The sequence below is a fragment of the Amia ocellicauda genome, chromosome 8, assembly GCF_036373705.1.
Source record: "Amia ocellicauda isolate fAmiCal2 chromosome 8, fAmiCal2.hap1, whole genome shotgun sequence".
Taxonomy (NCBI): Eukaryota; Metazoa; Chordata; class Actinopteri; order Amiiformes; family Amiidae; genus Amia; species Amia ocellicauda.
In genome coordinates, this window is record NC_089857.1 from 12,545,149 (window position 1) to 12,617,237 (window position 72,089).

Here is a 72,089-nt window from a genome sequence, read left to right on the forward strand (position 1 = left end):
ATATTTTTTTAAATCTTTAATTCAATGTTATCTTAAGAAGGCATTACCTTTCACTCAATGCAGGCATTTCAGGAATAACATTTGTGAAATAATTTTCATTTACCTCAGCTCAGCGTTCTAAAACCCTCTTCTCCACAGGGTTACTAAAATATCATCCACCAAGCTTTCTATCCATAACACAGGAAATCCTAACTAACCTTCTCACTGTCTGTTACTCACTGCAGACAGTGATAAACTCCACTTTTTTTTTCCTCCTAGCATTATTTGATTTCCTCCGGAAGTTTTTGCTACTTCCCTGCACTTTGACCCTTCGACTAACCCATCTCTCTGATTTTGTAAAAATAATTAGAACACAAACAAATAGATCAAACAAGGACAAGAGTATTTCCAGATTAAATCCCCATTTAAGGTCCTGTGCATTAAATCTCTTCTATCATCTCTCTTTCCCACAGTGCAGTGCATGCGTACCAATTCTTTGACTGGCTGTACAAATGATCACACAACACTGTTCTCCACCACTTATACACTAGTCAGATCTGGGCTACCTCCGGAATAAATTACCCAGCCAGAGTGCAGCACCCACTCTGTTCATATCAGAGTCCTACAGGTCTTGGGGTTTTGGTCACTGGAATCATATAACATGTACATCCTGTCCAATTTAAATAATCGAATGAAAGAAAGAAAGAAAAAAAAATCTCCCCAACAAAGTGAGATCGGGGTCCCATTCAAACTTCTTAGACGTCCCATCGTGTCCAGCAGGCTATGGTTCAGACCCACAGCCAAGTGTGAAAAGATACCCAATACTATATACACGTACAGATTATTCTCCAATTAATGGGTTTGTCCCACACCCTTGAACTGACATTTTTAAGTTAGAGGAAAAAGTCACCGTTTCTGAGTCCACCATTTTATCCTAATAACCAAATTATAACTTGATTACTTCAGTCAACCCAGTCAATATTTACCTAGTCATCCTGAATTAATTAATCCATAAATAAACTTCAGCTGTAAAAAAAAAAGTATTTTTTAAGCTATTCTCTAATTTAAATTTACATAACACCTGGTCTTATTATTATTGATCGTTACTGAAACACTGAACACCCACTGGAAATCATACTGCTTTTAAATAAGAGGCAATCTGGGAATAGAGTTATGAGAGGAAATTTAAGGGTCAGGACCCTTCTGAGTACTCGAAGCACTAACATGGGGCACCTGGCAATACTTAAAAATAAACATGTAGAGTTTCTTCCATATAATAAAACTGGTCTCCTCATTAAATTACTCCACATTTTCACGACTTGCAGCCCAAACAGGATCCCAAGAAATTTAACCATATTCAATTTGCACCTTCATGGGAGATATTATTCTTCATACTAGAACTCATTTGAACATATTGTGGAAACACAAACAAAGAAGCCACATAAATCACATACAGGGTTTCTAATTCCCGGGTGCAGAGAAAAAAAAAACTGACCTGTTGCCCTTTCATAACAATGACATGGCAATGTTTCAGAACTTGTGTGAGAACACTGGGAAAGAGTTCATTCTTTCACTTCCAAAGTCTCAGATCTCAGATCTCAGATTCCCACTGTTCTGTTTTGGCAAAGGTTTTTCTGGGAAGCCACCCTTCCTAAAAGATCTGTCTTCCAAAACGTGCAATAGAATTGTCTCTTCCTTTTCTTTAAAGTCTCTGATATAAAGTCAAAAATAGGATTCTATTACATATACACCCCATTGTAGCATTCAAATGTCGCTTGGAAAATTCATTCCAAGCCCTCAGAGAAATTAGCCCCAAAAGGCATTCAACAATTTGTTATATAAACATTTCTGTCTTCAGCTACTGCTTGCCAAAAAACATTACATTCCCTTGGCCATGTTGGTAGCTTTCTTGAGCACCATCCAAGATGACAAGATATTGCATGTTGCCTTCTGAAACTATTTAAAGAACAGTTTGTACAACTACTATTAAATTACTATATTGTATGTGTTACATTATGTCAGGTGCTACCTCTCTCAATATATAGTCATTTGATTCTAAAAACAAAACAACTATACAAAATGTACCTTTTTTATTCTAGTATACAGTTAATTTGAATGCCTATTTTATTATTGAGACAAATTATATCTATGAAATAGAAATTCAAAGTAAGATGCTACTCCTGAATTTAACTGAGTGGAAAAGGGGTGTATTCATGTGAAATCAAAATAAATTAATACAATTGGATATTCCATTTTATAGATTGTTTTACTAGTAAAATAAAAAAGAGAAAGAAGAAAAAGGGAATCACAACCTTTTTAAAACAAACTAACATATTACTTAATCTAAATTTAGTCTTCAGTGAAGTTTCATTATTATCCCAGAGGTCTTTTCAAAGCCATAAATGTCATCCCTACTTGCCAGATAAAATTACTCAAATTTAGTGGGCCATTCCATATTATACTTCTTGTTATTAAAACATCTGTCTATTAAGACTCAACATTTTTTTATTTTGAAACACTCACTTCCACTCCCTGCAGTATCGCAATGGCCAAGGGTCTCACTGTTAACTCTTAAGATTTGTTTGCATGTCATGTTGTAATTTCCTGTCTCACAACTGGGTGACCCTTAAATGCCCAAACCAAGCTTTACACAAAGATGTCTTTCATTTAAAATTATTTTCCCATTTTTACAATGCGTGGGACTGCATTGTTTTGTTGTTATTTTTACAAATGTGCCTTTTGTCGATTGGGATTCTTAAACGATAGATGAAATACAGTTTATTGTGTAACATCAGGCTTTTGCAACAATGCCCATGATACATGTAATAACAAAAGAAAACATTACATTTTTGTCCTTGACATTAAAAATGCAGAGGCGTGCACTGAGTGAAATGACATGCAAATATGTAGTACAATGGTATTCATTTGAGAATATTAAAGATAAGGCTCATAACATAAACTTAATGCCTTCACAAGTCTGCTCTAAAATAATTATTTTCCATTAACAAATCAAAGCAATTCCACAATAGTTTTTAGGTTGCTGGTGCTTGGGTCCAACTACAGCTATGACCCTTTGGTAGTCTTAGAAATAGCTCAAATACGGTAGCAATTTATTCCAGTTAAAGCTGTTTCCATTGCTCTAGTTTTCAGTTAGGTCATTGGTATGCAGTGCAAAGATAGTCCTTTTATGGTAAGCTGTTGAAGCCACGATGACTTGGCTTCACAGACAGACTTAATAAGGAATTCATAAGTGAGTTTTACCATGTTAACTAAAATGAAACTAAAGTCAGTTGCAAAAAACAACATGTATTCTAGGAGCACAGTAAAGGAAACAATGGTTAAGTAAACTAGTTCTAAACATGAGCTCATTAAGAATAGACCCTTACAGCAGCTGATAACAAGAATACTGACGTAACCTTATGGTCAAGTGTTACTTTGAATTGTGTTAAAGAAAGAAAAGCACAGCATGATTATTGGAAATTCCTGAAGCTGTTGTTTGTAGAATACATGACCCCGGCTGCCATATATAGCAAGTTTGAAAATTAGTGTTCAGTAGTTTCCAAAGCATGAAAAACGTGAATGTGAAAAAAACAGCAGCATTGCATTTCTTGACACACTCAAACCAGCACGCCTGGCACCTACTTCCATACCCTGTTCAAAGGCACTTAAATATTTTGTCTTGTCCATTTACCCTCTGAATGGAACACATACACAATCCATGTCTCAATTGTGTTTAGGCTTAAAAATCCTTCTTTAACCTGTCTCCTCCCCTTCATCTCTACTGACTGAAGTGGATTGAAACAGCTTACATTAATAAGGGATCACAGCTTTCACCTGGATTCACCTCATCAGTCTATTTAATGGAAATAGCAGGTGTTTCTAATGTTTTGTACACTCAGTGTATATTCTTTGACAGTTTTAGTACTGATCATTTCTTCAATACAAGAACTGTAATTGTTTTCTTTGCAACACATTGCCAAATTCTTCCTAATCTAAAACTCCCTTTCCTATGTTCAGCCCTCTTTAGAAGATTTCAGGAAGTACTTTGAACAATAGCAATGACTGCTTCCAACATTTCCAATACCTGTCTCTAAGAGCTCCAAAACTCTTAAAACCCATTTTCTATTGTAGTTTTACACTTTCATAGCTGAGCTTACACCAGGATAAGTGAAACATTAACTTTTGCACTTAATCATAGATTGAGTTGATTGGTAAATAACACTGTAAAATAAAGCCAAAATAGTGTGTGCAACAATGAAAATAAAAAGAGGCTTTGATGTGGATGCTGTCTAACAATCAATAGACTGGATGAAGAAAAGACCAGGCTACAACAGCATTATTCAAGCTTTTATACAGTAGATTTGGATCTGATGCAGTAAAACTGAATGGCTGTCAAGTGTTTACAAGAGGCTGAAGCTAATGATAGGTTCAGAGACCAGGCCAGGTCCTGAGGGGATTGTGTTTACAAAACTGTATTAGCTAAGATAAGATGGTTGCTTTTTTTTCTATCCAAGAACTGTAGTTGAAAATACAGTCTTTATTGTGTACCGTTTGTAATGTAAAATGCTAAGTTTGACCTATTCTTTCTGCAAGAATAAATTCCGTGCTGTATAAACTTTCTTTGACCAATACTAAAATATGTCCATGATTACTTGTAACCACACAGAGAAGGCATCACGTCCCGGTAAATAATTTTCATAATATAAAAATAGTTTTCAGCTGTAATTATTATTATTATTTATTTATTAGTAGACGACCTTGTCCAAGGTGATATAACAAAATATAACTGCAATAAAAAGTGCAATGATACAGTGCAGTTCAAGGCATAATACTTTTTACGAATACCAATATAAGTGTATACGAGATATACAGTACACAATAAATGAGGTCTTACATCCTAGATTGTAAAAGCAAGGCAAGTATCATGACAAAATGTTGTATAAGTGTAATCTTACAGGAGAGTAAATGACTGAATTACAAGTACTGTCTGAAAAGATGTGTCTTGAGTAAGCGCCGGAAGGAGGTCAAGGACTCTACTGTTTTGACTTCAGTGGGAAGGTCGTTCCACCATTTAGGGGTCAGGGATGAGAAGGAGCGGCTGTACAGGAATAAGAGTGCAGTGTGGTCGAGACAGCAGTAGGTGAGGGTCAATGTCTAGAACTGAATGCATGCAGGTAGACGACAGAGGAGGGGGGGCAAAGAGGGAGGAGAAGGTGGAGTAGAGCTTACGGGGGTTGTTGACAAAGGATTCAAAGAGTGATTGGAAGTAAGACTTCTTGGCTGAGGTGAGTGAGGAGGAGAATGTGGACAGTAGAGAGCGGTAGAGTTCGAGGGCACCTGGCAGTTTGGACCTTTCAACTTCTGTTCAGCAGCACCGACTGGATCGGGTTGAGCAGAGAATGGAAGAGATCCAAGGCTGAGGATGGGAGGGATGGACAGGATGAGACGTGAGAGGACAAAGAGAATCAAGGGAGGAGGTGAGGGAGGAGAAGAAAGAGGAGGTAGCACAGTTAACAGACAGATGGGAAAAACAAACAGTGGAAGGTAAGAGAGTGAAAGCAGTGGAGGCAAGGATGAAGGTGACAGAGGGAGTGGGTGGGGTGGGGTGGGGAGGGAGGGGAGAGAAAGGGAGAAAGAGATGAAGTGGTGGTCTGAGATGTCCAGGGGTGTCACGGAGAGTGTTGAAGGGGAGCAGCCTCTAGAGAAGATGAGGTCAATTATATGTGGCACATATAGAACAATTATGGAAGGATGGACAGCAGCTCCCATCCCATCCCATATATATATATGCGCCACTATAAACCCGGCTGTGGTAAATCTTCCTAAATCTGTACCATTTGACAGCACATGTGTTGCGGGATTACTATTATTGTGTTATTGTTGTTATGTGACAGTAAATCATACTGTGTATATGTATATATGTGCTCTGAGGAAGATGAGTTGAAACGTGTAAGCATGATGTTCACTTTTTCTCTAATAAATAATTTTTGAGACATCGGTGAATATGGACTGTTTTTATACGGGAGCTGCTGTCCTTCCTTCCTTGACCAGATAATTGTTCTATATAAAATCCCTGGGATAAGGCACCCCGCATTTAAGATTTATTAAAACTATTGTAATGCCAGCTATTTTTAAACTTTATATATATATATATATATATATATATATATATATATATATATATATATATATATATATCCCATAACAACATAACACATGTAATAGTAATCACACAACATAATGTGTTGCATTCTGTATATATTTACCATGACAGCCTGCATGTGATATTTGTTAGTTTTGCTTATTGAAGGATTAACAAAATAATTGTAGTTTGAATGTCTTTGGTCTTATTTTGTGGCTTGATTGGATAAAAAACAAACAAAAAAAAAAAACAATATATCGAGATATATATCGTGTATCGCCCAAACTTCTAAAAATATCAAGATCTTATTTTTAAGTCATATCGTCCAGCCCTATCATGAATTATGCCAAAATGTGCATATTCTTTTTTCTTCTGTAGCATAGGCATGGAAAGATGTTATGAACAGGGGGTGCTGACATCACTGCCATTTTTAATTATGAGTTGCTTTATCAATGTGTTCATTTTTGTATGAAAAAACAAAAAACCTGCAAGGAGGAGCTTAATAATAGACAGTTGTATAACACACATACACCAACCACACACACTTATCATGGTCACAATGATGAGAAAAAGCAGATTCGCCTACTTTAGTAAGTATTACAAACGTGTCTGCGAGAAGAGGACTGTAGTTAGTTGGCCGACATGGAATAAACAAAACCCACACAGAGTGACAATAAATCACACACTGGACACAACAACCTGCATCTTTCACTTCCATAATGCACAACAGTAGGCTATTCAACATCTCCCTTTACTCCATTATTGCCAGATCTTGCCATCTACGGACACAAACTTGTCACTGAAAACCTGCAAACAAAACAAGAAACATGGCAATTCATGTACTGAAGATGGCTACACTTGACCCTATCTATCTTAACAGGTTAGCATAGCAGCAACGTCTATTAATGAATGAATTAACAGCACATTAAAAACATTATAAAAAATAAACGTCTTACCTAAACTGTGGTGTTCTGCTCTCTGCTAAAGGCTCAGCAATTGGTTCTGCGGTGTTATTTTTGTTGTTATCGGTGTTGTCGATGCTCTCCTCACAATCAGTTGTGTTTTCTGTATTTTTTAGCGCAGTAACAGGGCATGGGAGCGCCAGCTTAGCCCTTGCTCTCCAAGGCGCTGATTGGCTGTTGTGAAACAGAATAAGCTACGTAATATTTTCCCTCAACAAATCACCATCAAGTATTATTCTGCCCGCCCCTTTTCCCTGCCGTTTCAACCAATCAGGTCAGTGTCAGGTTGAGCAATGTGTTTAAAAACCGTCTGTATTGCGATGCTCAGCGCTGGACAAGACCCAGCAGGGGGCGCTGCACCGCCTCACATGCCTCCTCTGGGTTTTTATTCCGTACACAGTAAATTCGCAAGTGTTGAGTTAAATGTGTTTCATAATCCACACTCACCACAGTCAAATTAACACTTTCAACAGAGGTGTCATTTTTACACTGCCTCGGAGTTAAAAGTTCTGTTCTCAGAGTTAAATAAGCAACTCTTATTAGTGTTTTTTTATTGTATTTAACACTGCACTACTCTCACCAGTGTTAACTCCTCAGTGATAAAACATTCTCATTGTGTTAAACCCGTTTACTCTGCTTTTATCAATGAAACTAGCATGACCACAAGATTTGCTTCTATACACTGTGGATGATCAGAAATGTGTGCCTGTGTATAATTGATACTGTTTATTCAAATCTAGCAGTCCTCTGTAATATATATATATATAGAGATAAAGAGAGAGGAAGTATATTCATATATATATATATATATATATATATATATATATATATATATATATATATATATATATATATATATATATTTACCATTTAAATACTATTTTATTGGTATAAGTATTTTACATTTCAAAATAAAAACATTCATACAAATTTTAATACTTGTGATTAAAATTTTAAAAAATCAATTCTTAAAATCACTTTAAATTTTTAAAATCTTAGTGATTTAACAAACAAAATACATGAACTTCAAATAAACAAGTGCACAAAACAACAAAACAAACGTGATTAAAGCAAACTGCAACCAACAAAAAAAGTCAAATACATTGAAAATAACTGAAAATGCACCGGACAAAATAAAAAAACTAACCAAAACGGTCCGATGCATTTAAAATTAAATCCAAACGGTCAATGTATTTGACAAAAAAATATAACAAAACTAAGCAAAAAAAAAAAAAAACAACAACTAGTGCTTTAAAACTAAATCTTTAAAAACAGTTAAAATTCATTTTTAAAAGTCATTTTAAAAAACAATCATTCATAAAATAGTTAAAAGATCTTGGACTCGGGCTCCAGCAGGGGGAGATGACCGTCCCCGGAGGTGGGTCCCATCATGGGATCCTGAGCTCCCCCAGATCTTGTATCTGCCAGTTCTTAAAGGCTTCCTCCTTGCCCCTCTGATGGACCTCCAGATTGACATAGTCCCTTATAAGTACCATGCCCCTCCGCGCGATGACAATTGGGTCCAGCTCCTGCTTATTGAATAGACAGATGTTCCGTCCCTCCCACAGGGCCTGTTTCACTGCGCAGACGACACGCCACCAGCACCTCAGGGTGGAAGATGTTAATCCCCTGGCTGGACCATATAAGATCTGTTGGGCGGTCGCCCGCACAGGAACAGCAAACCTGTGGAGGAACGGAGAAAACAGGAGCCAGACCCTGTAGGCAGAGGGGCAAGATATGAGCCTCCGTCTCCTTCCCCAGGCAACCCTTGTAGGGGCAGGTGTCATAAGGGGCTAGGCCCCTTCTGTGCATGAACACTCGAGTGGGGAGACACCGACTCACAGCCATCCAGGAGACATCTTTCTGAGTATTTGTGAGGCAAACGTGCGTAGCGTTAGCCCAGATAAACCGGCAGGTTTCGGGAGGGAAATCTTCTATCCGGCTGGTCTCCTGGGTAGATCTCATCTGGCTACAGATGGTCTTATAATCCCAGGAGGCCAGCACGACTTTATGGAGGCCTACTTCGAGCGCAAAAGCGTGGATCTTTCTTTGGACCTTGGATAAGGCCTCCTCCCAGCTCCGGGTGCCCGTGTTGGTCCCGTCGATCGTGATCCCCAAAACCTTGATGGACGGCTTCACAGGGAACACGGTCGGCGGGCCCCGGCCGACAGGCCATGCTCTGGAGAGGTAGACCTCGCTCTTGGCCCTATTGACAGCGGCCCCCGTCGCCCTGCAGAAGCCGTCCAGCAGTTCCTCAACCCTGGCCATGGACGGCACGTCCGTGCAGACCACGGCCACGTCGTCCATATAGGCCAGGGTTTTCAGTTGCTCTCCGCCGGAACCCGGGAGATGGAAACCTGTCACCCGGACGTCCCGGCGGATCGCCTGCATGAACGGCTCCAGACAGAGGACGTACAGCAGGGCCGACAGGGGACAACCCTGTCGGACCCCCGACCTGACCGGAAATGGTTCGGTCAGGTGACGGTTCACAAGGACCCTGCTGCTTAGGCCGCTGTAGATGATCTTAACCCACTTCCTCAGGCCAAGAGCGAGACCCATCCTCTCCATAACTAGCTGCAGGTATTCGTGGCCCACTCTGTCGAAGGCTTTCTCCTGGTCCAGGCTGATTAGGACCAGGGGAAGCCCTCTCTCGTTCGAGTAGGCCACGACATCCCTGAGCAGCATGGCGTTGTCGGCCGCCGATCTCCCCCGGGCACCGCAGACCTGGTCGGGACCCACGACTTGAGGGAGTGGCCGCTGCAGACGGAGCGTCAGTGCTTTGGCCAGTATCTTGTAGTCGGTGCACAGGAGGCTGACCGGCCGCCAGTTCCTCAGATCCTTTGGATCTCCCTTCTTATGAAGAAGAGAGAGGATACTCCTCTTCATAGAAGGGGCCAGTCTACTCTCTCTGTACGTCGACCCCAAGACCTGAGCCAACCTCAGCTAGGTCGAAGCCTCTGAGCTGTAAAAGACTCAGGCGCTGGAGGCGGGCGTTTAGATGGGAATATCTCGCCCACCTCTCGCAAGCTTTCCATTTCCCCAGCTGAATGAAGTAGCCCTTGGTCCTTTTCTTCACCATCTCCCACCACTCTATGGGAGAATCAAAAAGGTGCTTCAGGGTCCTCCACTCCTCGAGGTGTCTGCTAAAGGTCTTAATAACACGAGGGTCATCGAGCAGAGAGGTGTTGAGCTTCCAGACCCCAGGCTCCGACTATATTTACCATTTACTTTTCAGAAAATAGATACCCAGTCCCAGTCAAACACACAGAATGGTCAGGCATACAAGCATCACCACAAACAGAAACAGACAGACATGCAGGTTTGGGGTTGACTCAAAGACATGATTTCGGAGTTAGGGTTGAAAAATTGGACAATACAAATACAAATATATTGGTGGGTAATGTTACATTTGACCCTTAAACAACAATGAATGTATAATAATTAACATTTATACAATTATTAAAAAAAATAAAACCATAAAACAACAATTATTCAGGAAACTACCACAGTGCATTGCGGGTATGGTAAGTTCTTTGGTTTAATATGGCCTCAAATTAGCGCCATAAGTAACGAATTCAAAATAAAACATATTGTAACCAAAAAAAAGTTGAGGAAAAATTGATGTTGAGATAAAAAATAAAACAATCGAAAGTAAAATGTATATATATATATATATATATATATATATATATATATATATATATATATATATATATATCAAAAGCAAAAAATCGAGAGCAAACTGTGACGCGCTCGCCTGCAGCCCCTAGGAGCGACAGATCTGAACACTATATTTTGAGATCTCAACACAACAGATTTTGCTGTACAGATGTTTATCTAGAGGTCACAAATCGACAAAGGTGAAAGTAAGCAAGGATTTTATGAGTTTTCTAGTTTAACAGTATGCTGCTAATTTGCATATTAATGCTCAACACCAGTCGTTTTCCATCATTTCATGTCAATATTGTAAAAGTAAACAAAGTAAGCAAGTCCAAATCTAGAGGTTTTCACTAACTTCTACAGATGTTTTACACATTGCTACTCGTGCCTACTGTATGTCCTGTAGGTGAAATTGATCTCCACTGTGCTCATATAACCCAAGGTTTAAACCTGCAATATTTTAGGCTCATTATAATGTTTGTGTTTTCACATGACTTTCAGTTGTTGCCAAATGCTGTGCTTCCAGTGGCAGATTTAAATGGGTTAAGCTGAATTATAACAGTGCTAAAAACCTTGCACAAATCATCTCTGATAACATTTAAACGTTAAAGTCTTAAAGTGATTGAGGAAATATGTGTTTATCAATTGAAAATCACAATTATTATTATTATTATTATTATTATTATTATTATTATGACAATTGGCTGATTAATAACTTTCACAGCCACTATAAATGAGGTACTTGGAGTAATGCACAACAATCCTACATTGCACATCAACTAAAATGTGCTAGGGATTTTAGAAAAGAGTTAGTACTAATAATGATTCCTTACTGCGTATTGATGTCTCAGCAGCAACCCCACCTAATCTATTGATTCCAGCAATAGCACTCATGCTACATTGACAAGGCCCTCTACATTAATCTACAATCTCAGTAGTACTGGTAGGTCTCTGCAAACCAATACAGCATTCAGTGCAGCATTTTAAACTAATAGTGGTGGCCGTTTATACTTTTTTTGGAGAATGAGATCCTGTCTCTTAGAATAGACATCAGACCTGTCACTGAAGCATTTGAACACCACAACTTCCTGTCTTAAACATCAGCAGAACCTGCACAGAATGTTTAACAGAAGTTTTCAGTGCACAATACACTTCTGCACAATACACACATTTCTTCCCTTGGGTGGCAAAAGAGATTTTGCTTTAGTGATGCTTTATCCAGAATAAGTGGCATTTCTAAGATTGTCTTACCTGATGATCACGGCCTCTGGTCGTGTGTGTTTGTTTTGCCCCAGCTCTAACATTGTGTGCTTTACTTGTCACCACCTAATCGGCTTGAGTATCAGTTAAACATTTACACACCCACTTAACCTAGTTTTAATGAGCTGGAATGTGAAAAGATATACTTGGTAATATAGTTTAATAGGAGGGGCAGGATAACAGACTATAATTGATGTAACATATATACCCTATCTATTTGAAATATGTAAGAACCAGACAGTTTGGATAATGAAACAATTAAACATGCATATATTCAAACTATATATTTGTTCCCTGTGGGCTCAGTGGTTTTTGTGCATCTTGATTTGAACTAGTTTGGCACTGTGTTAATGTGTTTAGTTTGAAAGGTTCTCTACATAAGGACTGGTTCAACACTTAATAGAAGCTCTACAGGATTATTTTCTGAAAATGTAGTTCAATAATATTAAATAACATCAATATTTTAATAATACAGAATTAAGAAAATGTTTATGTTCAAGAGGCAACATAGGAAGTGCAAAATGAAAATTAACTAGTGGGATTTCAAACAAAATTAATATTATTTTATTGTAATTATCATTACGGCCATCTGCTTATGTTTTGGTATGTAACTTAATTTGGGAGTTTTTGAAGTCTCTTGCTTTTCATGTGAAACTGCTTAAATGCGTATGTTGAAGATGGTTTGTCTGCGTTTTTGTTTTGATACTTGTTCAGATACATTTACTTAATTGTAAATTCCCAAACTTCTAAAACAGAGCAGGAAATGGTGAATTGTGAGTTTCTACCACTTTCGTCACGTTGTTTTCTCTTGGCACTATGTTCCCATGGATTATTTAACTCCCTAAGTCTTTGAGAGAGGCAAAACTCACTTGGTCCCTTACAGGGCTCTGTCTGCTCAGCTTGCTACACAAGAAGGGATGCTTCTTTCTCCTGCATTCATGCATCAACTTTAACAACTTGCAATTAACAAGACACAACAGAGAGATTTTAAACTAGTTATAATTTGTGATCATTAAAATGCTTTAAGATGCAGATGGGTTTGAGACTAGTAAAACAGGAAATGCCTCTTGAACTATCTTAGTTCAGTCACCCCCTTGCCTCTGGAGGATTTATATGCTGCTGTTTAGTTGCTCGTTGTGCCTCAGACTGTGAGCACAGGACCTTTAGCTACTGCCGTGGAGAATCAAACATGTTGGTCAGATTGGAGTATGTCAGCTTTTTTCTGCTACAGTGTAAGTACATTACATTTACATCCACTTATAGATCATTACATGTTATGTGTTTCTTGTGTTTCATTTGTGAACTACATGTGAAACATTATAAATGGCATAAGGAGTCTCATGGGAAACTCTTTCTCATCTCTACTCTGTTGTTTCTTACATTTTTTGGTTAGTTGGCAAAAGATGAACTTGGATCTAAAGGCTCAGTATTACACAGTAAAGTGATTAATTCACAGGTTTCAAGCTTAAACCCTCACTGGGGATTTTCCTCTTAAAAGTCAAATATGGACAATGGTATAATTGCAGTTAAGGGAGATTTAATAAAAGACACTGGACTAGTTTTATTTAAGTAATTGAGACATTTTAAAGCTTGAATGTCATAAGGAATATAGGTGAATTATATATGCATTTAGGTGTACTCTTTGGATTATATGTCAGAAAGAAAATAAGTCATGAAATAAATATCATCTAACATCTCTATGGTTTAAATGGAAAACCTAAATTGGTGTCAATTGTGTTAAAATTGTATTGGTTTTATTCTTATTTATGAATTATTGTTGTATGTGTGCTGATGGGCAGGAGCACACACACCCTAAAGACTTTTGTAATAATTTGTTGAAAATTCCTATGAGTTACTGCAGATAAGCGAAGCCCGTATTATTAATCCTTATGTGATCATATTTCCTGAAGCTATTTCTAGTGGAACAGAAGATAATTGACTTCTCATCTGTAATTATGATGCAGCTATTTTCCTTTATGGTCAGTGTATGAGGAGACTTACATTTTAGGAAGTTTTACATTAAAGCAGTTGTGTAGACTTTCTCCACCCAACACTATAGACAGCAAAATCTCCAGTGTTTCATGAACTCCAACAGTGTTCAATTGAAAACTTTTTGGTTGATTTTAGCACTGTCAGTGATTGATCAACACTGGCGATTTTACTGTGAATGCTGCAGTAGCTACACTTTTTCAGTATCTTACAGAAAAAGAAATTCCTTGTATACTGTAAATATACTGCATAGTAAACTAAAGTCTGCCAAAGGCATATTTTCTTAATACATTTTGGAGGAAATACAATATCCTAAGATGGACAATAAGCAATTATACATTTTTTAATTCTTATGCAGTTTTTGGGTGTTTTCAGGGACTGGTACTTCATTAAAGTAATCCTAGTGATCTGCTGGATTGTTAGTAGATCTCATCCTGTTGCACAGCTAGCAAATACATGCAATCTGTGAATCCTGCTGTTTTGGATTCCATCCTTACATGTGATACAAGCTTGTGACCTTTATTACTGCTCAATTGAGTTAAAGACACAACTGTGGATTTATAAAAGGGTGCCCTCACAATAGGGTTTCCTCACAACTCATTTGCTCTTGGTTTGTTCTACTCTTCTTAAGTGTTAGTATGCATTTACAATTAATAAACAGTTTTCAAGACAAAACATCGAATGTCATGAATATCTAGCTAGGTGTTTTGGGACAAATGTGAGATGTTTGTCTTGTCTTTATTCTCACATTTCATCTTACTGTAAGGCTCCATGCCATATATGGAAATGTTTTCCCAGACATGTTAACTGTTTACTTTACTAATAGATCAGACGGTTACGTTAGTTTATATCTGCAAGTTTGGATGATGCTGAGATGTGGAGCACAAGAATACACTATTCCACATCCTGCAGTGCACATGTGCTTATTGTAGTGGATTTGATTAAGTCCTGAAAATTCCTAGCTAAGATGAGTCCAGACAGGTGTTTTCAGTTTTAGACTCACAAAGTATTCTTATGGCTCCAATCATTGTGTGCCAGGCAAATAAGCTGAATTTGATTGTTTAAAGCGATTATAAATTAAAAAAAATTAAGGCAATTGTACAGCACCACATTTGTATAAAGCGTACCTTCCTACAGTAGCTTTTTCTGTGGGACTTTCTCATGTTAATTTCATGCAAGTGCAAAGAAGCACATTAACTGCAAACACATTTCATCAAACAAATTAGTGACACAGTATGGATTTCCTCTCTTCTCTCTCTGCTCTGGTATTCTTCTGTTGATCTGACCCAATAGACCTTTCACCCTTTGCTACAGTGCATGACGCACAAAAAGAATTCACGATGTCTGGAAAAGTGCTGGTTACTGATCCTTTTAAAATAGCGCAGTGCTACAGTTAAGAAATATATCCTCCCAGGTCATTATTTATTAAATTATTGTAAATCTGACCTACATTTTTTTAATTATATGACCATGGTATTTATTTCATACAAAATGCTTTCCATGAATGTAATTGCTCTGATGAATTTACTTATGGGTTGTTTGTTTGTTAGTTGGTTTGATTTTGATTATTGCTCCCTTCTATTGCAGTTTGAATAATTTGGCAGTGTGAAATGTCAAGGTTAATTACCAGTACAAATATTTGTGCTGTTTTCAGTTGTTTTTACATTAGTAGTGTGTTTGTACAAAACAAATAACTTATTTTCCCTCGAGATATAATGACAGGTGTTACAAATACAATTTTAGTCTCATGGGAAAGTGAATGTGACTTTTTTTGCTTTAGTGGGGCTTGAGAAGTTTTAATCAAGAATCTCCACTAATTTGAAAATGGTAAATGAACTACAACAGTTTTTCACAGCATTTATTTAAATAATTGTATCCAGCATTAAAAATAAAAGTGAATATTTGATTATTTCAGTCATTTTGGGGTAGTGGTGAGGGCTCTGGACTCTGGAGCAGAGGGGCGTGGGTTTGATTTCCAGTGGGGGCACTGCTGTTGTACCCTTGAGCAAGGCACTTTACCTGGATTGCTCCAGTAAATACCCAGCTGTATAAATGGGTAAATGTAAAAAATAATGTGATATCCTGTGACAATTGTAAGTCACCCTGGATAAGGGTGTCTGCTAAGAATTCAGGTAATAATAATAATAATAATAATAATAATAATAATAATAATAATAATAATAATAATAATAATTTTGGGACAGTAGAAGACAAATGTAAAACTCCACATATACAATCACTATATTACCAACATTATCAGGCCAGCTATCGAAATACATTTTCATTCATTTATTTAATTTTTCATTTTCCAGCAAGTTTGACAAAACAATTAAAAACTTCACTTTACTTCATTGTAATACACAATTTAGCTACATTTCGTGAAATAATGTTCTCCAAACAACCTTAATCTAACCTAAGAACATTCATACCTTCATCTGTACCTCTAATTTAATCTTTGTTTGGTGACATTTTTAATACAGATTTTTTTCTTAAACATCCACAATTTCAGTTAATATAGATATGCCCATTAGATAGCCTGACACCAAAATAATACTCACAATCTATATTCTAAACTGGGATGTGGCACTGCAGTGTAGAAAGGAAATCCTTTTCACCACAACTCATTGTTTACATCAATGCACAATTTTTGACTCTACCAACAGCCTGAACCTCAACCCTAACCCACAACCCTAATCACGAATTCAAGCTAGGCTTGTGAAAATATACACATGATTCAGTTAGCTCAGCAGAAAAGCAACCCCAATCTTAACTAAAGCCTAAATTTAATGGGGATTCTAACCAAAATATAACCCTAATTTGATAATTATTTTAATTGTAATGCATATTTTAACTACATTACTCAAAATAATGTTCTCAACAATCTAAACCTCTAATTTAATAAAACTGTAATGTGATAATTTCATTTAATTTCATTGCAATTGTTAGCTAAATTACTCTCTTAGCAACTTAAAAGTTACAGTAACACTATTACTAACTTCATCTTCAGCTTGGTCAAATTTTGGATTTCCATTTTTTTTTAATCATGAATGTTTTCTAAAAAATCAAAATCGTCACTAAACACAAATAAAGCAATTAAAGTCAAAGACTTAAATAATAGTCAGAATCCTTATTTTTAACCATGATGCTGCATTCCAATCTTGACAGGAAAGAGCTTACACTTTGTATAACATCAGCTTCCTACCTCTGATTTAAACTGACCCATGTCAAATGTTATAATATCAGGTGTGCCCGAACCCGGACAGGCTACAGTTTTTAATTCAAAGTTGTTCTTTTAAAATGTATAATGCCATGTGCAGCCAGAAGGAACTGATGTGCCAAACAATATTTTACTTTAAATAGGCTTGCCTTCGTATTGAAAAGTTGGGAGACACTGGTCTAGACCAACTGAAACGCACCAAGCCATCACACTGCTGCCTCCTGATGGAACAGCTGAGTCAAAGCCACACCCAGAACCTCAGACTGGAATTGAGTTGATTACTACACTGAATTTGTTCTCACTGTTCCACAGCAATTAATGTGGTCTGTGATGTTCTGCTTAATTGCCTTCAGGCCGCACATCAGGCTTATCATTGTTCCCATTGTCTGGGTTTGTCATAATTTTTGGCCTACCTGCTCTGCATTCCACTGTTGTGGTAGTACAGCACATAACCACAGTAGTATAAGATGTTATGTTGTCTGACACACTGAATCATATACCTGTATTTGAGAGTTGGTGGTATGTTAAATCTAATCTTTTTCATGTTATATCTTTTTGATATCTGTAAAGTTACATTGAAACAATCAACAACAGAATTACCGGAAGGAAGACATTCCTTAAAGATTTACTTAACAAAGGGGTTGATGAATCTCCTTCTGAAGAGCCAGTCACCTGATATAAACACAAACAGAAATAGAAAAGAAAGAAAAAACATTTGGCAAACAAAATGTTGATTGTATACCTTTCTAAACATTGATGGTTTTGTTTTGGGGTATCAGGTCTTGGAGGGTGGTCTCCAAGGTGGATGGGGGGGCTCTGTTTTGCAGGAAAACATACACCCCAAGGCAGTAGTGTACACAGACATTATCAGGGACAGTGGCAGCAGCACCTGAACTAAAAAAATATCAGCTAGTGGTGACGTTAAAAGCTAGCTGCTGTTCAGCACAAAGGTGAACAATTGGACAGTTGGGTATCCAGGAATTTGCAGATTTTGTTTGTATATTGAATGTTCAGGAAATTAATTAGTGTGGCATTTTAATATGTCTATCTTTGAGTGTAATGTCCCTCATTAAATAAAGTGCTAGAGTGAGTTCCTGGGCTGCAGCATAAGCATAATGGCCTTAATGTTTTGAGTGCCCTTGGCTGAGGCTGAGCTTTTTTGCTTCCTTAAGCCTGCTGGTATGAAATTCAAGTCTGGGATTTCTCCTGTCTATCACAACTGATTAAGAATTATTTTCATTCATAAAACTGGGTGTAGTTAAGTAATTTACTACTCATCTCTCCACTGAACTCTGAGTATTCTTTTTTTAATGCCAACCCTAAAATGGCACTGGAAATAACTCTCAAACTTGATCTCTAGCTGGCACATGAGAATTCCGATTAAAAAAAGATTACATTTTAACACAAAAAATGTAAACCATGTCACTATCCTAATATTTATTTGACTTTTGACAAAATCTATATTTTTTTCCTACCTCAAAATAAACATATTAATCATAGCAGATCTATTTAACTTGATAGTGCTTGTAAATATGCAACTTGTTAATAACTTAATTCATTAGGCTTCTTCTCAGAAAGATGTGATGACACTGAGATAAGTGAACCTACTAGTTTCCTCCCTGAGAATTGTATACAGTACAAAGAACTGATCTAATTTATACATAAGTCCCTCCAGGATTTTGCAATATTATTTTGTGATTTCAGTGGCCCAAAATATTTGATTTTCTGAAATGCTGTGATATTTTTGTCATGTTAATTTCATTTAAAGCAATACAAATTAATATGTGCTCAGTTCAAGGCTGATTGTAAGCAGAACACATATTACAAAAACAATCAAAAAAGTTTAAAGTGCTCAATTTTGTTTATTTTCCAGAACAAATATATTTTTCTAAATACAAAAGCTGTGAAGGCTTGATCAGACTACCAACATAAACAAATGCATGCCCCCATAATCTGTAGGTACTAAAAAATGATTAAACTAGGACTATGTCCATAAAAGCAAAAGAAAAACACCTGGGGTCCATCTGCAAGTAAGACATATCTTAAGTTAATCTTCCATAAAAACAAATTACTTTTTTGGGCAGCTTCTTTTTCTTTTTTTCTTTTTTTAAACAAACACAGCTCTTTTTCTGAACATGTGGTTGACATGTAAAACAGTATTACCATTGCTAATACAAATCCAGAAACATTTTGCTTTTGTGATTCCTATTATATTTTAAAGTGATTTTAAAGTGGCATGGTCTGCACAGCTATTTTCATTGTCAAATTAGATGATTTTTTCTATTAGTCTATTATCTATTATCCATCAATTTTGCATGTAAATATGCTAAAAGCCAAGCGGGAAAAGAGTTGCTGACGTGTTTAACCTGGTACAATGCAGTTACATATTAGATAATGTAGTGTGAAAACAACTTTACACTCTGCTTTTACACATGATATAAAATGTGTCTGCAATAGTGGCATGTTTTAATCTCCTTTCCTTTCATCTGTCAAATTGTCTGTGTAAAAAGACATAAGAATTGTGCACATTCATAGTGCCATCTTGCTCAATGTTCAAACAAGGAATGCAGAACAGAAGAACAGATCCTTTTCAGCAAAGATCAAGTACTGCCAAGCATGTACTGTATACTGTATTCATTACACCAGTGGTCACTCTGTTTTATAATGTTTCTATTTTAAAATGATCACTTCCATGCAAAGACTTGGAAAATATTGAATTATAGAAATGATTATATGAAGTATGGACATGAGAGCTCCGATATAATTTAAACATATATATAATAAATATCTTCTTTACTTACTTGCCAAAATACAGGGCACCCCAAAAAAGATATCTACAAATGAAGCCACCTGCTGAAGAGAGCAACAGGAAGAAAGTGTCACATACATATGAATATAAACCCCTTAGATCATCTTTAAGAAACCGAAAAAGAAAAGTCTTAACAGGATGTTTGCAGTTCTTACTGTACCCTTAATATCAGCTTGAAGCCTTACGTATGCTTCAAACATGAGAAAGAAATATATCTGTCTGCTAAATTCTACAACCAGACCAACCTCTAATATATTTCTTACATGATTAAGGTTAACAAAACTACTCCTGTCCCTGATGGATGCATCTGGAGATGATAGCTAGTGTGAGCTCTCCCAGATAATTGAATTGTGCTTTTTCCTGCTTTTCATTGCCAATGCTAAAAATAGGATTGGTGAAATACTCTTACATTAGAGACTTTCTAATGGGAACTTATTTTAATAGCCAGAAGAACTGGAGCAAAATGCACATAAATTTGGATGACAAATGCTCTGAGAATAAAACTGGCACAAGCTATGTTTTAAAAAGATGGTAATAATATCCACAAATGTCACAGTTTCAGAATCACAGTGTACTAATTATTACATTCCACAAAACAAACAAACACAAAATACCATAGTATTGTTTAGAGACCACATAGACTCAACCAACAAGCTGTTGAGCTTATAAGCATGGATCAAATCTTCAGGAACAGTTTTATTGTTTATTTATGTGATGTGGTTTGTTCATTCACATGACTTTTAACAGCAACTGAATCTGTAGAAACTCATACATCCTGTCAGTTGCAGATGAATGACATGTGTGACATTTTTCCACGACAGTCAAAAGGCTGCATTATAAGAATTAATGTGCTGGAAATGTACTCGCTCAAATGTTTTGTGCTCTCGCCAAAGCAAAGCAGATTTCCAGGGAACACAAAATGCAAAGGGCATATAATGTTTTGGCCACTGGAAATGTGTGTCTAAACATTTACATTAAAACTAAGGAAGAGGCTCTAAAAAAGCCTTGGCTGCTGACCTGGCCTTTGCTCTCTTATCTATACTGAGCAGACAAGATGATTTCCCAAACTGCAGCTGCTTTCAAGTTCAAAAAAGTGCTTCCCTCAGGAATCAAGATGTGCAGTTTGAATATGTAAGCTAGCATTTGCAAACTATTAACACTTATTTTCCTACACATTTCAAAGCTTCTGCGGTAGGTGTAGACCTGACTACAGTCAACCACAGCACCAGCAAGCTACCTCATGATTTCCTTTGTCAGTGATCCTAACCAGAAACGGCAGACATCCAATCCTATGTGCCCAGAATGTGAGGCATCCCACCAGGAGCAATTCAAATCCAGTTTGCCACATCTGATCTAACTGAATCTCCTAAAACAGCAAGGTTTATATTTTTATATGTATGAAAACATGTTCAGTCTATACGTGTATAGGGTATCTGAGTTATCACGCTGACAGTGCCATTTAAAAAGCAGACTTCAATCAATTTAAGAAGGTTTATGCAACCAGGAGGCCAAATACATTCTAATAGACAGTTGAATTAGCTAGGCATTTGTGAATGAGAGTGCTAGCCATCAGTCTGGTATTGAAGTATCAGTTGGACGTTGCCAGAGAAACTAAATTCGAGTAAGTGTTTATCATGCATAGAATGTAGGCCCAAGAGAAAATAAGTAACAAGTACAAAATAAAATACACAAGGCTTTGAAGTTTTTTAAGTCCATTAGGGATAGTGGGATTTCATAATACAAAAAAAAAACTAAGATAAGCACAAACACACAGTACCAGAACTAAATGCAATACCAAATTTGGATTTAACTTAGTACTATGACACAGTAACGTAACCTGTAATTACTGTTCAGTTCATTTTTAAATATTGCATGTCTGTTTTGAAAATACTCAGTGAATCCCTTAATAAAAGATTGACTTTCTTAAAATAACTGGAAACACAACTATAAAATTGAGGGGTGAAAAAATCTTTCCATGATGGGTGTGTACACTTTGGGTACAGGCCTTCATAACCTACAAAATAAATGATGTCATTCCATGGGTGGTAGCCTGTTCTGAGACTATACAGAGCTGTATTCCTCTATGTTTTGTACTTTACATTTGTTTATTGACAATATTTAATCTGTTAGATAAACCAAGGGCAAATAAATGAAATGGGCCTAAGCTACAAGAGCAGTGAATGTTATTGTTGGTTACAAAGAGAAACACAGAGGAATGCAGTTTGCTGTAACTATGCTTACTGTTCTGTGTGAACTGTATCTCATGACATTTCCTTGGGTATGCTCCCAGCTTGCACTGGACTGATCTCTGCTGAAGTAACTCAAGTACCCCTGTGGAATTAATTTGTTAGTTATGTTTTCTAAGGGAGTAAAAATACATTGATTGTGCAGTTGCATTGTCAATACCATTTCTACCTTTTTCCTAATTTCTGCCAAGTGATAAGTGGCAAATCATATTGGCCATATTGTTTTTGTATAGCTGGATAATATTACTTGAATCTCTATGAACTATAATCAAAGACTATTCTTGGCAAGTAAAGATGCATGTCACATTAACTGTGTTGTTTTAGCTGATGAATGAAATATGTTAAGTCAAGGTTTTGACACTTTCATCTTGTTTTGAAGCATGGAAGATACAGGCTTATTATCAGGATGGAATTTAACGGCACAAAAACTACAAATTAATTGGAAGAAAACTCTACTGGGTGGTCCAGTAAAACATTTTTTAAAAGGCACATTTTTAAAATATAAATCTAATTGACCAGTTCCCTCCATTTGTTTGTATTCCTTTTGTACCTTCTCTCTAATGAAAATTGATAAGAAAATACACCAATATTTCTCCTAAATCCTCTCTATGGAACGTTTGAAACAGCTCAAAAGTTTAGAATTGACTCTTATGATGAAGATGAGATATGACTTATACATACCATGAACGGACAGTCATTGAGGAAGAATGTGGGCTGTTTTATTAGAAAAAAGAAAAGTAGCACACAGTCCAGTAGCACAGTATTTGGAGATACCTGCAGGATGTTTTTCTGTCTAAACAAAACTTCCGTGCAATGGCTGAAATCCAGTCTAAGGCAGTATTGCTCCCATGTGGTTACATATGTCAGATAAAAGTCTGTGATCACTCATTTCCTCTGTTTTCTTTGGGTTAAATGGTGAGGATACAAGGTATGTAGGCCTTGTTCTAAATGGCAAGAATATTAGAAAGGTAGAAAAAGGGAGTTACGCAGCTCACCAATAAATTGCAGGTGTTTGCTCCTGTAGTTTTATGATGCTGTATTCCTTATTAGCTGTTTGCTTTAATGCATAGAGAAAGTGGTGGGAAGTGACACTGGGGCTACTGTGTAAGGTGCAGACAGATTGTAGTTGTGAATGTTATTCATAATGAGTGGGCAGAGACACAGAGGAGAAGAAGTGGGTTTTCAGAATCTGTTAAACTTTTATTAAATTGTTATGAAATTGTTATGTAATCGTTATTACACTATCCCAGCATCTGCTCTTTAAGTGGTGATCCATAGAACAGCTCTCCAACTGAGCAATGTTAATCAACCAAAAAGGAATGTCTGAAACCTGTTTGCATTAAAGACATGGAAAATTAGGGGTTCTGTGTCAAAATTAAAGTGCAAAATCATGTTTAGTCATTTTGAAATCAAAAAGGCAAGAGTAAAGGACACTGCTGCCAAACAAGCTGCAGTCAAGTACAAATAGTACAGTACTTCTCAATGAAATACTGAATCCCATTCAAAATACATGTTTATTTGTAATATTTGGCAATTGTTGTTTTAATGAATTTGTTTTAAGTTGTCGTATATGCAGCAGCATATCACCTAGGTGAATGCAGTGGCTATTTGGAGATAAATTACACATCTTTATTTAGATTTTAACAAGCAGTAACCACTTCCCATTGACTTGTGCCAGAGGGCTCTATTTCTGTTTGAGTCTAGGAGATGTGAATAATAATGTTTAAGTATAATATTAGATCATGTCATTTATAATGTTCCATTCAAGGAGAAATGTGTTTATTAACATATTCTGGGAATTTTACAAAAAAAAAAAAAAAACATAATGGAAAATAAATGGAAATGTCTAATATTTTCAAAAGCTGAATTGTGTATTAAGCACCACACTTCTTGAAGGCCATGTATTTGAGAATGTTTTGAAAGATTTCACTGGCATGCTATTTAAAATGAAAAGCCTGGCTGTGTGGAGAACAATGGGACCATGAGCACTATATATATATATATATATATATATATATATATATCAGTTCCCTGTTTTACAGCCTCAGAAATCAGCAGTTTCAATGGTAAGCAGAATGTTTTCTGAAAATACTTTTGTGAGAGAGGTTAAAGGGTTAGCCGTGGCAAAAATAAAAAAAATCCCCAAAACAATTTACTGTTGTAGTAGGCCTCTGCATGTTTTAACGATTTCCCTCTATGAATAAAATATTATTCACTCACAATGTTTGTCTTTTAGTCAGTGCACTTAATACTTTCTGCACCTCAGTATAAAATGAATGGCATTATGAATACCTCATTGTTAAACTCCAGAATTGTGAGATTTACTATATGTAGTTAATGACAAGCTTTAGGAAATAGTGTTCAACATGCATGATAATAATAATGCATGCCTTGTACACCAAGTTGCCCTTCTCTCTACATTTTGAGTACTTTGCTACTGTTTCTCAAAACAGCTGTTTAGACACTGGAATCAGTGTGCATACTCTTGTTGACTGGGGGGAGGGAGTATAAACATATATTTTTTATCCTGATAGATACAATGGTTTATTTTAAATGAGAGGCTCAGTATACCCTGGCTGCATATTTCATTGAGATTGTTTAAAAAAAAGAAGTGTCATGTTCAAACCAGCTCAAAGGAAAACTAGGACATAAAATTACAAAAACAGAATTGAGTTTTTCTGGAGTCTCTGCTCAAGTAATAGTTTTATTGATCCTCGAGACATGGGTTTCTAACCTGTGAATCTCAAATTACAAGTGTCACTGTTTTTTTCATAAAGAGTAGAAAGACATCTGACAACAACATAATCCATGATTGTGAATGAGATTGCAATTTGCAATCCATGGTCCAGTCAAAGTTTTAATTTGTTTTAGGCCTTGATCATAAACTTTTTAAGAGCGAAAGTACAATATTTTTAATGATATTAATTAGGATAAATTGAGTCTTATTCTGTGCATTCTGCTTTTTCCAGTTTTGTTCCAGTATGCAACATCATTCAATGTAGATGAGAAAAATGGCATGACCTTCAGTGGTTCAGTGGAAGACATGTTTGGGTATAGTGTTCAACAGTTTGAAAACAGTGAAGGGAAGTGGTAAGTACTGAAAATAAGTCATGATCGAGTATGAATGCTGTTGCATGTTGTTATATGCAGTCCTTATGAAATCCCATAAGAAGTTATACAGTATAGGCTATTTAGTGCAATATTCATTGCAAAGTTTACTTGATTAAAATCTGTTCAGAAACAAATCTCAGACAGATTTAAAAGGGGAAATTACACAAAATGTAATTACATTTAATGTCTTTAATAATAATATAAGTTAATATTTTGGGTGAACACACCCCTTTTGAACTACCGGAGCATGTCGTAATTACACTCTTATCATCGAAGTATCTAAGTTTTTTTTAATTGAATCCCCTTTTGACCAGGGCGTCCCCATGCCCAAGGTGCCCTGGGCAGTCACACATGACACACCCACCCGTATGGCTGGCTGTACATTCAATGTAGTACAGAGATACAGACATCCTAGGTTGTCAGTATACTATTTGTAGATTAGATTATTTTTTACCAGTTCATGTCCTAGGAAGTGTGGAGAAATGTCAAGCCATTTCAACAGATTCCTAGACAAATTAAGAACACATCCTATCTCAACATCAGGACTAGCTGGGGACCTGTAAAATCTGCCAGGTGCTCCTTGAGTCTCTGATTGGAAACAGCCTTAAAATTTTGAAGCTTCACATAAACGTGCTATAAAAGCAGACAACTGAGATCCCTTTCCGGCTTGATACAGGTCAAAGTATATATTATTTTCTGTTGTAAGTACAATTCACAAATCCTTTGAAACCTAATGCATTCTTTAAATCTTTCTGCACATGCGCATACATTCCCAGTGTGCTGTCGTAACCTGTCACGATATGATTGAGACATATGTGGGACATGTTATTTTAATTTAGCATTTTTGTATCAGGGTACATTTTGTTATAAAATGTAGTACAGACGTACTTCCCAAGAGCAGTTAACATAATCGCAGTTAATTCCAAGTGTGCTTTCCATGTGCTTTCAGAAATTATTTTATTTTTTCCTCTTGTTTTCAATGTATAACAATCATCAAGGGTCATTAAGAGAAAGTAATGTAAATTACTGCCGCTGTTTACATGCCGATGGATGAATGCCACTGCTTTTAATGCTGTAATGCTGTAAGAATATTGCAGTGAAACTAGTTCAGGCATTCCAAAATTGGCTTCAGGATTGGATACATTATTTTATAGAATTCTGTACCTAAACCATTTCAGGAAAGAAAATGTATTGCATTGATAGAAATGTACAATGTGATTACACATCAAAACCGTGATTTACAATATTTTCTTAAAATAGAGCAGGATTCAAACTCCAGCTGGTCAGACATGCATTTGTTTCTTGCTTAAATAATAATAGCATTGGTTTGAAGTTTGGAGGTCAACATGAAACAGCAATTCCATTCCTTAAAATTTAGATTTAGATTTAGATTTTATTTAAAGCGAGGATGACAGTCAAAGACCTTTGCTACAATAAAAACATTTGCATTACCAAATTTATCTCCAAATAAACACCTAATAAAATTCTCAATATTTTTCTCCCATATTTTCAAAGTCTCTTGCTAGGCCTGATAAACATATATTACTGTATAACTTTATTTTCTCAAACCCAATGAAACTTTGTTTAAAACTCACTTGTGTAGCTTGTACATTCAAAAAATGTACAAGTTGGATGGGTTTAAAAGTTCTTTCATTCTTGTATCTTTTTAAACATTTATATCTCTGTATCTAGGGCAATTTCTGTGAGAAATAAATGTCCCTTTGTTTAAAAAGTATAATGGCCTGTTTTGCTGTTTCAGGGTCCTGATAGGTTCCCCTTTGGTGGGACAGCCAGCCAAACGGACTGGGGATGTCTACAAATGCCCTGTGGGCAAAGGCAATAATTCAACATGCATAAAACTCCAACTGCCTGGTAAGAAACAAACTCAGACTTGTTCATTGAAGTAATTTAAGAAATTTGCTGGGCATGTGCATGACTACTGCATAGCAAAATCTAAATATGGCCAGTAACAGTGCTCTGAAATGTGTGAGGATTATGGATTTATTATGCAGGACATCCAACAGAATCTAAAGCGTGAGACTGAACATAAACCATATTTTTAGATCTAGTTATAAATTACTTCTAGTAATTGTTTACATTTATTTATTTATTTATTTGAAAAACCCCCAATATAACATATAATAACAACATAATAAATATATAGGTCCATAAATATTTGGAAAGTGACACAATTGTCATCATTTTGGCTCTGTATGCCACCACAATGGATTTGAAAGGAATCCAAATACTTTTGAGCCCCTAAAACTGAGGGGACCACATATAAAAAAGGGTATAATTCTTACACCATTGACCCAATTTGGATGTACCCTCAAAAGATGAAAGTCTACACTTAAAGCACATCTTGATTGTTTCCTTTCAAATCCATTGTGGTGGCGTACAGAGCCAATATGATGACCATTATGTCACTGTCCAAATATTTATGGACCTAATTGTACTTCAGTGTACTGTATGTACACTATGTATGTATACTAAAGTATGGCTGTAGTTTAACTGAATGAACTTGTTTTTTTCATAAGGGCTGTTATCATGATTGCCTTCTCCAAGTTGCTTCACCAAGCTTATAGCAATAGGTTTCGTTTTTAGAAATGTACAAAATAAACCACTCAAGTACCAAAAGGATTAAGCAATAGGGTTAAGGCGATGGTTGGTCTAAAATAAATATTACACTGAACTCAATGTCAGCATAATGTGAGGTCGAAATTTAAAAAGGCTGCATTCATGATTACAAAAATCTGAGTATTTTTTAAGATTGTACAGTAACCCAGTGCTGAAGTAGGAATGTGCTGCTTTAGTAGTAACTCTGGGATTCAGGGCCCATTAAACTTTTCAAATACAGAAGAAACATGTGATTTAAAACCTTGGATGGAAATATTATGTATAAACAATTTGAACATTTTTTCTTTTCTTACAACAGTAGAAGACCTTGGGCCAGATTAAATCAAAACTTTGACCCACACACTAATAGAAAACTACACAACTGTACTCAGTTGCAGCTTCATTTTTAGTAAGATGCAACTTTCTTCTAATCATAAATGTAACCGCTACTATGGACAGATTTGTAGTTTTCTATTAGCGGGTTGGTCAAAGTTTTGATTTCATCCGGCCCCTTGTGTAATGGAACAAGCTAAAAACAGTAGTACAATACCGTACATGAAGTGTTACAATATGTATGATTAAACAGTTACTAGCAAAGCCACTCAGTCAGATCTTTATCAATCCTCAGGTCCCCTTTCAGTGGCTTCCTGAAAGTGTAGCTGGACAGAATTAATTAGGAATGTTGTCTGCCCATAAATCCTGTGGGAGTTCTGCATGCTCCCTGCAAGACGGTTTTCAGGAATGATACTGATTTCTTTTTTGTTTTTCTTTTTTTTGGTGTGTGGGCTGTGTAAAGTTTAAAGGGTGTGGATATTTACTTAATTACTTTACAACCAGTAAAGATAGCAATTACTCATGGCCTTGTCCTACCGCTAGACTGTGTTAAATAACAGTGAGTACAGACCTGTTGATACAATGTACAGTCATGCTGAGGAATTGCATTGTGGGAAAGTTGGTGCAGCTGTTCTTCTGTTCACAGTCCATTTCTCTGTAACATTATTTCACGTTTTCCCTCCTCAGAATTCACAACAATTCCTAATGTTACAGAAGTCAAGGAAAATATGACCATGGGAACAACTTTAGTGACTAACCCAAATGGAGGATTTCTGGTAAGAGAATACATTGCAAAAAAGAAAAACATTTGTGTGGCATAAGCCTTACTAGTGCTGGTTAATTCTAAATTCATCACGTTTAGGCTAGGACAAGGTCTTATACATAATAAGTACATACATTCAGTTCTTTTAAAATGTTTGGGGCTATATTTTTAAATTGCATTTTCTTCATTTTCCAAAATATAAATTAAGTGATTTGATTGGACAAATATGGGCTTAAAATCAGTCCTCAACCAACTTCTTGCATATTTATCATCCTAATAATTATCAATAATTATCAAAATAAACTAATATTCTGTAGAAAAATAGAAAAAATAAAATAAATTAAAGAAAGAAAACTAAATTAAAGCTATTCCATGATCATCCTGATGAAGCTGGAGTTTCCTAGCTCTTTGAGATGTGCTGTGGTTATAACTGCATAGCAATTTGAGGTCTATAGTATTACTTGGGGTTTATAATTCCACATTTAAACCCAGTCATGGTAAGGATCTACTGCCAAGACAAGCTGTTCCTCTCATCTTTACTGAAGGCTCATCTTATACAATCTGTAAGAACACAACACAGCTTTTCTGTTCATCTCTAGGCCTGTGGACCGCTGTATGCATATAGATGTGGAAGTCTACACTACACAACCGGTATATGTTCCAATGTCAGCTCTTCTTTCGAAGTCCTTAACTCCATCGCTCCAACTGTGCAAGGTATGTAAACCCACATGAAGCACACTGCATGTTTTGGACAAGCACTGGTCTCAGAGCAGTGATCTCGTGTACATAACGGCATACCAGACATTGTAAACGCTTCTGCTGAGATACCAACATTGCCAATTTAGGAAAGAGTTTTCTTTCCACTCCAGTCCATTTATCCTTCCCTAGACAAGGTGCAAATCATAAACTTCCATTGTTTACCTGCCATCACATCTACAGGCTCAATTAACTAGATCACTATTTTAAACAGTTATGGTTAAGTTATTTTTAGCCTATTTAGTCTAAAGTATTTTTCCCCCATCTTATTTATTTTTATATTATTACCAGGCAGTGCTTTCTTATGTATAACCCATATATTTATTATTATTATTATTAGTAGTAGTAGTAGTAGTAGTAGTAGTAGTAGTAGTTGTAGTCCTAATTATTATTAATAATAATATACACTTCATTTTAAAACATCACTTCTTTTAACAAAGTATCTTATTTGTTCCAGAATGCAAGACAGCTCTTGATATTGTAATTGTTCTTGATGGCTCCAATAGTATCTATCCTTGGAGCAGTGTCATTGACTTCTTAGTAAAACTTCTGATGAGCATTGATGTTGGCCCTACAAAATCACAGGTAAGAGGTAAAAGCATAAACATAATAAACAATATAGATTTTTCTTCTTATCACAATGTTTTCCCCTAATTCTTCTGTTGAATACAGTCACTCCTCTAAACGTCTCCTGGTACTTACGTTCTCAAGTTGAGTCACAGTTCATGTTGTTTTTTGTGAGGATACTATTGTTTGTCTTAACTGAGTGACACATTAACTACTGACCTATATTACTGATAATATAGAAACCCATGAGAAGATGCCTCTGTGAACCAATACGTAGGAAATAACCCACAGCAGTGTGGTAAAACAAGTCCTACTGCATGCCTTGTGTGTGCTGTGAGACTGCAGCCTCTTGCTTTCAACTACCCACAAAGTATAGTAAGAACGGCTACCGCAAAACCCTAATGTTAATGTTTATAGTTCTAAATATTTTTTACCGAATGTCGAGAATGAGAAAATGCAATCAAAAGACACGGGACAGCTAAGGAAAGTAACACATAAGTAGAGATTTACCAAAGAAACAGGCAGGGTAGCAGTGCCTTGAATTGAAGACATTTATGTTTCACATAATTCAGTCATCTTTTCGAAAGACATTTCCAGATCGTGTCTGCTGTGGTGTGATAGGTAATTACAATACATGTTAGAAGGGATGACATCAGACCTTTGCAACTCCTCAGATTTCCTATTTTGTATTGTACTCAAATGTTTATTTGTTTTTCAGAATTGTAACTTGTCTGGTTATTCTGCTTTAGGTTGGAATTGTCCAGTATGGTAAAGATGTGGGTCACGTCTTCAATCTTAGTCAGTTCAACAACACTGATGATCTAGTTGCTGCAGCAAGGAAAATTCCACAGAGGCAAGGATTTAATACCATGACGGCTCTTGGGATCGAAACAGCCAGGTACCATATATATAGTCACCATCATCAGCCTATATCGATCCACTTCTGAATGAAGGCCTCCCCATAAGGTTTCCACTTGCTTTGATCTACAGCTTCTATTTTCCATGTCACGCTTGCAAAGTGTATGATTTAATCTTCCCATCTTCTATGTGGTCATCTTATATGTCTTCTTTCATCTCTTGGTATCCATTCATCTTTGATCTGTTCTCCTTGCAATGTGTCTGGCCCATTGCAATTTGACCATTTTCACTCTTTCAATAATTCATATTTTAGTTTGTTCACAGATTCATTAATTTATTTTCATATCTCTTATTGTTTTTATAAGCATACATCTTTCCTTGCTTCTTTGTGTCATCCAGTTTCTGTATAATTTGTACATGTAGTGGCCAGGTTTCACAACCATAAGTGAGCACTGGAAGTAGGCATTGATCAAATACTTTTCTCTTCCGGCAATTATTATTTAAATTATTAAAAAAATCTAAATTAATTACATTATTATTGTTGTTGTTGATGTTTCATACATAGCCAAGCAGGATAATTATGAAATAAATAAATTTGAAATGAATACAAATGTCCTTTATTCAAGCCCAGTTATATAACTGTCTCCTTACTGCAAAGGGTAAAGGAAGGCTCAAATGCATTCAGAGTTAAAACTAATGTTTGTTTTTTATATAAGATGGATTTTACTTAGAGTTGTACCTTGGTTGGATAATTAAATGAGTCCTTTACCAATTTAAGTCGGTCTCCAGACTTCTTCAAACAATGTCTATATTATGGTGCAGCTGTCAGTAATTGCTAGGCAGGCACTATACAGTATATATCCTGCTTTCAATTATCAGTCCTTGGGTTTATTTTAAGTAACACATGGTGAGCTGACTGTTCCTTAACCAAGCAGTGAAGTCTGTTGAAAACATCAAAACGTTTAAAGTATGTCATTACCGCAGTTGAGAGTTTAAAATAAACATTTTCCTTAATGTTCAACTGGTTATTGATTATAACTGAACAGTTCAGCAGAAAGGAATGAAGCCTGCTCACCATGTTTTCCACTTGTGTTTGCGACTTCTAAAACTGCTGTTAGGGAGACAAGGGAGGCAAAATGTTGTGATTTTTTTTTTTTTTCAAAGTTATTCACAATAATATTATATAGTGGGTGGAAAAAATGAATATATTGAGGGATTGTATGGCAATGTAACTAATTTAATTAATAATATTGTAAATATCCAGTGCAATGCTCAACAAAATGTAGTCTTTAATAAGACTGTGGCTTGGACCAAATTGAAAATTTGCCCTGCAAATTACAAACTTATACCCAGTCACAGCTTAACATTTAACATAAGTCTAAATCATCAAAAGCCAAGCACATTGATCCAAGTCCCTAATTTACATTAGATAGATGTACATAAATATATTTTCAGACTAGCAAAATAAATGTTTACCATATCTGGAGAATAATTCAGTTCTATGAATGGCTTACTTTCCAAAAGCAAACAGAGCATTATTATAATTATAATTATTAGTCCAATGCAGCCTGACTGAAATATAAAATATGTCCCGATCAATTGCATCCCTCAGGGGTGGGTGTTTACAGGGTTAACTGCACTGTGCAGACTACCAGTTATCTTTGATGGTATTGATGGTCTACCATGTGAGGTTCTGCTAATTAGGAAGGGTTCAGAAGTTCAATAAAAAAGGGAAGATTGAATGAATTACTGATCTCCATCTTGCATGCTCAGTTCAAAACAAGCAACAACACATACAACTCATGTAAACTGGGCTCATGGTATCTGTTAAACCTCATAATACTGTTGTCATTATGCAATTCTTGAATTGCATACCACCAGATGTATTTTGTAAGATTAAGCCTAGATTAAATTAAACAAATATTTTTGTAAGCATTTGATAATAGGTTTCTACAGGATTTCTTTCAGTTTGATTTCATAAAACTGTAGAAGAGAACAACCATCACAGCCTGTTTACACCTTAGGAAATAATTTTAAATATAACTATTAGTGGTGTATGGTGTTCTTTACCAAAAAAAAAGATTTTGCACCACTGTTTGCTTACGCAGGGTTTACAGACTTTGTGCAGAATTGTACTGCCAGTCCAGGTTAAACTGTCCACTAAAGAGTAGCTAAAATTCAGCTTGAGATACTGTTCTCTTCTCCAGGCTGGAGTTTATTTAACCAAAAAGTAGAAAGGTTTCCAAGTGTTCCTGTTGTGCTTTGTGGTATAAAGACTCCCATAACTACTGATGTTATTAGAGTTATTTCCAGGATTTTGCTGAAAATTGTTGCTAGTCTACAAGGGCAGGGGTTGGATGTTGACTTGAACGAGATGGATGAGATGAACGCCATTACTAGCACTATTTCTGTATTATTTTTAACAGCAGGTAGCATACGATTGCTTAAACATGGGCATTGACTCAAAATCCAGTATATAATGTGTGGGGAAATGGTCAGATAATTACAGTTAACAGCATAAGCTCTTGTTGAAAGTTTAGCTCCTTTGAGAGATATAACCGCTAAAGAGAGAGTATCAGTTTGCCTGTTTGGTTTACATGAATAGTTGCAGTGTATAGTACTGCATTTGCAATTACCTACAGTGAGGGAAAAAAGTATTTGATTCCCTGCTGATTTTGTACGTTTGCACACTGACAAAGAAATGATCAGTCTATAATTTTAATGGTAGGTGTATTTTAACAGTGAGAGACAGAATAACAACAAAAAAATCCAGAAAAACGCATTTCAAAAAAGTTATAAATTGATTTGCATGTTAATGAGGGAAATAAGTATTTGACCCCTTCGACTTAGTACTTGGTGTCAAAACCCTTGTTGGCAATCACAGAGGTCAGACGTTTCTTGTAGTTGGTCACCAGGTTTGCACACATCTCAGGAGGGATTTTGTCCCACTCCTCTTTGCAGATCCTCTCCAAGTCATTAAGGTTTCGAGGCTGACATTTGGCAACTCGAACCTTCAGCTCCCTCCACAGATTTTCTATGGGATTAAGGTCTGGAGACTGGCTAGGCCACTCCAGGACCTTAATGTGCTTCTTCTTGAGCCACTCCTTTGTTGCCTTGGCTGTGTGTTTTGGGTCATTGTCATGCTGGAATACCCATCCACGACCCATTTTCAATGCGCTGGCTGAGGGAAGGAGGTTCTCACCCAAGATTTGACGGTACATGGCCCCGTCCATCGTCCCTTTGATGCAGTGCAGTTGTCCTGTCCCCTTAGCAGAAAAACACCCCCAAAGCATAATGTTTCCACCTCCATGTTTGACGGTGGGGATGGTGTTCTTGGGGTCATTCCTCCTCCTCCAAACACGGCGAGTTGAGTTGATGCCAAAGAGCTTGATTTTGGTCTCATCTGACCACAACACTTTCACCCAGTTCTCCTCTGAATCATTCAGATGTTCATTGGCAAACTTCAGATGGGCCTGTACATGTGCTTTCTTGAGCAGGGGGGCCTTGCGGGCGCTGCAGGATTTCAGTCCTTCACGGCGTAGTGTGTTACCAATTGTTTTCTTGGTGACTATGGTCCCAGCTGCCTTGAGATCATTAACAAGATCCTCCCGTGTAGTTCTGGGCTGATTCCTCACCGTTCTCATGATCATTGAAACTCCACAAGGTGAGATCTTGCATGGAGCCCCAGACCGAGGGAGACTGACAGTTATTTTGTGTTTCTTCCTTTTGCGAATAATCGCACCAACTGTTGTCACCTTCTCACCAAGCTGCTTGGCGATGGTCTTGTAGCCCATTCCAGCCTTGTGTAGGTCTACAATCTTGTCCCTGACATCCTTGGACAGCTCTTTGGTCTTGGCCATGGTGGAGAGTTTGGAATCTGATTGATTGATTGCTTCTGTGGACAGGTGTCTTTTATACAGGTAACGAGCTGAGATTAGGAGCACTCCCTTTAAGAGAGTGCTCCTAATCTCAGCTCGTTACCTGTATAAAAGACACCTGGGAGCCAGAAATCTTGCAGATTGATTGGGGATCAAATACTTATTTCCACCATTAACATGCAAATCAATGTATAACTTTTTTGAAATGCGTTTTTCTGAATTTTTTTGTTATTTTTTTTGTTATTCTGTCTCTCACTGTTAAAATACACCTACCATTAAAATTATAGACTGATCATTTCTTTGTCAGTGGGCAAACGTACAAAATCAGCAGGGGATCAAATACTTTTTCCCTCACTGTACTAAATTGGGCCAGTAATAATGCTAATGGCTTGATGGACCTTAAGCAGTGGCAGTTCTGAGGGGGGGGTAGGAGGGGGCAGTGCCCCCATGACAGCAAGCTTGGCCCCCCCTGTGGCCCCCCTAACTAGTACCGTGGACAAAACGATGTCAAGCCCACCCCCCAACATCGCAGGCAAAACATAGTCATCCCCCTCCTCCGCTAACACAGTGTAGAAAACACCATCAGAACCCCGTGCCCCCCCCCCCCCCCCCCGTTATCATCACGGATAAAACACCGTCACCCCCCCTAGTATTACAACTGGCCCCAGCCATGCCCCCCCAGTTGAAAGGGTCACCGCCACCGACCTTAAGGCTGCTGAAACACTTCTGTTTTCTTCACTGGCACTTTTTTCTGTCTTTCAGAACTGAAGCTTTCACTGAAGAACGGGGGGCACGGCGTGGTGTTCAGAAAGTCATGGTGATAGTGACAGATGGGGAATCCCACGACTCTTACAATCTCCCCGGTGTCATCCAAAAATGTGAAGATCAGCAGATTCAGAGATTTGCAATAGCTGTAAGTAAAGTGACCTGAAGCCCACATTCAGAGCAAGTTTACAAGACAACCTCATTGGGTTTGCACAAATCAGTTTTGCAAGCAATTGAACTAACCCAGATTCAGGTATCAAACACCATGGAACTGGTTTCATTTCAACTACTACTGAAGGTCATATATTCAATGAGCTGAACTTGAACTTTCGTTTTTATGTTTTGTAAATTCACTACACACACACATATATATATATATATATATATATATATATACAGTGGGGGAAAAAAGTATTTGATCCCCTGCTGATATTGTACGTTTGCCCACTGACAAAGAAATGATCAGTCTATAATTTTAATGGTAGGTGTATTTTAACAGTGAGAGACAGAATAACAGCAAAAAAATCCAGAAAAACGCATTTCAAAAAAGTTATACATTGATTTGCATGTTAATGAGGGAAATAAGTATTTGATCCCCTATCAATCAGCAAGATTTCTGGCTCCCAGGTGTCTTTTATACAGGTAACAAACTGAGATTAGGAGCACTCTCTTAAAGTGAGTGCTCCTAATCTCAGCTCGTTACCTGTATAAAAGACACCTGTCCACAGAAGCAATCAATCAATCAGATTCCAAACTCTCCATCATGGCCAAGACCAAAGAGCTGTCCAAGGATGTCAGGGACAAGATTGTAGACCTACACAAGGCTGGAATTGGCTACAAGACCATCGCCAAGCAGCTTGGTGAGAAGGTGACAACAGTTGGTGCAATTATTCGCAAATGGAAGAAACACAAAATAACTGTCAGTCTCGCTCGGTCTGGGGCTCCATGCAAGATCTCACCTCGTGGAGTTTCAATGATCATGAGAACGGTGAGGAATCAGCCCAGAACTACACGGGAGGATCTTGTTAATGATCTCAAGGCAGCTGGGACCATAGTCACCAAGAAAACAATTGGTAACACACTACGCCGTGAAGGACTGAAATCCTGCAGCGCCAGCAAGGTCCCCCTGCTCAAGAAAGCACATGTACAGGCCCGTCTGAAGTTTGCCAACATCTGAATGATACAGAGGAGAACTGGGTGAAAGTGTTGTGGTCAGATGAGACCAAAATCAAGCTCTTTGGCATCATCTCAACTCACCGTGTTTGGAGGAGGAGGAATGACCCCAAGAACACCATCCCCACCGTCAAACATGGAGGTGGAAACATTATGCTTTGGGGGTGTTTTTCTGCTAAGGGGACAGGACAACTGCACCGCATCAAAAGGACGATGGACGGGGCCATGTACCGTCAAATCTTGGTGAGAACTTCCTTCCCTCAGCCAGCGCATTGAAAATGGGTCGTGGATGGGTATTCCAGCATGACAATGACCCAGAACACACAGCCAAGGCAACAAAGGAGTGGCTCAAGAAGGAGCACATTAAGGTCCTGGAGTGGCCTAGCCAGTCTCCAGACCTTAATCCCAAAGAAAATCTGTGGAGGGAGCTGAAGGTTCGAGTTGCCAAACGTCAGCCTTTGAAACCTTAATGACTTGGAGAGGATCTGCAAAGAGGAGTGGGACAAAATCCCTCCTGAGATGTGTGCAAACCTGGTGGACAACTACAAGAAACGTCTGACCTCTGTGATTGCCAGCAAGGGTTTTGCCACCAAGTACTAAGTCGAAGGGGTCAAATACTTATTTCCCTCATTAACATGCAAATCAATTTATAACTTATTTTAAATACATTTTTCTGGATTTTTGTGTTGTTATTCTGTCTCTCACTGTTAAAATACACCTACCATTAAAATTATAGACTGATCATTTCTTTGTCAGTGGGCAAACGTACAAAATCAGCAGGGGATCAAATACTTTTTTCCCCCACTGTATATATATATATATATATATATATATATATATATATATATATATATATATATATATATATATGTGTGTGTGTGTTTGTAACTGTTTTACTGTTTTTATTATTTAATTTACAAACTTGTATGAAAGATTAATTAATCAAGTAAGTATGTATTTTTCAAGATTTGATTTAGAAAATAATATTGTATTGAAAGGCTTATTTTTGTTTAATAAAAAATGAAATGTAAAACAATTTTGATCATATAGCACCTCCAGACATTGATTGTGTCAGTTTTCAAAATAATCTATTTTTTGTTCTCTATTCATTGTAGGTTCTTGGTAGTTACAACAGACAGAATCAGAGCATTGATAAGTTTATTGCAGAAATCAAGTCTATTGCGAGCCAGCCAACTGAGCAGCATTTTTTTAATGTCTCAGATGAAGTGGCTCTGGTGACAATTGCTGACACTCTAGGAGAAAGGATTTTTGCACTAGAAGGTAAGAAATACAGGCCTTTTTTCATACATTACCTGTATGTCATTAATATAACTCGAAGAAGCATTTTAAAGACACAGCTTCCCATGGTATTAGGTCATGAACTTCAAACTAAATAGCACCACAGGTACTTTTCGGAATATATCCCAGAGCAGTATAGAATAGATCAATCTGGTTTATTGTGGGGAAGGTTGGAGTCATGTTTCTTCAGGTTGCTAATTGGATTCTGCTTTCTGTTCTGCAAAGAGGAAATTATGTATATATGACATATATAATAGTGTTCTGGCAGTCATTAAAAAAATGCTGTACTGAAAATGAACTTTATATAAAAACAATTGATCCCTACATACAGTTTAACCTATGCATGATGTGACACCATGTGGAGTTGTTCAATACCGTCCTCACGTCGTATACCTCCACATTCGTTTTTTCTTGTTTTTTCTCTCTCTTTCTCTTTCCAAATGCTTGCCAGCCACCCTCCCTGCTTTTCCTCTGAGGTACTTTGTGCCATATGAGCGGGGAAGCAGTTTTTTTATGTTTGGAAGACGCAATGAGCTTATGGCTGGCAGCTGTGTCTTCCGGCCCGCAGACTGTCAGCCAGGTGCTTCTGGATGCTGAGGAGGCAGAAGTGGTTTGTCCCACAGGCTGTCTAGCAGAGTGAGCTAGCGGTCATCTGTCTGCTGGGGTGGCCGGGGGCGTGCCAGCATGTCTGCATACCCCCTACCCTGGACCAATCCTCGTACAGCATCACAGTATGCATCATATATCTCATCATCATTAGACTATATTGATTCACTGATGGATGAAGGCCTCCCCACGATGTTTCCACTTCATCAATCTATAGCTTCCATTTCAGTATTTATTAATTATTTTTCCCATCTTATAAATATACATTTGTCTCCAAAATAGAAACTACATGACAAATATGGTGAATTTATAGGCAAATCATTCAGATCAATGTTTGTAATTTGCATATTGTTTGTATTGCAAGACAGACAGACAGTCTGTGCATCTTGTAAGAAAATATTTTGAGCATAACATCTGTTTTCCATAACACTGTACTACCACAATTATCCTATGAGCATAATCAAGCCATAAGTTGGAACACAATAAGCTGTTGCCAATGTCAGTGTGGTTCTCAGACATTTCAATTCCAATCATTACATCAATGATAGGGCAGGGTCACAAACATATGTGTCCTTCAGGTAGCAGAATCTGGATGTAGCTGAGGTGTACACATTGCTTTAGGAATGCTTTATCCATCATAGATGTAGCTATTTTGTTGTATTTCAAACAATACACCACTTTGTATTTTATTTAAAGCAGGAAGGGAAGAAACAGGATGCAGCTGTATATTGATTGAAACATGTACTGTAAATGTGTACTTATCAGATTGTGCTGACTCTCACATACAAGTAGGTAGGTAGTGGCCTTAAAACAAGAACAGAGTAACAATGGGATTTTTGGGGGTGGGAGGGAAGCAAACGAAAGAGCTGTATTTGTTTATTTTTGCACAGATGTAGCTTTCCCTGTTCAGGAAATAGTTTATCTGACCATCATGAGGGAAGGAAATATCTTATTTCTGCAATATCATTTTTGATCCTCAGCACCCACTGTCTTGTTTAGCGTGTCTGGCTGTATGGGGAGTCGCTGATGAGACTTCTGTTGGTTAAGGATCTGCCAATACAGATGATCTGCACTGGGGTTTAACTGTGCTGTTAAATATATGGGTAGAAGCCTGGTAACCCGGTCATGCGCAGAGAAGTGTGCTGTGTCATTGGCTGCTCCTGCAGGAACCGAGCATGCTGTTTCCAGCTCGGCTCCATGCTGAGGCAGAGCTGGGGTCTGACATCGCCGCTAAATCAGGGACAACTGGATAGCGATCGAAAGAGAATGAGATAAATCCCATAGCCTCACAGAGCAGATAGTGGGGTTGAGGACACTCTAGTGCTAGGCAAATGTGTTCATGTGTTGACCACCTGTTATAAGTTGTTTTCCTCAAGAGGCTCATTATTGCACTACAAGGTGATTCAATAGCGCCCCTTTAACAAAAAACATGTCATTCATTCCCTGCTAGTTTTAGTGCTGATCCTTTTATTTGCTAGCAAGACCTTAATAGTCATACAATAAAAGTGTGGAAGAAAATTCCCCTTGCCAAATCAGCTGTGCAGTTGGCCACTTTCTTAAGCTTTTGCTTGTACACTTACACACATGGTTGTAGTTGTAAGTGTTCTCCCATTTCATTGCCAACAGTGTGATTTGATCACCTTAATCTTGTTCATTAAACTCTCCTTATCAATGATATCTTTTCAGAGTTTGTTTCAACAGAGATTCAGCCTAAAAGTGACAAAATATCCCAGTTTTCTGACTGCTTTCCAATGTTATCCATTTGTTCCTGATTTAGAGATGGTGTAAACATCCGGTCCACCTCCGGCTGGGTTGAAAAATGCATGCAGGAGACCAAAGCACTAACTGGTGACTTCTATTGTTTTTACAGCAACCGCTGATAATCAAACAGCCTCTTTTGAGATGGAAATGTCTCAAGCTGGATTCAGTGCTCATACTTCTAAGGTAGGTTTTTAGTTTGTGTTTTGTTTCCCCTTCATATATTCCCTTTTATGTACTCGGGTGTAATTCATTATTTGGCTTTGGGTTGTGGAGTCAAATTACAACAGAGATTAAACCCTTTCTTAAAAATGCAACACTTAGCAGTCTAGTTTTCTGCCAGCTGGTAAAGGGAGAAAGACCTGTGAAGTGAAGATGAAGTCACAAAGTAAACACTTCATTAAACATGCCTGACTCATTATCGACATCAGAAATGTTTTAGAGCCACTTCCGTGTGTGGTGCACTTCCATTGTCCGTGTGTAAACTAAACATTTGCTTTCTCATGTAAACTTTTTTTTTTGTTCCTGAGTCACTTTTTCTGCCCCTTTCAAGTTCAATCTGTTTTGAGCATAAATTACCATAAATCTAATTCGGCTTTTGATTTCACTTTCTCAAGCTACCATGATAAATCATACAGAAAGCTTGTGCCTGGCACCATACTAAGGAATATTGAGGGCATTGTACCTCTAACAGTCACTTAACATTCTTCAAGATTATTTTGTGAGCAGACCTCAGATGTTAGATAGCACACTCTTCGGGACAAAATTATGTGTTTATTTATTTAGTTATTGCAGTGGTTTATTATGAGGACTTACATACACAGTAACAAACTGCTGTGACCATACATGAACATACACATTACTATTGTGGTATTAAGCCTTCCCTAAAACCCCTAAATAATATTAGCTCCTGTATATCACAATAATATGTTGTGTGGCTTATCTTCAGGCAAGTCACTACAAAATCTGTCCTGATTCAAATATGTTCTCAAAACAAAACCAACAAAACAAAAACGGTCTGATTTGGAGAAACTATAACATAACTGAATAATACCTTGGGGAAAAGTGACTCTTAGGGATAATGCCCTTTAACCTTTAGATAATGACCTAAAGATAATATATACAATTATAAATGAATACCTATGAATTCCAATATCAATGTATATATAGTGAACATACACAGACGGGTGACAAATTAAAGGAAAAACCTCAATAAATTAGTGGAGGAACATAATGAATACAGATGCCTCCAACAGGTGAACTGCATGATACAATTAAACAATTAACATCCTATCATGCTCTGTGGCATGTATCAAAATCCTGAGCAGGCCGAGTTGACTTTGATTTTGGATCAAGATGGCAAGAAAGGATCTAAGTGACTTTGAAAGAGGGGTCATTATTGGGGCACGAATGGCAGGAGGTTCAGTCACAAAGACTGCTCAACTGGCTAGTGTTTCAATTGGAACAGTGACTGCATTTAGGTCTTTGGGAGAGTTGTGGTCAAAAGCGCACATTCGATGGCCGTACATTACTGCAATATGTAAAGAAAAACAGAAAAGCAACTCTTTCCCAGGTGACTGAGAATGTCAATGCAGGACATGATCAGACTCTGTCAGCAAGAACAGTCTGTTGAGAACTACACAGAGAGGGATATTATAGTAGGGTTCCAGTGCATAAACCCCTCATTATAAAGACATGCATGTTTGAGAGTTCAGTGCTGCAAAAACCATAGGCACTGCTCTGCAGAGATGTGGAAAGAAGTGACATGGTCACATGAGTCATCACCATATTCTTGAGGAGTGGGCGAGTGCATGTGTGGCGACACCAAGAGAACGCACTTGGATACATACTGAACTCTGGCAAAAGATTTAAAAAGTGATGAAGTCTCAGATGGAATATCTTTCAGTGATCAGGAAAACCACTGTGATATTGGGGATGGGGTTCATATGAACACCAATTGCTTTGACTTGACTGTATCCATGTTTTGTTAATAGAAAGCTAGAGAGATACATGATGGATACTCAGGATCCATCAGGCTATGGAGTTGTTAGCATGGGTTAATATTTTGCATTTTTATGGGCTTGACCAGTTTAGATTTTTCCTTCTCCTTAAAGGAAGGAGTCATGCTTGGAGCAGTTGGAGCCTATGACTGGAATGGAACTGTGGTCATGCACAACGGAGAGAATTTCATAGTTCCCAACAGAAGCACATTTCACAATCCCTTTGTTGATAAGTATAATGCGCTGGCTGGGTATGTCGGTAAGTTGAGAACAAGAACAAAAAACAAACAAGAAATTACCTTCATTAATCAGCCAGTCCTTGATTGTGTATTATATGATCAACACACTTCAAGTGCCTTCTGGTTCATAATAATAACAAAAATGATGGGTATTGTAAATTTCTGAACATTGATGAATGTTTCAGCACAGCACTGCTTAAATGTCTGGGTGAGACACCCACCTGCCTTTCTCTTTGCCTTTTAAGGTTATGATTAGTATACAAATGATCAGGAAGCAGAACTAGGGAACCTTGACGTAAGTTAGTTTTGCATGAAAACGTGGGAGATGTGTTTGAATGTTCACAGGGGACTGTCTTGCTTGCTCCCTGAGTCAGTGCAGTAAACAAAGTAATTTGTCAGAGCTCAGCAGACTAAACATTGTACACAGCCCATAGCAGCAGAATACATTTTCTTTCCTTCGTAGCTGGATGCAAGGCCTATTTAGTTTTGCTGATTTAACTTTTTTTTCTGTTGTTTGCACATGGAGCAGTTTAAAAAGTTATGAAAAAGTACGTCCTCAGCTACACAGTTAACTGTATCAGGCAGTCTGAAGTTAAGATGAACCAAGAGTTTGAAGCGTGATTTTAAATTTAAAAAAAGGATGGTAGAAAAATGCAGTTGTATATCATGCTGTTGAAATGCTGTTCTTTAGAATATCTCAGGAACAAATTACAGTATTACAGTATTTTCTGTGCAAGGGCTAATATGCATTTGTGGTATCTTCCAGGTTATGACGTCCAATCAGCATCCACAGCTGATGGTGTGCTATACATTACTGGAGCACCCAGATACAACCACACTGGTCGAGTTATCATTTATAGCCTCAATGGAACTGATATTAAAGTCAAACAAATATTGAATGGAGAACAGGTGCGTTCTTTTTAAACTGAAGTGAAGGTGAATTGCACATTGCGAAGAAGCAATTACAAACGTATTGTTCTAGGATTTGCTGTTGGGTTACTATTTTATTATAATTATTTGTAATTATTCATTTTTTTGTTTGTTTTTTACCAATACAGATTGGTTCATACTTTGGAAGTGTTCTCAGAACTGTGGATACTGACAATGATTCCTTCACGGACATTCTCCTCGTTGGGGCTCCCATGTACATGGGTGCTGAAAGAGAAGAGAAGGGTCAAGTGTATGTCTACAGGCTCAATAAGGTAGGATTGCAAGCACCTTACAATGCCTCATGTATATGTAAATGCCATTTGTATGTATAGACCTGTGATATATTTGGAATATGTACGGATACTGTTGACTACTTCTGCCATTACAACAGGAAACGTTTGAACACCAAATGACCCTGAAGCCCATCAATCAAACGTGTTGTACGGCCCATTCAGCCAGCTCCTGCAAGACCGTCAACAAGAATGAGCCGTGTGGAGCGCGTTTTGGAACTGCCATTGCAGCTGTAACTGATCTCAACCTGGACGGCTTCAATGATGTGGTAATTGGAGCACCTTTTGAGGATGACCACCGGGGGGCAGTTTATATCTACCATGGATCAGGCAAATCCATTAAGGAGGAGTATGTGCAGGTAAATGCTTTTGGATGTAAATTCCACCACCACCACCACCGCCTTGAAAACAATGGATCAACCCCCCTGAATGACATTCAGTGTAATTGCTAAACACCTGAAACACATTTTAGACACTCACAGGTTCTTTTTAACATATTTTGTAGACAATAAATTAAAGCTGCCTGAAGTAAATCTAATAAATTATTAGTAAAGAAAGGTATTTATGGCACTTTACAAGATATGAATAGAGGCTTACAATGGACAAAGTGTGAAAGTTCCCGGGGGGGTCATTTAGAGAATTGTTGTAAAGGCAGGAATCAGGGCAGTGCGTCGGCCACATTGTCCAGACTTTAGCTCTGTGGACCAGGTGGGTTCTGGGAAATGAGTCATCGTGGATTTCTAAAATAAAATCGAAATACGTTTAAAAAAGGACAATGGGACATTTGGCTTGTGGAGCTGTTTTGCCAGAATTAAAATAGTTCCCATTTTCTGTATGTGCCAGAATGGGTCTTTTGAGAATTTCAGAGTGTGGTATTGGGAATGTGTTTTCTGGGTGTAGCCATAAAACTCTTTGGTATGTGTTCGGAGGCCTGGGCTCCCTCTGATGTAAGCTGTTCTGTCTTTTTTTCTCTAATTTGTTGCACTAGCGAATAGCTTCCGGTGGAGATGGCGAGAAGATGAAGTTCTTTGGGCAGTCGATTCATGGGGTGTTGGATTTAAATGGTGATGGGATCACAGATGTGACAATTGGAGGTCTTGGAGGTGCCTCTCTCTTCTGGTCAGTACAGATCTGTTCAAAGGAAAACCGTTTCAGAAGTGCAGTTAAAAATCAATCCTCACAATCCTGTTTTGAATAATGCAGCCCTTTCCCTCAGTATGCATTACAGACCTGAGAATGCCAGTTCATGCTTAGTTTCACAAAAGTTGCAAATGAGAATATTGTTAAGCTTGGCTTGCAGACATTTTTTTATGTAAGACAGTTATCCTTTGTAGATGGAAACTAGGCCTTGTATACATCTAATTTAGTAAGTAAATATTTATGCTCACAATGTAATTTAATATTATTTCTGTAATGGAGAAATGTGAGATTATAATTATAATGTGATGTCTATCAAGTTCATTGAGGGCAGAAGAATATTTATTTTTATGTCTATAAATAAATAAGGTGTGCTCTGGAGTCTGTATTGTTAGACAACGGAAAAGCAGTTCCTCAAAAGGAAAGCTTTCCTTTCTTTTGTTTCTTTTTTCCTTCGGTTTCATACTGATTTCACTTCCACTGCTGGCACTCTTATCTTGGGATGTTTATTAGGGATAAGGGTGCAGCTCAGGGGTTTCCATTTTGTCACTGAAATAGCAGTGGTTTTTAAAGTGGAGGAAATATAACACCGTATTGATGGATAAAGTCCAGGATCAAATATACAATTGAGGCAGGATCTGAAATATTGTAGATGTCTGGCAATGCATGTTCAACTCTTAATATGAATCTGTTTTCAGATATTATGATTATAATGCATCAGCATTCAGGTATAAAACTAGGCTCTATATTTTCCTCTAGTCCAAAGTGTGTCTCTATTTTGCTGTCTCTAAATCACACATTTCCTGGTTTAATGGTGAAAATAAATGATAAAGCTTATTAAATGATAAGTTTATATTTTATTATGTGTTTTTTTCCTTCAACCAGGTCTCGAGATGTTGCCGAAGTTAGAGCAAACATGTCTTTTAACCCGAGTAACATCAACATTCAACAAAAACAATGTACAGTGAAGGGAAAGAATACTGTGTGTATTAAAACCACAGTGTGTTTTCATTACAACCTGAAATCAGATGACAAGTCAGAGTCTGCTGTTGGTAAGATCCATTTTGTGATTATTAACAATAAACTTTTTGCAATCTTTCAACCACATTTAAATTTAAAATAAAATACAAAGACACTATAGATTTTTTTTTCCCCTTTTTAAAACTTCAGTTTTACTGTATATATTATTAAGTTCAGTATGCTGAACTGACGTGAATGAAATACTCCTGACAGTTAATAATGCACAGTTAGGAACATTATCATTGTTGTAGAGTTGGGAGAGTTTTGTTTAGCCAGCGTGTAAAGGATGAAGTACTGAATCTTTCTGCTTCCCCTGTGAGCTGGATAGCTGGAATGGGTCATGAGTGGCCAGAACAAATTCATGTTTTTTTTTCATATTAAAGTTCACTGACATTATGTTTATTTGTCTGTATGTGTTCCTACATTTTTCAGGCATTAATTACACTCTGACGATAGATTTCTTAAGGAAGATCTCAAGGGGGCTGTTTCTTGGCACAGATGAGAAAACGCTTCAGATGCAGGTCGCACTCAGCAACACACTGTGCAGTATGCATATCTTCTACATGTTGGCAAGTAAATCATACCTCATTTCTTCGAGGCAGTGGCTTGGGGTGTTGATGTGCAATATGCTGGCATTTTTGTCAGTGCATTATTCCTAATGTATTGCTGTCATAATACATAATATTTAGAAATTGTCATTTTTTTATGTCATATTTCCCTATGAAAACAATACTGGGGCATTTTTCTGTTTGTGCATGTGTGTGTGTGTGTGTGTGTGTGTGCGGGTGTGCGTGTGCGTTAGTTTCTACCTTTCTGTGTAAAGCATCCCACAGCTTTTATTTCAGTTTCTTTGTCCTCCCCGTGTTGGCCAATTCATTTATTTTGGAAATAAAACATAACAAATCTGAGGTAACCCCCATGTGGTTATCCTGTCAAAAATGTTCCTTACCTATTGCTCAAATCAAACCAAAAGTTGGGTCAGAGAACCGCGGTGTGCTGTTCGAGATACTGAGTTGCACTGGAATCGACTGGCACAAGAAAAGGCAAACACAGGGATACAGCTTAATAAAAGAGTGTTCAGCTTGATCACAATACCTTTCCTCACCGCCAACACAGCCGCATGTAAATTAGCAGTCAGTCAGTGATAGACAGGAAGGTAAACAGATTAACTAAGGAAACCAGCAGTTCCACTGTTTAAAAAAAAAGGAAATGACAGTCAGTGGATATATGTCAATGGGAGTGTGTTGCAGAGAGTTGAGCTGATTTATTTATAAAGTAGCCTGCACACTTTTGTTTTTAATCCTACAAAGCAATCCAGGGGAAGTGAATACAGTTAAGCCTCAAGGTAACTGAAGGACACTTTTCCATAACTGTGTAATGTTTGATTTGGTTTGGTTTCTGTTTATTCAAGGAACAGATAAACACTAGGAATGTGAACGGGATGCTGTGTTATACATGTTGACTGCTTTCTTTAATTCTAATGTTGCAGGTTGGAGCAGCTAGAAACCCAGGTCTATTATATCATAATTTATTCAAATGTTTTCTTCCAGGACAAACCTGACTTCAAAGATCCTATTAAAGTTTTTCTCAAATTTGGTCTGTCTGATGAGGAAAATGGCCCAGTCCTAGATGGCAATCTTCCAACTACATTAAATAAGTCTGTAAGATACAATCTTTTTCCGTTTTTGTATTCATAGATTTGTTACCCTTTTAATGAACTAGACATGTGATTTCAAGGCAGTCAGGAGATACCAGCCTGAATAATGCCATAATTACACAATAATTATAGTAGAGAGATCAATTATACTCATACTATAGACATGTTTGTTCTTTTTTACATAACAGGAACATTGTATACACATATTGTGCTCTTTCAGATTATTCTTATAAGTCTGTTCTTGCAGAAGAATAAGATTGTGTGCTGTGGAGTAGCATGCTTTAGCATTAGTTTTAGCTTTGGCCTTTTAGCTTTTGGAAATCCTACAGAAACCAAGCAGCCACCAGTCCTGAAACAGATCTGAATATAATAATAATATAAATGTTTCAGCAGCATAGTCAGATTATCCCAGCCCTGTGCAAAATTCCTTACATTCCTGCATCCTGAATCTCACTCTCGTCTGGTTTCCAGTTCCTCTTATAATCTTTCTTCATGAGATCTTTGTAAAACATGTGAGATTTATTTCAATTTTCTCTGATTTGAAATCCCCAGTTACATATGACCCCTCCTGTCTCTTTTTTAAATAGTTGGCACTTTTGGTCTGTTGTTGCACTGTTTAGCAGGGGAATTACTTTGCCGTACTTCTCTGTATATTTTGTACAGCAGGAAAACTTTGATAAATACACACCCGGGACAAGGTTATCACACAGAGGTGACACTTTCTTTATACTTCTCTTCAGCTTTGGAATACTTAGCTGGGAAAAGCAAATGTTGACCTTATTGGTATTCCAAGAAATACAGCAAAAAGCTTTCTACATGTTGTTTTATTATTGTATTATTTTTTATTGTTAGTTTTTTCCCCCCTGTCAGATAATTTTTCTTGGTAGTGTCTTACCTTATGACCACATGACAGTGATTATCAGCCCTGGCACTGGAGTATTGCAAGTTCCAGCTAAGCCCTACATTTATAAGTTGGAACATTTATTAGAATTTAACTACTAAATTGAACCTCTGGTAACCTGGTAACTGATTGGATAAAGGTTTCAATAAAGTTACTGAGATCTCAGAGAGAGTCGGTTCAGGATCACTGTTGTAAGATGTCTGAAATCTAAACTTGAATTCTCAGGTTCAGGTAGTTAGCAACAACTCATTAAGGCAATAAAGCAGAAATTGTTTCATTTATTTGATTTGTAAACAATTAAACATTGATAACTCTGCTGATCTCAAGAAAATAGTTTTTCATAAATTAGTTAAAATATATAATTGATATGAATAAATGTTTGTACTTTTTTCACAAATCTGACATGTTTGTTGGTCGTTTTCAATTAAGAGGATGAATTCAGAAGGGGATTGACAATAACAATTCTGCAAAATTGAAAAGAAAGCACTCGAAACAGTCCCTCCACAAAAATAAGAGAAAAGGAGAAAAAGAAAAGGCTAAATAATTAGATAATGAAAGAAGTGTATTTTTTTCTATTTCCAAGCTACCTTTCACAATGGACTGTGGACACAAAGAAAAATGCATCACAGATCTACAACTCCAATCAACTGCAGATATAGAACAAAACAGGTATTGCTATATATTTAGTATATTTACTATTATTATTATTATTATTATTATTATTATTATTATTATTATTATTATTATTATTATTACTACTACTACTATTAAGATTATATTGAACACAGTCCAGATTTGTGTAAAACATTTGATAAAACAACAAACATATACATTTAAGTTCTGCTGTTACTGGATGTTATACTGTATACATTATTAGTATTAGTTCTACAGCTGTGTAAACCTCATGAATGACACTGGGGTTTACTGTTTACTGTCTTACAACCCTGTATCTTTATATCAGACACACACAAGATGAGATTTGCTCCTTCCAAAACTCTTTCCACACTATGAAAAAGGGCACTTAGCCCCCCCCTTGTGTAATAATATATTTTAAGACAAGAGAAAGAATTGTGCCGTATGCACATACAGTATGAATTATTGTTTTGTTAAGACAGAACTTTTGTATGGTTACAGAAGGTATATGTAACTGTATATTCATATTATCATTGTAAGTATATGTTTCTTAGCTTAGGGTTTCACATAGCCTTTTCCTTCCCCAATGTGCTGTTTGTGGACAAGTAAATATGAAATAGTGCTTATGTGTTATATTTCTCTCTCTCGCTCTCCAGAGGGTCACGTTACACCATCAAATCTGCTCAGGAAAAGTTCAATGTAACAGTGACCATAAAAAACAACAAAGATAGTGCCTACAACACTAGAATTACCATCAGTTACTCCAAAAATATAAATTACGTTAAGATTATGGTAAGTTTTTTAACATACCAGAGCTTTTTCTCAACATTTACAGGAACCTGTACAGTTAAAGAACAATTAAGAGCTGCAATTTTATCTGTTTTATTTTATATTAGTGTCCTCCATGAGTGGGGACATCTGGTATGTTTTTAATTAATCATTAATTTAATGTCATTAATAATTTTTGGAGGCTAATTAAGCTATCAAGTAAGAAACTGCACAGTAGAGATGCATGTTTTGAAAATAAATTGAAAACCTAGTCCTAGATTATAGAATAATATTGGTATCTGCAAACATTTTCTTGTTGTCATTTCAGCCTAGAGAGAAAGACTGCGAGTCAAATCGTAACATCACCTGTGCTGTAGGATATCCCTTCCTGAGAAAAGGACAGAAGGTAAGGAAAACACTTGAATTGACATTTACAAACCAAAGCTTAGAATGACCCCCACCCCCTTCCTGTTTTTAAATCTATAATCTATCTATATAGCTTTTTTGAGGACCCTATTAGAAAAGCATTTTAATCTGTCACATTTTACAGTTGCAGAGAATCACAAGATCATCCTTGATTGTTTCCAGTACAAATAAACATCTGTACTGTATCAGTCTAGTCATTTATCAGTGTAGTGAACAATTCATAGACACTGAACTTGCCTGTTGGCTTAAAAGTGTTTAAGATCACTGATCAGATGTACAGATTAAATGAGAAACAGAATTATAAAATAATTTGTATTAAAAAAAATCTGAATTTTGATCTGTGTTTTTTCAAGTTTGATCAGTGGTTTTGATTAAATTACTGAGATATTTGGCCTTTTTTACAAAGTGAACTGACAAAAAATATTCTACCAGATTGAGTGTATTTGTTTCTTTACTCAGGAATCTTTTCATGTTATATTTCAAATCAACAATTCACATCTGTTGGAGAATATTACGATACATTTATCTGCAACAAGGTAAGTCATCTTCTTCTTTCATAAGTGTGCTTGATAAATCCTGGTGCGTGATTCTTGAAACTTACACATCTGAATTTATTTTTGCTTTGAATGGACACACACGTTAAACATCCACTCACAAACAACAGATTAGCAATTTGATTGTGAGAGAGACTGTTTGAATTGTATTAAAAAATAAACATATGTCTTATGCAAAGTTTCATGATAAAGCTAATTTCAAATATACGTATGAGATGCATGTTTCAGCTTTGGATTTTGTAGTTTCCAATTAACGTTATGAAAACAAACAGTACTTTTACTTTGCAGAGGTGTCTTGCCATCTTCCAACCGTGTTTCCTAGGCCTTAAAACCTATAATTACAAAATGTACTTTAAATGTTTTAACTGGTAATATTTCTATTCGATTAAGTAGGAATTATTTTCTTGTACTGAGAATATTTATTTTAGGATGTTCGTCCAACATCTTTGCTCTTGTATTGCAGTGATAGTGATGAGCCTGAATCAAGTCTTGCCGATAATTACAATACCATACAGATACCAGTGGAATACCAAGCAGGTCTAAGGTTTTCAAGGTAAATGATGGGGGATACTACTAAACATTGTGAATTATGTCAAATGTGACTTGCTAACCATCAAAACCACACTGTCAGAGAAACAGATTAAAGAAAATCTATTTTAAGCCTTAAAACCAACACACAGAAGAAAGCTAATTTCTTCAACCTTTGTCAGGAAACATCTTATGGACGGACTAGTCAAAAACCTACTGTAACAGTAAAGGTAGGTTGGATCAGCTATACCAAACACCTTGCATATAGTCCCATAACCAATCACTTGTGGGTTCAGAGAGTGTCATATTGGTCAAAGCCATGACGTTCCTCAAATGTTTGCTCAAGGTAGAGCCCAGATGTTCTCAGGGAAATATTATTACCATTAAAAGGAAACACAGATGCATCCAGAACGGACAGATAAATTATAGTAAATGTGTATTGGGTGACAAAGTTAATGTTCAGCTGTGCTTATCGTCTCTCTTCCAGTTCCATCAAAGAACATCACTCCATTGTTAAGGAAAAGGATACATTTTCCAGTGATTTTAATGCCACTGACATGATTGGGGACGAAGTGCATATCAACTATAGTGTAAGAAAGCTTATTTCAGTCTCATAGATTTCATGTTAATTAGTCTACTTGTTTATTTTATCTTGAATCTGGGTCCCAAACACATTTGAACCCATGCATCCAGAAGTAAGTTTTCACAAACTATCTAACCCGCTACAATTGTGTAGACCAATTGCAGGCCAGTGTTCACTACAGTAATCTTGTTCAATTGTTTCTAGGTTTGTGTAAGACACAGGTCACAGGACACAGGACACAGGACCAAGACGTTTGTACCCAGGGCTTTTTTTTTTGCACTCTTCTAAAACATTTTGTGTAATGAGGGAAAGAAGCTCAAACTTTTTGACTCCCATCTCACTATCTCCAACATGCAGATTTTTAAGTGATAAATATACTTTTCATTCATTGGGGTTTATACCCCTTTGTTTGTCACCTATTGGACAACAATTCCAATGGACACTACAGTCTGGTCTTTCATATCAGAATATGAATATCACAGCATTGGCTTTCACTTTCTGTACAACAGATTGAGAAGGACTCTAACACCCCAATGCCACCTCTGGAGCTGAATGTGTCTTTCCCATACCAGACTCCCAAGAGAAACTACCTGCTGTATTTAGCACATTTGGAAATTACAAAGGTAAGTTTGCCTTATGTTTGAGAGTCAAATGTAAAAATGAATTGAACTAAAGTTAAACTAGTATTGCCTTAGACTTTCTCAAACAGATACCTGGAAATGTCTTTGCTATCATTGCCAGTCTGAATTTCTAATTTATTTGAATATTACTGATGTTGTGTTGCTATGACCTGTGAAAGCAATGAGTCCACATATGAAAGTGCCGAGTATGGCAGGAGTAGATACAGATGTGAAAACATCACTGACATGCTGTCCCAGGAATGCCTCTGACTCAGACAGGCTGAGCTCTACACAAGAGACTAGGGTCTGCTGTGCCAAGTCAATTTCCTTCAGATTTATTTCACGAAAACACACCCTTGCATTGGCACAAACACAGCCATGCTGTTTTCATTCTGTAAGCAATTGTGATCATCCTAATACTCCCTGTACATGCAAAGATGGGGGTTAGATCCAAAGAGCCACCTGCCTGCCTTTCATGACCTACCATTTTGCAACAGGGAAAGAGCTGCCAGGGCAAATTAATAGACAGTAGACATACATGCCATAGGACTTTGTGGCTAGTGGAGGTCTCAGTTTCACTTGATGCAGTAGACTATAGCAAGGAAACCTTACTGATCTGTATTTTTGCAATCTACATGAACGTCAGCTAACACAAGGAAAATGCATTAGTGATATAGTGTTCATTTCTACTCAGGGGATTATTGTCATCTTGGCTTCCTCTACAAACATGACAAGCCTTTCTTTATTTGTTGTTTGTAAACTTTTCACTTCTGTTTGGGGAACATACAAACAGTGTGGCACTCTGTACAGCAAAGTATGTTACCTTTTTCAGAATGTGAAATGCAATGACATTGAAGTGGTCAACCCACTTGGTATAAACCCGGGAAAACTGCACACCCCCAACCCAGTTAAGGAGTCTCTGAGTAACTTTGTGGTGGTGAGTCCTGTTTGTTTTCTCTGAACTACATGAAGCAAACATTTTTTCATTCCTGTCTGCGTTTGGTGGGCTACATTTTGTTTATGCGATTTACAATAAATAAACAAATACACAAATCTTGTTCAGTATATAAGCATTACAATTTCACATTTTTGCATTCTACTCATATACAGTAACAGGGACAGCTGTAAGGATGTGTTTTTTTTTCTGCTTACAGGGATGTCAGTACTCAAAATGTCAGACACTGTCCTGCAAAGTAGACCCCGCAGACTCGTCTGAAGTGAACCTCACGCTGCGTGTCTGGAAGCCCACCTTTGTTAAAGTACATTTGATCTGCACACATCTTAATTCTTTTAAATACTTTCATGTGGTTCTGCAAGAAATGTTATCATTTGTGTTGTTTATGCTTCTTACAGGCAGAATTTTCTGACCTACAAATGCTGGTCCAGGCTTTATTGTCACCCAGGGACGCCCCTTTTATCATCCTGAGCAAAGACAGTGTTAGCAGGAATGTAAGTGTTCCCTTAAATTATATACATCAATATTTATGTTCTTGTTCTTGTTCATGTAGTCTTACTACAGACAGGTTCTGAAAGTTGTATATTCTCACAGTGTTTATTTAAAGATTATTTAAAATATAAAATCACATGTACAAGCCAAACATCAACAGCAGAAAAATATGGGAGTTACCCATCCAGTAAAACACCTTAAGTACAGAAGGTGCAGGGGACGGCGACTGTGAAATAAACTCAAAGCTTCGTCCATTCTGTAATATTGATGATTGTTATATGGAATAATAGTATAGACACGCTACTCTGCTTAGTGGATGCTTCTATAATGGCATCTCTTCAATAAAAATAAGCATTGATGTAATAAGTGTTTTGTTTTCTTCTGTAGGTGACAGTAAAAGTGTCAAAAGAATCTGTCGGTGGAATACCGCTGTGGCTTATAATACTGAGCATTCTTATAGGACTGCTAATATTGGCCCTAGTGATTTTTATATTGTGGAAGGTAAGTACGAATAAAGGCACAATCACAAACACAAGGCGTGTGCTAAATGACTCAATAGTAGCATGCTAAACAACAAGTTTTAGTTTAGAAATACGTGTTACTTTTTATTCTACCCATTTTGTAATTCTCAGTATGAACTCACAAGTAATGTACAGTATGTGTGGATTAGTATGTAGTTTACATATGTGTATGTATGTAGTGTAAATATGTGTAATTTAAGTATTGTTTTAAATAAGAACCTTCTTTGAACACCACAGACCAACTCCAATGTTTTTAGTAGTTTCATTGTTAATTTCATTGTTGTTTTTTTTTGTTTTTTTTTTAACAGACTGGCTTTTTTAAGAGACCATTGAAGGAAGCAACAAAAGAAGAAATTAACTAAATGCAAATATCCAACAGGATAATTACTCTGCTCAGGGCTGATTTACTTGCAAACAACATATAACCATTAGTGTCATAACAGAAACATATACAGTACTGTGCAAAAGTTTTGGGCTGGTGTGAAAAAATGCTGTAAAGTAAGAATGCTTTCAAAAATAGGCACGTTAATAGATTATAACTAAATGCAAAGTGAATGAACAGAAGAAAAATCTACATCAAATCCATATTTGGTGTGACCACCCTTTGCCTTCAAAACAGCATCAGTTCTTCTAGGTTCACTTGCACAAAGTCAGGGGTTGTAGGCATATAGTCAGGTGTATGATTAAACAATTACAATGATCATGAATTGAATATGTAGGTTGAAACACAATCAATAACTGAAACAGAAACAGCTGTGTAGGAGGAATAAAACAGGGTGAGGAACAGACAAACTCAGCTAACAAGGTGAGGTTGCTGAAGACCGTTTACTGTCAAAAGTCATACACCATGGCAAGACTGAGCACAGCAACAAGACACAAGGTAGATCTACTGCATCAGCAAGGTCTCTCCCAGGCAGAAATTTCAAGGCAAAAGGGGTTTCCAGATGTGCTGTCCAAGCTCTTTTGAAGAAGCACAAAGAAACGGACAACGTTGAGGATCGTAGACGCAATGGTCGGCCAAGGAAACTTACTGCAGCAGATGAAAGACACATCATGCTTACTTCCCTTCGCAATTGGAAGATGTCCAACCATACCTCCGATGTGGCAACAAAGCCAAGCGACTCAACTATGCATGAAAACACAGGAACTGGGGTGCAGAAAAATGGCAGCCGGTGCTCTGGACTAATGAGTCAAAATCTGAAATATTTAGCTGTAGCAGAAGGCAGTTTGTTCACCGAAGGGCTGGAGAGCGGTACAAGAATGAGTGTCTGCAGGCAACAGTGAAGCATGGTGGAGGTTCTTTGCAAGTTTGGGGCTGCATTTCTGCAAGTGGATTTGGGGATTTGGTCAGAATGAATGGTCTCCACAATGCTGTAATATTGATTTGATGTAGATTTTTCTTCTGTTCACTCACTTTGCATTTAGTGAATTGATGCATATCATCTATTAACATCTATTTTTGAAAGCATTCTTACTTTACAGCATTTTTTCACACCTGCCTTACCCTTTTGCACAGTACTGTATACAAAATTAATTATCAGCAGACCTAAGTGTCATAACAAATGTCTCATGATAATACATTTTGTATATATTTCTCTTATACCAAACACACTGTAAATGCAGAAAAATGCATAATTTTACACTATATGAAAAGCGGCATGCTACTTACTGTGTTTTTTTTAATTATTGGCCCTCTTGCCCCTACAGTTATATAACATGCAAGACAAATATGATTTGAATTTTAAAATGACTTCAGTTTTATTGCATGTACATATGTACCCTCCTCATATGTAGGATAATTTTAATTGTAATTTTCATATGAAATTATGCTTCCAAATGCATTCAGCACTACAAAGTAGAGGTGACTATGATCTTAAATTTGATCTAAGTCTTAACCTTATTTTACTGCATAATTTAATCAGCTGTTTTTTCTTTTATATTTGTTTTTGCTTATTTTATTTTTATTTTATAAGAGCCATGTGTAATTGAGCTTTACTGCTCAATCAAGTGCTTGTAAGTTTATTTGACCAAGAAACTAATTTGGCCCTTTCTCTAAGCATCATATAGCACCTGCACTGGCAAACTCTCTGTGTATAGAAACATATGTGTAGTTACGTCCTAGTGATTTTAATAAATTTGCCACAGGTGGAATGAGATCTGTCAAATATTTAAATAGTTTTCAAATGTTACATTAAAGAAGGATTCAGTATGTAAACATAAATCAGGGGTATGATTGCACAAGCAGTCAAAGACATATCTATTCACCCACTGCATATGCAGTGTAGTGTAACAAAGTTCCCAGTCCCATTCCTATACATGGAATATTAAGTAAGGCAATATATCACATTTTGTTCAAAACTGAGTAACGACAATAGGAATATAAATAACATTGACATTCATGTATTAATATATTATTATATAAAATACAAACCGTGACAGGAAGGAGATGTAGAATGACTACTGTTTGTCCATGTCCATGTTGTTTCTTGCAGAGTTTACACAGCAGAGTGAATATGTAAGTCTTTGATTGTACTAGTAAACACCAGACAAAACTACAGAACTGTTATGCTTAATTTTTTTGTATCTAGTGTATCAAGGAAATCCCAAGCCAAATCTTTGGTATAAAGAGAAATAGTTATCATTGATTTTCATTCAGTTTGTTGGGCTAGGCTTCCTCGGGTATTGCAGTGATATGTGAGAAATGTAATTATGGCTCAAAGTCATTATATACTGCCTGTTTAGCACATTTCATCAGTACACAGAGTATGAACACTGTAAATATGGGTAACAGTTTTATCCCGAAGTGTAAGTATTTTGTATTTTTATGATTGAAGAGAGAAGATGGGGGGGGGGGGACACACAACATGTTGGTACTTTATTATTATAATTTATCATACTGTCATGTCATCATATTAAATTAATTTAGCTGTCGTATATGTTTGGTTTTATATATCAACCCATTTTTGTACAGGTGTTTCTTGTTTTTCTTTTTAATTGCTGGATTCTGATTATCCGGTTTGACACACAAACTGCATGTTTTTTTAGATTTCCAATGTTTCAGGTATTCTACCCACAAATATTAAAGCAATATGTTCTTGCAACATCATATATAATATGATTTTAATCACGGTTGTTTTGAATGTTTTCATTAAATGTCCCACCATTTGCACAGCTATTGTGGTTTACAAAGAAATCACAATAAGAATAATATGAGAAGTGTGTAGAAATAATTTTAGATGTTGTATATGTGTGTCAATGTATGTAAAATAATCTTTGTTTCAACCTATGAATCCAGGGGACATTTTCAATGAAAAACATTACTCGACTGGTCATCTGCACTGTGTATCTGTGTTCAAATATAATGCACTGGTTTAATTTATGTAACTTCATCAGCACAGAAGATTATACATCTTTTTGACTTGCCATTACTGAAATGCTGTAAAATAAAAGTGTAATAACAATAATAATAATAAAAAAGTTTTTAATAAGTGTAAAAAACACCTGTTAATTCATTTCCTCATACACAGAACACAATTTAAAAATTACCTTTCTTTACACTCATTATTTCAGCCTAGCTCTAGCTGTCTCACTGTATAATTGTATGAAATGGAGTCAAATTTAGATTTTTGAGATCCATTGCAAATGTAAAAGTCTAAATAATTTTCCTTTATAGAAATTAAATGTATGAAATATTTTAAACTGTTATCTGTAAAAAAAAATGTGCAGGTATACAGCTTACAGGTATCTTCAGTCAAAAGCACACAGCAAGTGCTTTATACAATTGTGTTTAAAATACATAAACATAAACAGTTGTCCTAAATATTTTTAAAATGACTTTACTTAAACCATATTAGATGTTGAATTGAACTAATAGGTAGTTTCTTGTATGACAGTAGCTGCTGGAATGAAATAGCAACTAATGGCTTGTAATTAAAATTCCCTTGTCTCATTAAAACAAGGTAAAAACCATCAAGACCTAAGTACATATTTAATTTAAGTCCTGTATTGTTTTAGTGCATACCTTGTATAGGTCTAAGAAGAAGAATACTTGGCCTTGACAGATATGTACATTTCCATCTTCTTTTTTAGTAACAAGCCAGGAACTTCTCTTTTGCAACAATGTATTTTTAGGATACTAAGCTCTAACATCCAACATCCACATGAGGTACAAGGGCACAACAGCATGTCAAATCCATAGCGATGAATCAAACTCTTCAGGAGACTGCAGGGGAATTAAGGGTAGAGCTGAGGAGAGCCAGCTGTACTAGAGCAATAAAACTGTCACATGACCTAGAGCAGTACTTTATATTCATCATAAAGGGGCCTTGATGGTGAAGATTAGTAGAATTACTAATGTGACCTTCAATACTGCAAACTGTAAACTGAAAATGTTGCTGTTAAACTGCACAATCTCACTATGTTTGAGGGCAGTTACAAACAAACACCAGTGAATCCAAATCCACTGACCCCCACATCTCCTCTCGCATCTCTTCCCGTCTCCCTGCAATCTCCTCCCGGATGCACTGGCATCATCTCAAGCGTAACCTTTCCAAATCTGATCTCCTCTTCTTTCTCTCCTCTTCCCCACCTTCTACCGATCTCTCACTTTAAATTCTCCTGGAATCTACCGCACTCTCATCTTCTGTTCCCGCTCTTGGAATCACTCTCGACCCAAGCAGAGCCTGGTTCTCTCCCATCTGGGTTATTGCAGCTCCCCTGTCTGGCCTGCCTGCAACTGCTACTCGCCGCTGCTGCTCATCCAGAACTCGGCTGATCATCGTCTCCCACTCTCAGCATGGCCCAGTTCAAGACTTTGGGCCTGATATTCAAAGGATTTGCACACAGCGCAGAGTGGTATGTGTATTACAAATTGCTATCATTCAAAAATATGCAGAATTTGTAATATTCAAAACCCTGTTTTGCATGGCGCAATTTATTCTGTGCCGTTCACCAATTAATTGTACGCATGGCACAATATGCTCCTATTGCCTAGAAAGACTCAAGTGGCTTTGGCACAGTGCATGATTGACAGTTGGTCAGTTCGTCTGGAAGTTCATTGGTTTGTCTGTATGTTTGTTTGGAAGTTGGTCTGGTTGTCTGGAAGTTTGTTCATATTAATGAATAGCCACATTCATTACATAGCTGATCAATGTAATTACAAATTAAATGATGGACAAACACTTTTGGCACAAACGGTGCTCCGTATGCGAGTTCAGTTTGATTGACATGTTCGTCATCGGGGGGCGTGTTCTGGCTTTTTTTATTTTTGAGGTATTCTTCACAATAACATGTTTATTGTCCAGCTTGTGAAGCATGTGTACTAAACGTTTAAACGTCTAAACGGCAAACGTTGACTGTGTCAATATTCAGAGTTCAATAGTGGTGTTCTAACATGTATAGACGTACTGTCTAAATATGCTTGGGTTAAAAAGAGTAAAGAGGTTACCAATGCGTTCCGTAACATACTCAGCCATGCTCGTAAGAAGAAAAATTTTCTCAACAAAACATTTCAAACATTATTCAATGAGAATCAAATTGACCACTTTCTATCAAACAGCTATGGCAAAGCAAATATATATATATATATATATATATATATATATATATATATATATATATATATATATATATATATATAGGCCCCTATATAAAATCAACTAAAAATATCTGTACATTCACACATCAAGAATCAAACCCACAACTCTGAACTCATAGTGCTGTTCCTTAACCACCATGCTAACTGAGACATGAGTATTCATTTGAAACTTGTTCCCTACATTTGTTCAGAAAAAAGCAACAAAATATGTGTGTACATATTTATATAGCCTACCTACATGTATATGTACTCTATAAACAGCTATAGATTGAAGTAAATAAGTGGAAACATATTTGAGTGATCCACTGCTGGGTGATATAGTTAATATAATTGAAAAAAAAAAAATAACATTAACATACTGTTTATGCACAATGGTGTGGTAGATACTTAATTGACAGTTTGATCAAAATAATGTAAGGGCAGTACTGTACAGTCACGAAACTAGATTTATTTCACTATTCAAATTGGCTTGCCTTGATTTTGATTATTAGCCGATATGTTTTCTCAATTCGAAGCTGCCTCCGTTTGTAATAAACTTTAACAACATTACATTGGTCATTCATTATTAATTTCATCACAAGCTACTCCTCACCAGCGACAATTCACCCCCAAATTACATTAAAAAAACAAATAAAGCTATTAATAAATAATACATAACAAATACAGTACCAATAATTTAAAATCTGTTATAATTGTAATATTTGTATATTAATGTATATGTACTTTTGCACTTTGTATTGCTCTTATGTTTTGTAAGTTGCCCTGGATAAGGGCGTCTGCCAAGAAATAAATCAGAATAATAATAATAATGTACACTCAGCGATAAAGATAATCTCATACTCGTAAACATTCGCATCAATGTCTCCCTCATTTGGCTCTAATGCCTGTGACCCTGTGAAGGATCCACTCTCATCTCTAACAGGGTTGCCAGATGCTACTCCAAAATTCCCCCTAGTGGGGAGCCAATTTCACCCCATTTCCAAACATTTTCCCCCACTTTCACAATAAGCTTATTAGAGAGGAATTGCATATACAGTATTGCCGCACTAATGTAAATGGGCCTTAAATGCCCCATTAATTCATTTTAACTTGATACAATACTGAAAATGTTAACTAATGTAACTGTAATAAAAGGCTGTCTTATCGATTAATATTTCTGTCCCAGGAATGTAACAGTAACAGGCTGCTGACCAGGTGACCAGGTATATATATATATATATACATATATATGCAGTGAGGGAAAAAAAGTATTTGATCCCCTGCTGATTTTGTACGTTTGCCCACTGACAAAGAAATGATCAGTCTATAATTTTAATGGTAGGTGTGTTTTAACAGTGAGAGACAGAATAACAACAAAAAAAATCCAGAAAAATGCATTTCAAAAAGTTATAAATTGATTTGCATGTTAATGAGGGAAATAAGTATTTGACCCCTTCGACTTAGTACTTGGTGGCAAAACCCTTGTTGGCAATCACAGAGGTCAGACGTTTCTTGTAGTTGGCCACCAGGTTTGCACACATCTCAGGAGGGATTTTGTCCCACTCCTCTTTGCAGATCCTCTCCAAGTCATTAAGGTTTCGAGGCTGACGTTTGGCAACTCGAACCTTCAGCTCCCTCCACAGATTTTCTATGGGATTAAGGTCTGGAGACTGGCTAGGCCACTCCAGGACCTTAATGTGCTTCTTCTTGAGCCACTCCTTTGTTGCCTTGGCTGTGTGTTTTGGGTCATTGTCATGCTGGAATACCCATCCACGACCCATTTTCAATGCCCTGGCTGAGGGAAGGAGGTTCTCACCCAAGATTTGACGGTACATGGCCCCGTCCATCGCCCCTTTGATGCGGTGCAGTTGTCCTGTCCCCTTAACAGAAAAACACCCCCAAAGCATAATGTTTCCACCTCCATGTTTGACGGTGGGGATGGTGTTCTTGGGGTCATTCCTCCTCCTCCAAACACGGCGAGTTGAGTTGATGCCAAAGAGCTCGATTTTGGTCTCATCTGACCACAACACTTTCACCTAGTTCTCCTCTGTATCATTCAGATGTTGGCAAACTTCAGACGGGCCTGTACATGTGCTTTCTTGAGCAGGGGGGCCTTGCGGGCGCTGCAGGATTTCAGTCCTTCACGGCGTAGTGTGTTACCAATTGTTTTCTTGGTGACTATGGTCCCAGCTGCCTTGAGATCATTAACAAGATCCTCCCGTGTAGTTCTGGGCTGATTCCTCACCGTTCTCATGATCATTGAAACTCCACGAGGTGAGATCTTGCATGGAGCCCCAGACCGAGGGAGACTGACAGTTATTTTGTGTTTCTTCCATTTGCGAATAATCGCACCAACTGTTGTCACCTTCTCACCAAGCTGCTTGGCGATGGTCTTGTAGCCCATTCCAGCCTTGTGTAGGTCTACACTCTTGTCCCTGACATCCTTGGACAGCTCTTTGGTCTTGGCCATGGTGGAGAGTTTGGAATCTGATTGATTGATTGCTTCTGTGGACAGGTGTCTTTTATACAGGTAACAAGCTGAGATTAGGAGAGTCCCTTTAAGAGAGTGCTCCTAATCTCAGCTCGCTACCTGTATAAAAGACACCTGGGAGCCAGAAATCTTGCTGATTGATAGGGGATCAAATACTTATTTCCCTGATTAACATGCAAATCAATTTATAACTTTTTTGAAATGCGTTTTTCTGGATTTTTTTGTTGTTATCCTGTCTCTCACTGTTAAAATACACCTACCATTAAAATGATAGACTGATCATTTCTTTGTCAGTGGGCAAACGTACAAAATCAGCAGGGGATCAAATACTTTTTTCCCTCACTGTATATATATATATATATATATATATATATATATATATACACACTGGATTGCAGCCACTTGCTGAGAAACATGTAAACCAGTAATATTTATGAAGAAAAACAAACCATAATTATTTCACTTGTTTAAACATTTGAAAATCTATAGTGAGGGGGAAGAAAACTAAAAAATCCGACTGCTCTCATCTTTAAATTGCACCCAGATCTTGTGGATTGATTGGAAAGATGCTATGGATAAAAATAATAGTGAGATAGTGATTATTATTTGGGTGAGTTTTAACTGAAAAGAGGAATTCATGTCGACTCCACTTTGCAGGCTGATATTTGTGATATTGTGCAGGCCTATACACTCCTTAGCCAAGGCAATATATCACATTATGTTCCAAACTAAGTAATAACAATAGGAATATAAGTGACATTGACATTCAATGTATACATATATTAATATATAAAATACAGTGACAGGAAGGAGATGTAAAATAACTACTGTTTGTCCATGTCCATGTTGTTTTCTTGCAGAGTTTACACAGCAGAGTGTCTTTGATTGTACTAGTATACACCAGACAAAACTACAAAACTTTTTTGTAGTTATACTTAATTTTTTTTTGTAACCAGTGTTGACAATCAAGGAGATCCCAAAAATGCAAACTAAAATCTGCCATTATAAAATGCCTGTCACAACTCCAGTCTAAGCACTTCCACAGTTCCCCACCAGAGGCCACTATTGCCACTTCCATATCAGTCTCCTCTCTCAACTCATCGCATTGAATCATTGAATTATCACCCAGAGCACTTACCACACTCCTGCTTCCCATCATCCAGTCACAGCTACAATTCCAAGCAGTTCCCTTTGTTTTTATCTATTGTTACCTTGACCTCTGACTTTTCCCTCTGACTTCGACTTTGGATTTCCCTTCAAGACAATGTTTGCCTGATCAACGGAACCATTGCCTGTGACCACGACTATGCCTTCTAACTTGCCTCTGTTTGCCCTGTCTTTCCAGTACTTGACCTCAGCCTGTTTCTGACCACCTCTACCACACTCTACTTCCCTGTCTTCCCCAGCCCTACTGCCTGTGACAATGCCTTTGGTATAAAGATAAATAGTTACCATTGATATTCATTCAATTGTTTAACTAGAGCCTTAATCAGGTATTGCAGTGATATGTGAGAAATGTAATTATGGCTCAATGTCATTATACACTGCCTGTTTAGCACATTTCATCAGTACACAGAGTATGAATACTGTAAATATGGGTAACAGTTTTATTCCAAACTGTAAGTATTTTGTATTTTTATAACCCTTTTTTTGTACAGGTTTTTCTTGTTTGTTTTCTTAGTGGCTGGATTCTGATTATCCAATCTGACATGCAAACTGCATGTATTAGTCTTCCAATGTTTCAGGTATTCTTCCCACAAATATTAAAGTAATATGTTCTTGCATCATCATCTATATTATTTTAATCATGGTTGTGTTGAATGTTTTCATTAAATGTCCCAACATTTACTATTGTGGTTTACAAAGATATCACAATTAGAATAATATGAGATAAGTTTGGTGAAATTATTTAAAATGTTGTATATGTGTCAATTTATGTAAAATAATCTTTGTTTCAACCTATGATATAATATAATGATATAATCAAATATAATGCAGTAGTTTAACTTATTTAAGTTTAACTTCATTAGCACAGAAACATTGTACATATAATAATAATAATAATAATAATAAATACTTTTTAAATGAGTGATCCCAGGCGTCCACTGTCTTGTTCTGTCATTGGAATCTTGGATCCTGGTCAAATCTGAAAACCTCATATTGTGAGAATTCACATTTTCATTTCCAATTTAGGGAGCTGTTGAAGAAGTTGAATATAGGAAACAAATTATAATATGTTCCTTTCCAGTCCACATGAAAGCGAAAAAGGGTACAGCTTCTGATTTTATTTTTCAGGATTTAAGAAAAACCCGGCACAAATGCCTGAACATACACTCACCTAAAGGATTATTAGGAACACCATACTAATACTGTGTTTGACCCCCTTTCGCCTTCAGAACTGCCTTAATTCTACATGGCATTGATTCAACAAGGTGCTGAAAGCATTCTTTAGAAATGTTGGCCCATATTGATAGGATAGCATCTTGCAGTTGATGGAGATTTGTGGGATGCACATCCAGGGCACGAAGCTCCCGTTCCACCACATCCCAAAGATGCTCTATTGGGTTGAGATCTGGTGACTGTGGGGGCCAGTTTAGTACAGTGAACTCATTGTCATGTTCAAGAAACCAAGATGAAGTGATTCGACCTTTGTGACATGGTGCATTATCCTGCTGGAAGTAGCCATCAGAGGATGGGTACATGGTGGTCATAAAGGGATGGACATGGTCAGAAACAATGCTCAGGTAGGCCGTGGCATTTAAACGATGCCCAATTGGCACTAAGGGGCCTAAAGTGTGCCAAGAAAACATCCCCCACACCATTACACCACCACCACCAGCCTGCACAGTGGTAACAAGGCATGATGGATCCATGTTCTCATTCTGTTTACGCCAAATTCTGACTCTACCATCTGAATGTCTCAACAGAAATCGAGACTCATCAGACCAGGCAACATTTTTCCAGTCTTCAACTATCCAATTTTGGTGAGCTTGTGCAAATTGTAGCCTCTTTTTCCTATTTGTAGTGGAGATGAGTGGTACCCGGTGGGGTCTTCTGTTGTTGTAGCCCATCCGCCTCAAGGTTGTACGTGTTGTGGCTTCACAAATGCTTTGCTGCATACCTCAGTTGTAACGAGTGGTTATTTCAGTCAAAGTTGCTCTTCTATCAGCTTGAATCAGTCGGCCCATTCTCCTCTGACCTCTAGCATCAACAAGGCATTTTCGCCCACAGGACTGCCGCATACTGGATGTTTTTCCCTTTTCACACCATTCTTTGTAAACCCTAGAAATGGTTGTGCGTGAAAATCCCCGTAACTGAGCAGATTGTGAAATACTCAGACCGGCCCGTCTGGCACCAACAACCATGCCACGCTCAAAATTGCTTAAATCACCTTTCTTTCCCATTCAGACATTCAGTTTGGAGTTCAGGAGATTGTCTTGACCAGGACCACAGCCCTAAATGCATTGAAGCAACTGCCATGTGATTGGTTGGTTAGATAATTGCATTAATGAGAAATTGAACAGGTGTTCCTAATAATCCTTTAGGTGAGTGTATATTGCAGTATATCAAGAAGGGAGAAAACATGTTAGATTACTTTCTAAATTCACTTTTTTTTTGCCACAGGGGAGAACATGAGATTACTGTGTACAGGAAAATTCAAATCCTGAACTTCATAATTCTAATGTAGGTAATAACCATTTCCACCAGAAACAAATGTTAGTGTTAGAGGCTAAACTTGTATATCGCCTTTGCAGGTGTCCTTACGTTTGTACAAAAATGTACTCTGAGTGTCGTCTTCCAATTCAAGTAACATTCAAATAAAATCTAAATGGTGGCAGGCAAAATTAATACTTGCTCACTGGAGAAACGATACACAGTTTCCCTCTTGAAGAAATTGATTGTCCATGCATTGCAGATTATATAGCCATTAATCCTTTAAATAAAATACCTGATTTCCTGAGGAAGGCATGACTTACTCAAAGAAAGAGTTAAACTAGTAATTTTATACTAGACCAGACCTCCAGAAAATATGGGAAATGTTTTGTCTCAATCTTCCCATTTATTATAATAACTCACTTTTTTCAACAGCATAATTAAAATATGCATTCAATTCCTATTGATTTAAGATTAATTAACTGTCTCAAGTGAAATATTTAATCAACTTCCATAGAGTATATGCAGCTCATTCAAAACAAAGTAGTCAGATAATCAGGCAAGTGACAATCTCACTTAGTACTTAGATAATCCCTAAAAATGACTTATTGAAACCATATTAGATGTTGAACTGATCATTTCAGGGATCAGTACAATGCTTTATTTGTGTAAGGACAGCAGTTGCTGGCATGAAATAACAACTAATGGCTTTTAATTATGCTACAATATCTTGAAAAGCTTAATAAAATTATGATTGGAAACCTAATTCAAATATTGACAATGGGCCAGCTAGCTATATCCCACTCTAAATCTGGATTAGTGATGGAAAGTTTAAAATAATATAGGCAGTAGAAATTAAGTGAAACATTTGTGTATGTGTATTGAGGGGTAATTCATTTTTTCTACGCAATGCATTATCTCTTCTTAATGAGACTTTGTAAAAAGAAACGTCTCTGAAATTTCCATCTGGACAATGTAAGTGACATCAGCCTACTAAGTGTATGTATGTGTACATTTGATAAGTCTTAGTATGGACGAAATTAAGACATTCACAACAAATGAAAATGTTCTCTAACCTGACAATATTTCTTCATTTGGAAACTGAGTTTGACCAGTATTTCCGGTTGTGGTTAACCAAATCTGTCATAATGTCACTGCTTGGCCTCAACAGATATGTACATTTCCATCTTCTTTTTTAGTAACAAGCCAGGAACTTCTCTTTTGCAACAATATATTTTACATCCAACTTGTAACATCCAACATCCACATGAGGTACAAGGGCACAACAGCATGTCAAATCCATAGCGATGGATCAAACTCTTCAGGAGACTGCAGGGGAATTAAGGGTAGAGCTGAGGAGAGCCAGCTGTACTAGAGCAATAAAACTGTCACATGACCTAGAGCAGTACTTTATATTCATCATAAAGGGGCCTTGATGGTGAAGATTAGTAGAATTACTAATGTGACCTTCTGATGCATATACTGCATGCTGTTATTTATATCACAGAACTGAAAATGTTGCTGTTAAACTGCACAATCTCACTATGTTTGAGGGCAGTTACAAACAAACACCAGTGAATCCAAATCCACTGACCCCCACATCTCCTCTCACATCTCTTCCCGTCTCCCTGCAATCTCCTCCTGGATCAACTGGCAACATCTCAAACTTAACCTTTCCAAATCTGATCCCTCCTCCTCCCCACCTTCTACAGATCTCTCCACTTCAATTTCCACACACTTGTCCTCTATTTCCAGTCTTGGAATTACTCTCGACCCGCTCTGTCCCACTCCCGGCACTCCCACTCTGTCACTTGCCAATTCTTCCTGAGCAACATATGCCTTTCCTCATCATCTACTCGACTCAGCTGCTCGTCCCAAGTCGACCCTGGTTCTCTCCCCCCTGGGTTAGTGCAGCTCCCCCTGTCCGGCCTGCCCGCAACTGCTACTCGCCGCTGCTGGTCATCCAAGAACTCGGCTGCTCATCTTGTATCTCTCTGTATCGATTCACACACGGTACTCCAATACTACACTCCCTCCACTGGCTCCCGATCTTGGCTCGCATCCAGCCAGCTCCTTTTCCACTAAGGACTTAACTGTATTGTGTCTGCACTTGTTACCTCTTTGTACTAGGATGTATGCTCATTGTATTTTGTAATGATTGTATTACTGCACTTTTGTAATGCTTTAAAATGCTTATTGTGTAAACTGTAATTCATCCTGTATAAGGGTGTCTGCCAATAAATAAATAATACATTTTTGGCTTAATAAGAGGACAGTGTGAGGGATTCATGTTTGACTCGTTACCGCAGTGAAGACATTGAGATGTGTTTAGTGCATTGCCAATTCAATGCACTGAAAGTATGCAGAATTCTGCATTAAAAAAAAATAATAATAATAAGATATCCTTTCCCCATTGTGTTACCTAAATGTTTGTATGTTGATATTTCAATAATTCTTCAGCAGCTTGATTTGGTCAGTGACCATGAAGAACTAGAGCTGGAACTAAGTGAGTAACTAAATATTTAAATACATAAATAAATAAACGAAGAAGCCTGGAACAGCTGCAACCAAAATGTGCTGCTTATGCCCATTCCTAGGCGAATCTGAATTATTCGGACATTGCTGCTTTCAATAAACAGCCACTTCTCTACTCACAGCATGATTATTGAGTTATTATCTGGAGTGGCAGCAACATGCGTATTGCAGGAAATGGGGAACAATGCAGTGCTGGCTCTGGAGGAGAGCTTGAGTGAACAGCAGCTCTTTTGTCAGCAGAAGTGGTGAGGTTAATTTAAGGGTGCCACTTGCTGAGCTCTGCTTAGCCCTGAGGTGCCTTGCTTGGGGACTGTCTGTCTCTGTGTGTGGGGGTCACCTCAGAGAGCAACCTTCACAATGCTGGCTGTTATCAGCGTTCAGCATCGAATATCCTCAGTTGCCTCTTACTCAGACCTCTGCTTGAACTGTCCTTACAGAGTCGAGGTACTCAACCACAGGCACTAGCAATCACAGCAGGATGCTGCCTGGGCCTGCTTTGTGTCTGTGGTGAAGGAAGTTACTTCATACTTATTTTAAATTAGGACTGCTTTACTAAATCTCTTTGATGTCTTGGCTAAAAATAAACAAAACTCAGGTTTTTCTTTTTGTGAATTTGTGTGTACAGCCTTTATCTGTATCTCTGCTTGAAAAAACAGGTTTCATCAATTCAGAAACAATTCTCTAAATAGTCATGGTCTATAAAAAGGACAATTCTCAAGTAATTTATATTGAAATATTTCTGCTTTTCCCCACACTCTTGTGAGATCTAATAAATATAAAATATGACTTTTCAGTCATGACTTTTGAAAAGATACCAAACAGCCAATGTAATGTTTCTTCTCTTAAGATATTGTTTAATAATAGTTTTCACAGAGTTTGAACGTCAGGTTTCAGGTGTTTATTTCTGTTGCTCTTCCTGCCTTTTATGTCAGAAACTATTTCTAAACAAGGTTAATTTCCTAAGTGCATCATGATTACCTGATGATGACGAAAGAAATTCAAATATTCTTCAAAGCTATGGCTCAGTTGTTTACTTAGGAGGGTTTAGTCACTATACTAAAAAAGGCTCCCATTGTTAAACCTGGTAAATTATATAATTACAGAAATTGTAAAAATTATAAAGGATGCTTTTATTAATGTTTCAAATGGATACACAGCAATTGATTTACTTCAAGAAATTGTGTTTTATGTACTTACCAAGTCAAAAGAGGTTCTTTAGCTCTCTGAAAATCAACTTGATTTGTTGGCACAAGACATATGTAAGATAAGCCATTTGTGGAATAAAGTCAGAAGTCAATGGTCAAGTATACCTGAGCCCAGCATGCATAGAGTGAAGATTCTCTCTAAATAGGTGTTGAATTCAGACTCAAAAAACTAGCCTCAACACCATTAAGATGACAATGAATAAAATATTTCCTGCCTCCTAAAGTCAAAAGAACAGTTCTGCAGCAAATCAGAAGATCAGCATTTTTTTGACAGTTTAGGAGTCACAAATGCAGTGTCATTCCTCTTTAATGTGCTTGCTTGCTCTAATCTTCTCCTTTCACTTGCTGTGAGAATACCCTGGGGAATCTTAAAGGCCCTGCTTTTTTAACATCTGTACACTTTTTGTTAATTGAATGGCACGAATCCCACTTCTACTCCCACAGAGATAACAAATGAACTCTTTCACACCAACTGACCAACTCCATCCGTCTGCTTTGACTAGAGTTCATCAGACTGCTTCAGAAAGTCCCTGAGCTGTGTTACATGAACTGCATATGCAGAAAACAGCAGATGTTACATGTGGGTGTTGAAGCAACAATTCAAACTAGCTTGCCTCTTTAACAGAGGAGACCATTATTTCCTTAAACCATCTTTTCAAAGGTCAGTGGTTGTGCATTTCACTCTAACCCCTTTTATTCTCAGCTCTAATCTTTTACCTCATTAAAAAATAACATTTAAGGTACCACATACAAATTTGTACTTCATTAATTAATAATGTCTATGGCCTGCTATGCATGTTATAAGAACCTTCTTCAAACCTTTGAACAATTCATAGTCAAAAAGGTGTAGGTGATTTAATTAAGTAGTTATTCCTTTTGAGTCTTAGAAGCCTATATCATGATCAATTAAGGGAGGGATTTAATGTATTTCTTCAGTGGGAAATGATCTATTCTGAGGGAGTGGGGTGGGGGTGAATAAGAATTAGTCTGTCAACGTGTGCAGTTTCTACCTAGGAATGTGCCTCTGCAATGAGGCTGTGTTTGCTTTCTTGCACTGTGGTCTGCCTTGAGGCTCAGACCTGCTGACACTCTTCCCACATTATGCCTGAAGAGGGCCTGCGCTCTTCCTTTTGTACTAATTGCCAGGTTTGTGAGGTAGGACTGCTTGGAAATGCTATGATATGACCAGGCATAGTCATCTTATACATAAATAGACTGTGTTATTGCAGAATATTCCATGTGAACCATAAGTTAAAAAATAAGTGCTTACAACAAATGTGACCACTACATTACAGCTATTTTTCCAAAGCTTTGTGGAATGATTTTCACAAGAAAAAGTAAATTTGCTATGATTACTTGAGTGTGTGTGTGTCAATATATATATATATATATATATATATATATATATATATATTTCTCATTAAAATTTACCTTAAAAGTGTGAACATTTTAATTATTTTAATTTAAGTCTGTATAATCGCTTTTCCTGCCCTGTGACAGGAGAACAACAGAGGTGCTATAATCATCAGCCCTTTAACCATCAATTACTTAAGACATGGACATTACATTTTGACTGCTTAAGCAAATGAAAACATGTAAAAAAAATGTTGTATTTGAATAAGCCAGAA

The 72,089-nt window shown here is 37.1% G+C and overlaps 1 protein-coding gene across 1 annotated transcript; it reads left to right on the plus strand.

Moving 5' to 3' along the window:
* Positions 1-12,877: 12,877 nt before the first annotated feature.
* On the plus strand, positions 12,878-58,499 carry itga1 (integrin, alpha 1). Its single transcript, XM_066712056.1, has 30 exons — positions 12,878-13,235; positions 25,234-25,354; positions 27,135-27,247; positions 29,012-29,100; positions 29,687-29,801; positions 30,301-30,428; positions 31,160-31,308; positions 35,909-36,059; positions 38,200-38,365; positions 40,860-40,933; positions 42,862-43,006; positions 43,753-43,895; positions 44,045-44,188; positions 44,308-44,565; positions 45,195-45,325; positions 46,229-46,395; positions 46,796-46,932; positions 47,914-48,024; positions 49,505-49,590; positions 50,211-50,346; positions 50,651-50,728; positions 51,208-51,284; positions 51,766-51,855; positions 52,318-52,420; positions 52,923-53,036; positions 53,866-53,970; positions 54,188-54,292; positions 54,387-54,482; positions 54,868-54,981; positions 55,310-58,499. The coding sequence occupies exons 1-30, from the start codon at positions 13,193-13,195 to the stop codon at positions 55,361-55,363; spliced, it is 3,543 nt and encodes a 1,180-aa protein (XP_066568153.1). The 5' UTR covers positions 12,878-13,192; the 3' UTR covers positions 55,364-58,499.
* Positions 58,500-72,089: the final 13,590 nt, after the last annotated feature.

Bases quoted from the DNA above. Each gene is read 5' to 3' on its own strand.
- itga1 (XM_066712056.1), top strand. From the start codon at position 13,193: ATGTTGGTCAGATTGGAGTATGTCAGCTTTTTTCTGCTACAGT. The intron at 27,248-29,011 runs GTAAGAAACAAA...TTCCCTCCTCAG, and splicing joins CATAAAACTCCAACTGCCTG to AATTCACAACAATTCCTAAT. The intron at 44,566-45,194 runs GTAAATGCTTTT...TTGTTGCACTAG, and splicing joins TTAAGGAGGAGTATGTGCAG to CGAATAGCTTCCGGTGGAGA.